The sequence below is a fragment of the Amblyraja radiata genome, chromosome 27 (assembly GCF_010909765.2).
Source record: "Amblyraja radiata isolate CabotCenter1 chromosome 27, sAmbRad1.1.pri, whole genome shotgun sequence".
NCBI lineage: Eukaryota > Metazoa > Chordata > Chondrichthyes > Rajiformes > Rajidae > Amblyraja > Amblyraja radiata.
This window is the reverse complement of record NC_045982.1, coordinates 12,438,031-12,498,923: the sequence shown is the minus strand read 5'-3', so window position 1 is coordinate 12,498,923 and position 60,893 is coordinate 12,438,031. Positions and strand designations below refer to the sequence as shown.

The 60,893-nt window shown below is 44.1% G+C and overlaps 1 protein-coding gene across 2 annotated transcripts; it reads left to right on the top strand.

The window, feature by feature from the left end:
* Window positions 1–13,261: 13,261 nt before the first annotated feature.
* ldlrap1 (low density lipoprotein receptor adaptor protein 1) lies at window positions 13,262–60,621 on the top strand. Of its 2 annotated transcripts, none has more exons than XM_033045154.1 (9): window positions 13,262–13,505; window positions 38,393–38,535; window positions 40,778–40,890; window positions 46,705–46,819; window positions 48,252–48,324; window positions 49,891–49,983; window positions 51,649–51,758; window positions 53,890–53,924; window positions 56,744–57,261. In XM_033045154.1, the coding sequence occupies exons 1-9, from the start codon at window positions 13,421–13,423 to the stop codon at window positions 56,886–56,888; spliced, it is 912 nt and encodes a 303-aa protein (XP_032901045.1). In that variant the 5' UTR covers window positions 13,262–13,420; the 3' UTR covers window positions 56,889–57,261. The 2 variants fall into 2 exon arrangements, with proteins under 2 accessions (XP_032901045.1, XP_032901044.1); XM_033045153.1 differs by having other exon boundaries at window positions 13,265–13,505; window positions 51,646–51,758; window positions 56,744–60,621.
* Window positions 60,622–60,893: the final 272 nt, after the last annotated feature.

The following is a 60,893-nucleotide window of genomic DNA, read 5'->3' as shown; positions in this document are numbered from 1 at the left end:
GTCACTATGCACTGTTCTATAGTAAAAGTTGTTTTGTGTGAGTTTGTTCATTCGTATGCCCCTAAGGTCTATTGCTGTCCCCTCTTTTTCTAAGTTTCATGTTCCCCGCAAATGGTTACCTAATCGGGGTCATTAATAGATAACAGACAGTGTGGTGCCCCGATGGAGAACACAACTGTTCAAACCCCATCACCCCCACTCCTCCACCCGCCCCAACTCCCATCTGAGAAACAAGAAATTCAATCTCCTGGCTTTATGTATTGTCCATATGTTGCGGCCTCTCGCTCTATTTGATTTGCAATCATGAAATCTTTTCATTCGTTTATTAACTAATTCCATCAAATTAGTTAATCGCAGGGTCGCCATTCATTATATCCATGCTTTGTTTTCATTTATTTATTTTTAAAATGTCCTAACAGTGATCATATTGCCTCCGGAAATTTCCCCAGTGCATATGTTGGATTGATTTATCCTGTAGGCTTGTCGCCTCCCTCTTTTTGAACACCAGTGTAATATTCAGAATCTACTCCACTCCCGTATGTAATGAGAGCTGGAATACTGTGGCCAGTGCCTGTAATGCCCACCCTTCCTCCTTCAGCAACTAAGATTCATGTCATCTGGACACAGTGTCTTTTCTGCTCTTCCAAAGCTTTTAAATAGCCTATCCAGTTTCACCACTATCTCCTAGAAGGATGAGAGGGATTCTTATTGAAACATATAAGATTGTTAAAGGTTTAGACACGCTAGAGGCAGGAAACATGATCCCGATGTTGGGGGAGTCCAGTACCAGGAGCCACAGTTTAAGAATAAGGGGTAAGCCATTTAGAACGGAGACGAGGAAACACTTTTTCTCACAGAGAGTTGTGAGTCTGTGGAATTCTCTGCCTCAGAGGGCGGTGGAGGCCCGTTTTCTGAATACTTTCAAGAGAGAGCTAGATAGGGCTCTTAAAAATAGCGGAGTCAGGGGATATGGGTAGAAGGCAGAAACGGGGTACTGATTGGGGATGATCAGCCATGATCACATTGAATGGCGGTGCTGGCTCGAAGGGCCGAATGGCCTACTCCTGCACCTATTGTCTAGTATTCACAGCATCTTCTTCTCAAGAGTCCAGAGTGTTTTATTGTTATATGTTCCAAAACAGAATAATGAAATTCTTGCTTATAGAGAGGTAAGCATAGTTTAGTTTGTCAGGTGTACCGAGATACAGTGAAAACCTTTTGTGAAAAGCTTTAAAAAGGAAGGTCTATATATTTTTTTTAAAATCAAAATTTTGGAAAGACAAAAACAATGCCTCAAGTCCCTAGTGCAATCAAGGCAGTTCGTAGCTCGGAGTTTATTTGAAGTTTGTAGTTGTTGGGAAGAAACCACTTCCGGATCCTGAACGATACACTTTTCATATTCCTATACTCCCTTCCTGACGGCAGGAGTGAAATGAGTGTGTGGCATGGGTGGTGTGGTTCTCTGATGATGCTGGCTGCCTTTTTGAGGCAGCACCTCCTGTTGATCTCTTCGATGGTGAGGAGGTCAGTACCCATGATGGACTGGGCAGTGTTTACCAGTGTTCTCACGTGAAGGCTGACAAAGTAAACCTTGCTTTTTAAATGTCATGAAAAGATCACCTTACCTTACTCTTCCTCTAACCATTTATTTAATATTTATATCTCTCGGTTCCTCTTTACTGTAACGCAATGTTCCATGTTTTGCATTCTCTTTACTCTTATTTCCTTTTTCATAATGCAATAGAGAACTAAGACAAAACAACCAAGGTGTTATTTGGCTGGGTTCTCCATTGGGTAATGAACCCTACACGTGTCATCAGCCTCCTCTCTTTAGATATTTTGGACTGACAACCAAAGGCCTGCATAGACACAAAAAAGCTGGAGTAACTCAGCGGGACAGGCAGCATCTCTGGAGAAAAGAGTTACTCCTGCTTTTTGTGTCTATCTTCGGTTAAAACCAGCATCTGCACTTGCTTCCTAACCAAAGGCCTGGTATGTGATGAGGTGTTGTATCGCTAAGAGGACAAACACAGCTTTGCTAAGATGAGTTCTATTGCTGTTGCCCCAGCAATGCCCCTTTGTTCTTTTATTCAACACAAACATTTCTTGATTGTTTTTGTGCCTGTAATGGCATCTCCTCTCACTGTCAATACAATGTTGTAAGATCTTCTGTAGCATTATTATTATTTGTGGCAGAAATGCTCCTTTTGCTAACTTCCTCCCCACTAATTGACACGTTGGTTATTTGTGCCCTTTTTGTAATGTCAGCAGCAAGATCCCTAACAGTCTGTCCGGCCTGCACATGCGGTTGGAAAGGCTTTTCTCTAATTGCTATTAGTTAATAGACAAAAAGCTATTTAGGGCTGAGGTGAGAAGAATGTCTTTGACGGTAGAGAACTCACAAAGGCTGTGGAAGTTTGGTCACTGATACAGCCACGAACGGTGGATTATTTCAAATTAAGAGAATCGGAGGAGATGGGGTTACGTGACGAAAGTGGCGAAGTGATGAGAGCAGCCATTATCTTGTCAGATGGTCGAGCTGGCTTCTGCTTCTGTTTTTGACCTTGTTGTGAAACAGTGACCACTGCTACCAATCCATTTGTTCACATCTCCGATCTCCCTTTGGTACATTTTCTAGTGGCTCATGTAATTTTGCTGGTCATTTAATCAACTGTTTTCAATATTTTACCACATTTCTTTCGTTTTAGATAGATAGATTCTTGATTAGTACGGGTGTCGGAAGTTATGGGGAGAAGGCAGGAGAATGGGGTTAGGAGGGAGAGAAAGATCAGCCATGATTGAATGGCGAAGTAGACTTGATGGGCCGAATGGCCTAATTCTGCTCCTTTCACTTATGACCTTTTGTACCTGTGCATCATCCCGTCTCATTTTCCTTGAATCCACCTATGATTTATTCCAATTTAAACAATGTGTCCTCAACTAAAACACTACCTGCCACAGTGTTGCCTGAGCTGCAGTATTTTCACTATGTTTTGTTTTGGCCTCAATCCATTTTTCTGTCCATTAAATAATGTTGTGGGGGCATTCAGTCAGTAATGGGCCATTAAACCTATTCTTTGCAAAAACCTATCAACAGCTATCTTAGAGCAAGGTTATTAATGGCAGACGTTAGAATATACAAATGTGAACACCATGATGATACAACTGGATATAATATTTCCTTTCCTAAATCCACTGGTTGATGGGGAACAAATGCAATTATCAGGATGTAGAAACAAATAGCTGCAGATGCTGGTTTACACCTCAGATAGAGGCACAGTGTTGGAGTAACTCAGCGGATCAGGCAGCATCCCTGGAGAAAAAGGATGGGTGACTTCTCAAGTCGGTACCCTTTCTCAGCCCAAAATGTCACCTATCATAGAGTGATACAGCGTAGAACAGGCCCTTCAGATCAACTTGCCCACACCGGCCAATATGTCCCAGCTACAGTAATCCCACCTGCCAGCATTTGGTCCATATACCTCCAAATCTGTCCTATCCATGTACCTAACTGCTTCTTAAATGCTGGGATAGTCCCTGCTGCAACTACCTCCTCTGGCAGCTCGTTCCATACACCCACCACTCTTTGTGTAAAAAAAAATCCTATTAAATCTTTCCCTCTTCACCTTAAACCTATGTCCTCTGGTCCTCTATTCACCTGCTCTGGGCAAGAGACTCTGTGTATCTACTCTATCCTTTTTTTTCTCTCCAGAGATGCTGCCTGACCCGCTGAGTTACTCCAGCATTTTGTGACTATGAATGTAATTATCAGTTTGAGTTCTTACACATCTTTACTTGCGCCATATCATCACATTGACACCAGTGAAACTCGGTTTCATTGCTATTTCCTCTTGTGCAATGTTGCGGTGGCTAGTAATAATAATAATAAACTTTATTTATAAAGCGCTTTAAACAACCGCAGTTGCCACAAAGTGCTGTACATGAGAACTCATGGACAAAAAGTCATTACAAACCATTAAAAACCGTAAAACGAAGGACTAAAAACAGTAAAACAGGGACGACAGATGGCACAATGGGCTAAGTGTTCTGCTGGCAACCGGAAGGTAGCCGGTTCGAATCCCGCTTGGAGTGCATACTGTCGTTGTGTCCTTGGGAAAGACACTTCACCCACCTTTGCATGTGTGTGAATGTGTGTGAGTGATTGGTGGTGGTCGGAGGGGCCGTAGGCGCAGATTGGCAGCCACGCTTCCGTCAGTCTGCCCCAGGGCAGCTGTGGCTACAGAAGCAGCTTACCACCACCGAGTGTGACTGAGGAGTGAATGAATAATGCGATGTAAAGCGCCTTGAGTATTAGAAAGGCGCTATATAAATCCCATCCATTATTATTATTATTTAAAAATTAAAAGACATTAAAAGCACTAAGAACAGGAGCAATGTCTCAGCCAGTGTCGAAAGCCAGAGAATAAAAATGAGTTTTTAGGGAGGATTTGAAGATGGACAGTGAGGGGGCCTGTCTGATGTGCAACGGCAAGGTGTTCCAAAGTGCCGGAGCAGCAACAGAAAAGGCTCTATCCCCTCTGAGCTTCCGCTAGTGTGCTGCCCCACTAAACAGAGAGGGACGCTGGGTTTAATTCTGCCCTCTGGTGCTGCTGTGCATGTGTGGAGTGTGCACCGACTCTCTGTGACTATGTAGGTTTCCCTCTAGTCCACAAGTTTTCTCCTACATCCTGAAGACGTGGGAGTTGGGAATTGATGTACATTCCCCCTAGTGGCAGGAAAACTGGGAATGTTGTTAAACATGTGAGAGAGAATGGGTTATAGGAAAATAAGTGGGACTAATGGCATTGCTCTGAGAGCTGGTATAGACCTGATGGGCCAAATGGGCTCTTTCTGTGTCATAAGGGAATAGGATGTTGTTTCTTAAATATCAAAGGGTATAGCTTGAAGGTAGGAGGGGCAACGTTTAAAGGGAATGTGTGGGGTTGAGTGTGGTGGGTGCCTAGACTGCAATGTCAATGGTGGTGCTGGAGGTAAATACGATAGTGGTGTTTAAGAGACTTTTAGATAAGCACATAACAATGCAGGGAATGGAGAGATATGGATCACGTGCAGACAGGGGAGATTGGTTTATCTTGACTGCAAGCTCGGCACAGACATTGTGGTTCCTGTGCTGTACTTTTCTATGTTCTAAGGTTAGCATTTGTATTAATAAATAATGGTATAAAATAGAAGAAAAAGCAACTGATCTAACTTGTCTGCTGTTCAAGGATTCCATCATTGGTGCATAAGCAATAACAAATTCCCAATTTTCAGAATGTAGAAACAAGGAACTGCAGATGCTGGTTTACAAAAAAAGTCACAAAGTGCTGATGTACTGTAACTCTGTCGGTCTGGCAGCATCTCCAGAGAACATGGATTGGTGACGTTCCGAGTTGGGACTCTTTGCCTGTACCTCTCGAATCCAGAGTGGGGTGGTGCAGGATCCATCATCACCCCTCTCCTATCCTCGAGAGACAAGTTAAAGGTAAGACTCGCGTTCACATTTTGTACGTGGCATCGACCTTTAATCTGTTCTTGGTGAGCTGGATCACAATATGCTAAAGCAAACAGGATAGCTTTGCTCTGGAACCGCTGGTGTGCGGCCAATACTGCAAAGGCACTGCTAGACTGTGTGAATAGAGGGCAGTTGGCAAATGCTCAACAACTCAGAATAACACCAGCCCATGGTCAGGAAAGGTTCAGAGGCCACCCGCTAAATCAAACGATGCAACCTTAGAAGCAGAGTTCCATACAATCTTCACATCTGCTACGTTTTCTTTGCAATCTTCAAACCTTCTGGGTTCTGAAGCTGACCGAACTCGCTGCAACAGGACAAAACATCATCACTCCGCACAGGTTCTAACCTGTCAGACTTGCTGTTTCAGCATAGCTCTTCGTTCAATCTTTACCATGTATACATTTTACTCGTTATTATCACATAAGTGGGCCTTCTTGGCAAGCGCAATGTTTATTGCGAAACCATAATTACTTCTATTTCAGCATTTCTGCTATGGCAACTCTAACTGACATTTTCTCCACGTGCCTGTGTTTCTGGAACTGACAATGATTGGGGGATAAAAAAACTATTTTGCAGAATTAATGAGCTCCAATTAAGCCACCATAACTAAGTATAAACAAAGTACGTATATATCCAGTGGCAACTCTCCGTGTCAAGGGATTAGCCATGCAAGATTGAGAAAAATATTGTGACTGTACGTTGCTGCAAGCATGGATGTTTAGATGGCAGTAAAGCTTCGAATAGAACATCCTTTGTTGTAAAACGGGTACAAAGTGCTGGAGTAACTCAGCAGGTCAGACAGTATCTCTGGAGAACATGGAGAGGTGACATTTTGGGTCAAGACATGAAATGTCACCCATTATGTTCTCCAGAGGTGCTGCCTTACCTGCTGAGTTACTCCAGCACTTGGTGTCTTTTTCTGTAAGCCAGCATCTGCAGTTCTTTGTTTCTATCCTTTATTGAAGGCAGTAATCCTCAATTCAGTAGTGATGCTTATTTCATGAAGTCATGCCATAAAGCATATGCAGTTCTTAAAAGTGTTCTTATACTTGTGTGCAGGAGAAATGTCTTTCCTCAGCTGCTTGTAAATCTTCGGGATTCTTCATAAGTCATAGGAGCAGAATTAGGCCATTCGACCCATTGAGTCTACTCTGCCGTTCAATCACGGTTGATCTATCTTTTGCTCTCAACCCTGTTCTTCTGCCTTCTCCCATAACCCTTGACACCCACACTAATCAGGAATCTGGCAATCTCCGCCTTAAAAATACCCAAGGACTTGGCTGTCTGTGGTGATTCTCTGCCCAGAGGCCTCTGATTTTGATGAACAACACGGCAATGGATTTTTGGCCATGTAGGAAATGTGCCGATTGCCTGGGGGTTAACTTTTGATTACACTTGGTACACCAGCATTCAAAAGCCAGTATTGCTATTTTAGTCCTTTTACAATATGAAACCAGGGAGCTATTTCATATTAAAATTATTGGTCTCAATATCAAATGAAACCCACAATGTGATTCTTGGATGGATGCAAAATGCTGGAGTAACTCAGCCAATCAGGCACCATCTCCAGAGAAAAGGAATAGGTGGCATTTCGGGTCGGAACCTTTCTTCAGACACATATTATATGATCAGCAGAAGCCAATTTTAATTTGGTGAAATAAAAAAAACTGCAGATTATGTAAATCTGAAATTAAATCAAAATGGCTGGAAACACAAAGCGGGTCGGGCAGCATTGTTGGAAAGACTAACAAAGTTGATGTTGGCAAGGCATCATGTTCTGCAGTTGATGTTCTGCAGTTTGTCAAACACATTTGAACCAAAGAAGATAGTTTCAGTGTGAACTAATTGGTGGCACCAGCAATGGCTGCCTTGCCAACGGTCTGTCTGTCCCTTCCTTCTTTGTGTTTTAATAGTATGTTTTAAATGTATGTTTTTAGTGTTCTTTACTTGTTTTATATGTGGGGGGGGGGGGGGGGTAGGTGGTTGGGAGAAACATTTCTAATCTCTTACGTTGACGGAGATGCAATGTTTCCCCCCCCATATCGTATCTCCATCTGTACTGCGGCCTAACATCGAGGAGTTGGCGGCCTTTGCTGGAGACCGACTTTTGAGAGCTCCACCGCGGGGAGCCTACGGGACTTTAACATCGCGGAGCCCACGATCTCTTTGCCAGGGATCGATCTTGAAGCTCCAACCGTGGGTGCTTGTGGACTTAACATCACGGAGCTCACGGTCTCTAGTCAGAGACCGACTTCAGGAACTTCAAGCCACAGGAGCTTTGACCACCCCGAGGTGGAAGGTTCGACCGCCCCGAGGCGTGAGTTTCGATCGCCTCGACGCAGGGGCTTTGACTGCCGGCGGCGGGAGCTTTGATCGCCCCGACAGACGAAGAAGAAAATAAAGAGGAAGGATGGGACATTTTTGCCTTCCATCACAGTGAGGAATGTGGGGAATCTGCTGTGGTGGATGTTTATGTTAACTTTTATGTAATTGTGTATCTTGTTGCTTTTTTCGTAATGGCTGTATGGTGATTTGCAAATCACTGTACGTTAATTGGTACATGTGACAATAAAAGACCGTTGAAACCTTTGAAGATAATGTCAAGGCGCATATTGTAGTTGGGAAATCATGTGCGTTTGTTGTAAATGTTTATGAAGAGGCTCCATTTGTAATGTTATCATAATATCATAATCATATTTGTCATGCCATAAATCAAAACAGATTATATCATTGCTTCCAACACCAGCCATTTCCTTAAATTGTGTGTGTTACATTTTTAACTAATTTTTACCAGTTTTGTGTGGAAACGATTATAAATGTGGAACCAAACACAATGCACTAGATTTATTTTAGTTTAGAGAAGCAGCACAGAAAAAGGCCCTTCGGCCCGCTGAATCCGTGCTGACCAGTGAGCCCCGTATATCCTATCCTACCCACATGAGACAATTTATAATTTTATCAAAGCCAATTAATCTTCATATCTTTGGAATGTGGAAAGAAACCAGAGGTCCCGGAGAAAACCCACGCGGTTACCGGCAGAACATATATAAACTCCGTACAGACAGCGCCCGTAGTCAGGATCGAACCTGGTTCTCTGACGCTGTAAGGCAGCAACTCTACCACTGCGTCACTGTGCCACTAGATCTCCCAAAAGCTCAGATAAATCTTTAAAAAGTAGACCTGCTGCCTCACAGCACCAGTGACCCGGATTTGCTCCTGACCTTGTGTGCTGTCTGTATGGAGTTTGCACGTTCTCCCTGTGATCGCGTGGGTTTTCTCCGGGTGCTCCGGTTTCCTCACACATCCCAAAGACGTCGGTTTGTAGGTTTGTGGCCTCTGTAAATTGTCCTTAGTGAATAGGATGTGAAAATGGGATAATAATATATGGGTGATCGGTGGTCGGCGTGGACTCGGTGGGCCAAAGCGCCTGTTTCATTGCGGTACCTCTGAAATGAACTAATATAAAATTGACCTTAAAATAGCACTGGCAAAAGGATTGCTAGTATTTTGCCTGAGTATAACTGTCAAGTGTATCACATTTCATCTGAAGTGGTCAAAGAAACATATTGATAACAGTGTAGCTTAAATAGAAACACTTTTAAAACTATTTCCAAATGTTTATGCTGGTATAGACTGGTGGAACAGTGTGTAACAATGTGAACTATTTGCAATGCCTCTGATCTTTTTGGGATAGACTGAAGATTTCAAAGGTGCAAGGGAGTGGGGTAAGTAAATAGTTCAGAGCAGTTTGGTCATATTGTTCATACAGTGCCACCATTGATTTAGCACAAATGAATCGTCAGAATAAGAGCTGCTACCTTACAGTGCCAGAGACGTGGGTTTATCTTGACCTCGGGTACTGTCGGTGTGGAGTTTGCATGTTCTCCCTGTGACTGCATAGGATTCCTCCGAATGCTCCAGTTTCCTCCCACATTGCAAAGGTTGTAGGTTAATTGGCTTTGTAAATTCCTCCTAGTGTGTAGGGAGTGGAATGACACAGAACTGGTGTGAACGGATGATCAATGGTTGGCATGGACTTGGTGGGCTGAAGGGCCTGTTCCCATGCTGTATCTCCGAACCAAATCTCAGGAAATAGAAATCAAGAAGACCAAAGACAGTGGACAACTTTAAAACTCCAGGTCTAACAATCCCACCTGGTAAATTTGTAAATTGTCCCGCGTGTGAGATAGTATTAGCATGAGGGGATCACTGGTCGGTGCGGACTCCATGGGCCAAAGGGCCTGTTTCCACGCTGTATCTCTAAACTAAACTAAATGGTTGCAGGATTGATCTGAATTGGTGCAGAATTGTTTCTCAAAGAAATTGATGCAACAACAGCAAATTTAATACCTATGTAACCAATCACTAAAAACATACAAGTACATTTCTTCTAGTTGAGATTAACGCACTCACAGTGTTTGCTTCTCGGGTGAAGGAAAAGATCCTATGGTGTTATTTTGCAAAAGCAGTGTGTCCCACTGTTTGTGGGAGTTTGCTCTCCATAATCTGACTGCCACATTTCAAATAATACAACAGTATTATACTTTTACAAAAAATGTTATTGACTATAAACAGCTACTGTAAGATTGTGAACAAAAGGAAACATTGTGTTTGCGTATGTCGGGGGCAGTGTTGGTTCTCATTGTGGAGGCCAATTCACTGGATGTTATCAAGAGAGAGTTAGATATAACTCTCGGGGCTAACGGAATCAAGGGATATGGGGAGAAATCAGGAACCGGGTACTGATTTTGGATGATTAGCCATGATCATATTGAATGGCAATGCTGGCTCGAAGGGCTGAATGGCCTACTCCTGCACCTATTTTCTATGTTTCTATGTTATCCTGCCCAATAGTGCATTCATGTAACCCCCACAATATATGTCTGCTGTGGTCATTGCACAGTAGAGCAGTCCTGAACTACTATGTACCTTATTGCTGACCCTTGGTCTATCTTTGATCGGACTTTACTGGCTTTACCTTGCACTAAACACACTGCAAATGGCTCGATTGTAATCATGTATTGTCTTTCTGCTGACTGGTTAGCACGTGACAAAAAAATTCTCACTATACCTCAACACACGTGACAACGAACTGAACTGAACAGAAAAGCATAGAAGCAGGCCCTTCAGCCCACCATGTCTATGCCTACCATCATGCCTATCCATACTAACCCCACGTACCTGCATTAATCCCATATCTCTCTTGCCTTGTTCATTCAGGTACCTGTCCAGATGCCTCTTAAGTGTTGTTTCTGCTGCTTCCCCCACCATCTCCTTTACCAGCTATTTGTATGGGAACATACGCTGGCTATAACTTTCAAGCATCCTTCAGCTCCATAGAAAAATGACTCGGCCCATCTAATCTCTCCCTCTAACTCACGGGCGGCATGGTGGTGCAGCGGTAGAGTTGCTGCCGTCCATCGCCTGCAGCGCCGGAGACCCGGATTCAATCCCGACTATGGCTGCTGTCTGTACAGAGTTTGTACGTTCTCTCCACGACCGCGTGGGTTTTCTCCAAGATCTTCACTTATCCCCCCCCCCCCCCCACACTCCAAAGACGCACTGGTATCAAGGTTCGTTGGCTTGGTGTCAATGTAAACTGTCCCTAGTGTGGGTAGGATAGTGTAAATGTGCGGGGATTGCTAGTCTCAGTGGGCTGAAGGGCCTGTTCCCGCGCTGTATCTCTAAACTAAGCTCAAGCCCTTCAATTCAGACAACATTCTTGGGAATCTTTTCTGCACCCTTTCTTTCTTAATCACAAATGTTCTGGAGTGTGGCAACCACAACACAATACTCCAGTGTGGCCTAACCAACTTTTTGTACAACTGTAACATGACATCCCAACTCTTATACTCAAAGGCGGCCAATGAGGCAAGCATTCCATATGCTTTTCTCACCAGCCTGTCCATCTGTCTTGCCACTTTTAGAGAACTATGTACTTGTAACCCATGTCTCTCTGTTGTACAACACTCCCCAGAGCCCTGCCGTTCACTGCGTATATGTCCTGCTCTGGTTTATCTTCCCAAATGCATGGCTTTTCACTTGTGTCAGTTAACCTCCTTCCCCAGTACCCTTGTCCTCTTTCCCAGTTATTCTATTCCCCTTTGGAACTCGAGACAACACTGTCCACAATACCACAAGGATAGACACAAAGTGCTGGAGTAACTCAGTAGGTTAGGCAGCATCTCTTGAGAAAAAGGGTTTGTGACATCTGGGTCGGGACACTTCATCAGACCCGACCTGAAACGTCACCCATCCTTTTTCTCCAGAGATGCTGTCTGACCTGTTGATTTACTCCAGTCCTTTGTGTCTATCTTTGGTATAAACCAGCGCCTGCCGGTCTTTGTTTCCCCATACACCGTGGTCCACAATACTGCCCATTTTAACGTCATCTGCATATTTACTAAACATGCCTTCAACATTCTCATCCAAATTATTAATAAATGACAAATAAAAGTCGACCAAGTGCTACTTGTTCTGGCTCACCACTGGCCACAGGCCTCCATTATGGAAAATCATTACCATCTGCCTCCTACACCAGGTCAATGTTGAATCCATACAAAATAAAGACACAAAGTATCACAGTAACACAGTGGGTCAGGCAGCATCTCTGGAGAACATAGATAGGCAACGTTACAGACTCACCAATTATGTAAGGTACACAAAAAAGCTGGAGAAACTCAGTGGGTGCAGCAGCATCTATGGAGCAAAGTAGATAGGCAATGTTTCGGGCCAAAACCCTTCTTCAGACCAATTATGTATCCATTCATAATTCACCAATTATGTATCCAATTGACTTTCTCACCTAAATATGACATAACAAGAAATGCTGATTTATACCAAAGAAATACACAAAATGCTGGAGTAACTCAGCGGGTCAGGCAGCATCTCTGGAGAACATGGACAGGTGATGTTTCGGGTCGGGCCCTTCTTCAGATCTCATAATTCCGATTTCTTCAGTTCTCCAGAGATGGTGCCTGAACCGCTGAGTAACTCCAACACTCTGTGCCTTTCTTCACCCTGAACTATCCCCACCAGTGCACCGAGAGGCACCTTGTCAAAGATCTTGCTCATAACGATATGGACAAAATCGGTTGCCCTGCTCCCATCATGGTGATCATTTAAAAAAAAAGACAATCAAATTCGTGAGACCTGTTGTCCCTGTCATTGCACATTGCTTGCAAAGGTCATAAGTGATAGGAGTAGAATTAGGCCATTCGACCCATCAAGTCTACTCCGCCATTCAATCATTCCTCCCTGTCTGAAGAAGGGGTTCGGCTCGAAACGTTGCCTATTTCCTTCGCTCCCTAGATGCTGCTGCACCCGCTGAGTTTCTCCAGCATTTTTGTGTACATTCCTCCCTCCTAACCGCATTCTCCTGCCTTCGCCCCATAACCTCAGACACCTGTACTATTCAAGAATCTATCTCTGTCTCACAAATATCCACTGACTTGGCCTCCACAGCCTTCTGTGGTAAAGAATCCCACAGATTCAATAACTTCTGATTAAAGAAATGTCTCCTCATCTCCTTCCTATAAGAGAGCAGCCAGATTAAATCCCTGGAAACTCCACCAGCGCACAAGTCATCCAACTCTAGGGATGACACACGCACACGGGTTTTGAATATCCGCCCCGTCAAGCAGATCGGGTTTTTACCAAAGATACTAGAGCAGGAGCCTTTGGTCTTTACTGGCAATGTGTAGACGTGAAGTGAGGGGCGGGCGGCGTCAAGTACTTTACATATATGTCACCTCCCCTGAACTGTGCCGAGGGCTGAGAAAGTTTACGAGAGGAGGGCAGAGAGAAGACAAGGCGCGGCCGGCTCGGAGCGCCCTCTGCACAAACCTCCTGCTCGGCTTCATTGTGTTTCAGGAGGAGGAGGAGGAGGCTGTTAGTAATAATATGGATGCTTTAAAATCAGCCGGACGGGCGATCATTAGGAGTCCCAGCATCGCGAAACAAAGCTGGGGGAGCGGTAAACACAAAAGTAGGTTTATTTACAAGGACGAGGCGGGGTAGTGGGGTCGTGTGGAGGGGACGGGGTGTGGTGTGGGGTGGAGAGTTGGGGACGGGACTGGTTTTGTGTGTGTGGGGGACTGGTTTTGTGTGTGTGGGGGACTGGGTGCGGGTCAGGGAGGCCGCGTTACCGGGAACAGGACGCCGTGGCGTGCGATCTTTGTTGGAGAGCGCTGGCAATTTCTCTTTCAATCTTTTCCTCACTCACTCTTTCTCTCCCTCACTCCCCCTCCCTCCCCCCTCTCTCCATCCCTCTCCCCCTCTCTCTTTCTCCCTCTCTCCCCCTCTGTCTCCCTCCCTCTGTCTCTCTCCCTCCCTCTCTCTTTCTCCCTCCCTCTCTCTTTCTCCCTCACTCTCCCCCTTCCCCTCTCCCTCCCTCCCTCCTTCCCTCGCACGCAACCTGTTCTGTGGCGAAACTTTCCAGCAGTTTGAAGGCGTGAGTGAGTGAGTGAGTGAGTGGGTGGGGGCGCACTTGCAGCGGGAGGAACCTCCAGCGGGTCCCGCGGTTGTTTCCCAGCGTGTGAGTAACAGACCAGGAAACTGACAGCTCCGCCGCTCGTACCTTGACCCGCGATTGCTCTGTAACGCTGCGGCTACCAACCCGGCCCGACTCACACCGACATCTCATGGTTATTGCCTTTTTAAAAAAAAAAACTAGAAATCCAAAAACATTTTTTGAAGGCGCCTCCCCGAGGCTGCCCGGCTCCTCCCCCCCGGCTAAAGCGCTCACCCACCAGGCAGGCAGCGAGTGTTGTGGGCCGGGGCCGAGGGAGGAATCCCAGTTATGTCCTCGCCTGCCTCCAACCTAGTATAGCCACATGCCCAGCTATTGATGTTCACGTTCATTGCAGTTCTTGGAGCCCATGCGGGTAAAGTTGCTTGTGTAGGAAGGAACTTCAGACCGTGAGATAGACACTAAATGCTGGAGTAACTCAGCGGGCCAGGCAGCATCTCTGGAGAGAAGGAACAGGTGGCTTTTCGAGTCGAGACCCTTCTTTCTGTTGAGGGAAATGGACGGATCTCTTTCAGTGTGAAGAATGGTCCCGGCCCGAAACGTCCTCTGTCCATTTCCCTCCCCAGATGCTGCCTGACCTGTCGAGTTCCTCCAGCACTTTGTTTTATTTTGCTCCAGATTCCACCTGTAGTCTCTTTTGTCACCCTGTAAAGTTTCCGTCTGCCATTCACTTTGTAATGTGCTGGCGGGCAGCTAGCTCAACTGGTATCCAAGCTGTAGACATCTATGTTGAAGTATGCTGTAATAATGTCAGTATTATACCCTCTGAAGTATTTCGGATGAGAAGCTGTTGTTGTGGTTTACTTTGCTCTGGCTTGTGTGGCCAGCAAGGAAGGGATTATGTTTTTGTACAAAAAATGGTGAGGCGGAAATCACCAACCCTCCCTACCCCCATCGCCCCATACATCTGCCCCCTCACATCCCCCCCCATCACCCCTTTCCCATGTCCCCCTCCCATCTGCCCCATCCATTCTGCCCCCTCCCGCTCTGTAGAGAGGGGATTGGAGGTTCCCCAGGAACAGCAAACTGGCAATTAGGCTGAAGGTTTCCCCACAGTAAGTGAACCAACACAAATAAAATGTGAATTATGATTAACATATTCATTTTTAATTACTGTACCTGGGTATCGCTGATCGCCCGTGTACAGAGTCGGAGGAACATCACATCCAAAAAGGGGAAAGTGTCCCCCCCCCGCCCACTACATAAATCTTGGCATTTTCGTGTTTCTTCAGTTGCGAACATTATTCCTTCAGGGATTGAAATAATGATTAGGGTGTGGTTAAAATAGTAACTGATATAATAACGTAACCAAATGAGGAAAAAAACTATTGTGCTTTGAATGTGGAATTCATTGTGTTGCACTCTCCACATTTGCATTTTATGGGGCAGAGAATTATATTTTTGGCTGTAATTACATCTGCACTTTTACACTATAAACCATGCATCGGATTTTCATTTTGCCGATTTACTACAGGAATAATCCATAGAAGAAGAAGAAGAATAAAGGGTGGCATTTGTATTGGTTGCTTGTGCTAAGTCTGGCATTGTGCAGAAGAACATAACGTGACTGACACAAACTTCTCAGCTTCCACACTTGGGCATGTGTCAATGGCAGAATTTGTTGTCTGTTTGGTAGAGGCATAATCGTAAGGCATTGGGGTTTTTATATTGGGCACCTTACAACCCAGCAGTATGTTTCTCTAACTTTAAGTACCCTTGCACTCCCTCTCTCTCCATTCCTCCCCCCACCCTAGTTGTCACACTAGTTTCACTGCTAACCTGCTGAGATTCACTGTTTGTATTACTCATTATCACCTTCCCCACAGCCAGCAATGGACCATTGTGGGCTCCACCTAAACTTGATCATCGTTGCTTCCTGCATATCTTTCATTAATTTGTTTCCTGTACCTAATATGCCTCTCGTTTTGTGCTCCCCTGCCTCTTAGTCTGAAGAAGGGTCTCGACCCAAAATGTCACCCATTCCCTTTCCGCAGAGATGCTGCCTGACCCGCTGAGTTACTCCAGCCTCTTGTGTGTATCTTATTCTCAATACTGGGCCATCGTATTTTCTGTGTCAAGAAGTGATGGCCTGCCAGCTATCTGTTCCAACCAATTAGTCCGATTGACTCAGCTGCCCACAGCAATACATAAGCCTTTATAGCCATTCCTAAAATATCTGAACTAATGACGCCCAAGGCTGCTGCTAATGAGATTTTTAAATGAAGCTGAGAGTGGATCAGTAAGCCTGTGGCTTTAGAGATTCGTCAAGTATGCTCTGTTCAGAACTGTTTTCAGGATTTTTGGAGTATTGTCCAGTGGAGAAAGGTAGTTTCCAGCTTGTTGTCTGACTCAATTAAGAGTTGTACAGCGTAGAAACAAGCCCTGTGGCCCCCACGAGTCCTTGCTGAGGTGCCCACATCCATCGAAACATATCCTATCCATGTACAATATTTGTTCTGCACTTTTGTGAATTGGTTTACAGTATATGTTCTTGTGAACTTTAGTTACAAGATGAAAAACTAGTAGTGTTTGTTTCCTGCATTGCTAATGATAACACGTTTTTTTTTCTAAAACATTCTGTATATTTAAAATAAACAGGCACAACTACAAGGTCTTGTGCCTCAGGACATCCTTCAATTCATAATCCAATAAGTATGTACAGAAAGTACGTTGTAAATTCCTGCAGCTGCTGATTACTCCGTTAAGAATGTACCGAGGTGCTGATTGTGAGAATTAAACTTGCGTGAAATGTGTAAAAAGCCAGGGTTAATTGTTATGAACAGCTAAAGGAGCACCTTACATGGAAGTTAACTCCACCAGTGCAGTACTCCGTCAATGCGCACTGGATCATGCACCCGGGATCTAGAATGAGCATTAAATTCACAGCTTTCAAGTTCAAAGTAAACTTGTACTGAAGATAGACACAAAATGCTGGAGTAACTCAGCGGGACAGGCAGCGTCTGTGAAGAGAAACAATGGGTGACGTTTTGGCTCGAGACCCTCTGTCACCCTTTCCTTCTCTCCAGAGATGCTGCCTGACTCGTTGAGTTACTCCAGCGTTTTGTGTCTATCTTCGGTGTATACCAACATCTGCAGTTCCTTCCTATACGTATAGTTGTATTGACTGTAGTAAACAGTGTCAGTAAGTTTGACTCTAGTTTATTTGGGGAGGGAATGACGTGAGGCAGAATAACTTTTTATTTTAGTATTCATGTGCAGGAGATGTACAATTTAAAAATAACTCAAAAGAGTTATGCTGGACGTCTGTAAATGGAGGTTGGGTGATGGTTGCATCCGGCCTCAGTGCATGATACTTGCATCAAAACACACTCTTTCTGTTTAAATTTACTCCATTGGAACTTTATCACTCAGTAACCTGTTGGATAAGATGCAAGGTTTTTTTCCCATAAAAACATGCTCCATACATCTCTTTAAACATTGCCCATCTCACCTTAAATGCCCTCTAATCGTTGACATTTTCACCTTGGGGAGGGGGATTTCTGACTATCTATCCTATCTATGTCTTTCATAATTTTATGTGATTCTATTATGATGCCCTTCAGCCTTCAGTGCTCCCGAGAAAAAAATGCCCAACCACCTTTTATAGCGAATACCCTCTAGTCCAGACTGCATTCTGGTGAATCTCCTCCGCACCCTCTCCAAAGCCTTCAGCTCCCTCGTGTAATGGGGCGACCAGAACTGCACACAATACTCTAAACGCGGCCTGGCCTAACTAAAGTCCGATAAAGCTGCAGTATTTTTCTGTCATGTCCTGTCTTATTCATTACCGAGAATAAAAATCTTTCCTTCCAGTTCTGTATGTACCAGGATTCGGGCCTGCAGTATCCCTTCAAGGAGATTATTTCAGTCACGCTGAAAGATTTATAGAACCATGTGATGGGCGATTAGGTATTAAAAGCTTTTATTCTGTACGTTTTTAAACAAAGCGTTTGTTTATACTTGGCAATTTTAATTTCAGATTTGAAGTTTGGCTTAATGCGACTGGGGTGTTATTGTGACACAGTTTTGTCTTGGAATTCTGGAGGAAGCTAATGATGCGACACTTTAGCAGTTGATGCCAATTATCTTAATATATTAGTGCAAAGTGTTGGCCATCTTGGCACCCAGGGCAAATTGGCTAACGTCAACACACCTTCCTTGAAGTATTATATTCCCCCAATCATAATGTGTGACCATACCAACTGACATGTAGAATCTCTGAATGATTGTGTAAATCAGGGGTCGGTAGCCTTCAGCCCCAGCACGAATGTGGCCCGTAACCCAAAATCATCCGGCCCACAGACTTCCTTCATCTCCGGTACCTCCCGGACCCGAGGCGTGGTGACGCAAGGAGGCCTGCGCTGGCGGCCGCAATTGCAGAGCAGGCCCGAGCGGCACCGAGCTCTGGCTGTACCGATCCCGCGCAAAGTCACCGGCACGGCCGCGCACCTTCTGTGTCTGGGCTTCACTGTGGGGATCGGGGTGGTCAATAGGCCGGGGACGAGTGAATGACAGTATTGGAGCCACCGCCTTCAGGACAGAGCCAAGGCAATGTTTGTGAGCGCCCGTAACTAGGGGCCAACGTCCACGAAGGGGTGGGATCCATGTGAACACGTGATTTGATGCCTGCCATCCGGGGTGGGATGGGAGCAGGATCTGTGTGAACACGTGGTAGATGTGGCCCGCCATCCGCTCACGGACATGCGTCCTGGCCCCTAGGCAGAACAAGGTTGCCGACCCCTGCTGTAAATGTTCTGAATACAGTACATTTCAGTGAGTGAGTCAGTGATTGCGGCAGCATTTGGTAATGGTTGTGGAATTGGATTAAGCTGCAGTTTGGTGCTGATTGCTCAACATTGCATCGCCATTACTTTCTAGCAAGGAGGTGGCCAGATACAAGTTCGGCTTGTAGGTCAGCGTGCTTGGGCGGTGATTGAACTGGCAAACCAGAAACATAAATGAAGTCATGTTGCAATTTTATCAGACTTTGGTCAGGCCACATTTGAGGTATTGTGTGTGGTTCTGGTCGTTCCAATACAGGAAGGGCGTGGAGGCTTTGGAAAATCCCCCCACAACGATGGCCACATTAGGGGGGATTAGCTACAGGGGGAGGTTGGACAGACTTGGATTGTTTTCTCTGGAACACGGGACGTTGCAGGAAGCCCTGATAGAAGTGTATAAAATTATGAGAGGCACAGATGGGATAAACAGTCGGAACCTCTTTCCCAAGAAGGAAAAAATAAATATGAGAAGGTGCAACTTTAAGATGAGTGGGGCAACGTTTAAAGAAGATGTACGGGGCAAGTTTCTTACACAGAGGGTGGTGAGTGCCTTGAACGTGCTGCTTGAAGCAGGTACATTAGTGGCATTTAAAAGACTTTTGGAGAGGCCTATGGATATGGGTTCTGTGCAGGTGTTGGTTTTGGCACCATGTTTGGCACAGACATTGTGGGCCGAAGGGCCTATTGTTGTGCTTTACTGTTCTATGCACTATGTCATAACTTTGAGCATTTTTTGAATCCAAGTAGAATCTTATAAAAGCAGATGCAGTTCTGATCTTCCGAACTGTGGAGCTGTCCCCTGGTTGTTCTGTCCTATCCACTACTAGGTCCTGCTATCTAAGACCATGTTTTCCCCCATTGTTTGGCATTCCGCATTTAAAAAGGCCGTGAGAATAGTGTTTTGTTTCAGTTGAATGGTTTCTTTCTTCTCGCAACTTGGCAGCGGCTCAGGCTGTGGAGCTGCTGCCCCCCACGTCCAACAAGCCAAGTTCAGCCCTGACCTTCGCTCTTGTTTGTGTGGAGTTTGCAAATTCCCTGCATTCTCCATGTTCCTCCCACAACTTAGAAATGTGCGCGTTGGCAGGTGAATTGGCCGCTGTCAATTGCCCCGGCCTGTGGACGAGTGGGTGGGGCTAAGTTAATGGGAATGCGCGGAGAGTAAGATGGAATTAATCTGGGCTTGGTGGCAATGGGCACAGAATTGGTTGTCCCAAGGGCTGGTTTCTGTGCTGTAAAACCAAGCTCTCGCCCTTGTACGTAATTGCATTTTCAGAAAGACACAAAATGCTGGAGTAACTGGGCAGAATCTCTGGAGAGTGACGCAAAAAGCTGGAGTAACTTAGGGGGGCCGGCAGCATCACTGGAGAAAAGGAATAGGTGATGTTTCTGGTCGAGACCCTTCTTCAGACTGTGAGGCAGGAGAGAGGGAAACGTAAAGGCACATAGAACAAATGAATGAAAGATATGCAAAAGAACAAATCAAAGTCACCAAGGAAAGGTGGAGCCCACAATGGTTCATTGTAGGCTGTGGGGAAGGTGATAGCAAGTGATACAAACAATGAATTTTTTGGAGGTAGACAAAAGTGCTGGAGAAACTCAGCGGGTGCAGCAGCATCTATGGAGCGAAGGAAATAGGCAACATTTCGGGCCGAAACCCTTCTTCAGAACTCAGCAGAACAGTGAAATAATGAACATGGATAGATGACGTTTTGCATCAGGATCCTTCTTCAGACTGAGTTTTCAATGTGTTGTTAAACAATGATGAGAATTGCCACGGAAACGTTCTCTCTGGACCTCCAGCCTCTTGACACCGTCCGTGCATTAGGTATCCTGTTTGAGATCATTTCCTTGGCAAAGACTAGCAGCTCTGCCCTGGACTCAACCTTGTATTACTCGTAACTATTTGGTAGATTGCAGCTCCAGAAACATTCTCACTACTTTGCTCTGAAGGTTGTGGGTTTATTTCCCATTTTGTGAGTTGAATACTTAACCCATGTGTGTGTGTGCTGAGGGAATGCTGTGTTGTTGAAGGTGCCAGCATTCAAATGTAATTTAAACCACAGACATGTTAAAGAGATGGCCACACTCCTCAACGTGTCTAGGAAGGAACTGCAGATGCTGGTTTATACCGAAGATAGACACAAAATGCTGGAGTAACTCAGCGGGTCGTGCAACATCCCTGGAGAAAAGGCAAAGGCAGCATCTCTGGAGAAATTCCTTTAGCTTTAAATATATAACATTACCTTTGACTCGCTTTGGAGTGTTTTAGGAAGGCTAAGGTGCTATTTCAATGCAGATCTCACCTGGTGATGCATCCAGCCATTTGATATTTTGACTGAACAATATAAACACACAACACAGAAGTAGATTAGTCGGCTCATTTTGTCCATGTCGACCAAGACTTGATTTTGGATTAATCCAGAGCATAAAGAAACTTGAATCCTGGCTGCAACTGAACTGGGAGGCCTTGGAATATAGCTAGAAGTTCTGAAGGACAAGGTGGCAGTAAGGATAAGTGGCAAGGAAGGACAAGTGGCTGTGGTAATGAGTCTGGGCAACAACATGTATGAAGAGTCTGAGAGCAGTGGGAATCGGAAGGGGGTCAGTGAGAGGGGGCACCACCGACCGTTTTACGTTAATGTGAAGGAAGGAACGGCAGATGCTGGTTCAAACCGAAGATGGACACAAAATGCTGGAGTAACTCAGCGGGACAGGCAGCATCTCAGTCCGAAGAAGGGTCTCGACCCGAAATGTCATCCATTCCTTCTCTCCAGAGATGCTGCCTGTCCAACTGAGTTACTCCAGCAATTTGTGTCTATCTTACAGTTTACGTAAATCCCACCACCCAGACCTTAGTTTGTAGCCTCTATTGGTCATGACTCATTGCGTTTACATTCAGATACAAGTTGCGAGTTTCAGCCTCCCACTCCTTCAGGCAGCGAGTTCCAGATCCCCATGTTAATATAAAAATAACAACTAGTTTTGATTTTCAGATCCTGTTTTTAAAAAAATGAATTATCACTAGATTGACCACAATTTCAGTATGTAATGCAAATAGATTTTCTTTTTCGCTTTTTCAACATACGGACTTTCGTTGAAGACATGCGGCAGGTTTGCCGAGGGTCAGTTATGCTTTCTGCTGCACGTGGTGAATTATGATAGCAAAATCTGTAGACGTTAAAGCCAGCAATCAGAATATGACACTGAATAGAAGATCACATGGTGAAGGCATTAAGATTCTGCCGGCACGAGCTAAAGCGATATTTTCTGGCGATGGCAGAAACGTTGCTGATCTGAGTTCAGGGATGCAGGTCAGGAGAAGAAATAGAAGCAGGAGGAGGCTTCTCAGCCCCATGCCTGCTCTGTGCGTTGACATAGACCACGGCTGATCTTCTATCTCTGTCACATTCCTGCACTCATATCCGCAACCCCATCGCTTTCCGTCGCAAGCGTCTCTGGCTCCAACAGCTTCTTTCCACATCCTTTCATCCATGATTCCCTTGATACCTAGAAGCCTCTCGGAGTCTGTCTTGAATATACTTTGTGCCTGAGCCTCATCGTCTAAGTGACTGGCCCTCGTTACGCTTGTTGCTCTGGGAAGGGGAAGTTAGCAACTGCAGGACAGATGTTCTGGCCTCTTGATGCGTCCCAGCCCAGGACAGATGGAGCAGAACACCATCACTGACTTCCTACCTGTTAAAGGAGAGACTGACAGACTGGTGAATCCTAGTGCCTTGGGAGCCATATTGTAGTGTGGGCTGTCATGTGACCATCCTTTGCATGCACTTGATTGATAACAGAAAGTTTATGTGTTGCTCCTTAAACATTTCTTTCAACCTTGCAACCCATGCCTGCAATTCAAACACTAAAGGGCATGTCCCACGAGCATGTGACTCCATGCGGCAAGCGCGACCTAAAGGGCTGGTTCCACTTGCATGCGGCAAGCGCGACCTAACGTGGTCGCTTGAGCCGTACGGCCTCGCGGGGCCAGTCCCACTTCGATCGCCGGAGCCGTATGGAGTTGTGCGGAGCTGGTCCCGACATCGCGTGGGGCTCCGAAAAACTGTTCAAAAACTCTGCCGGCCCGCAGCCGCCTCGAAGCCGTACGTCACGCGCGAACTTCCCGCGGACTTCGCTCGCACTTCATGTCACTTACTCGACCTCCGTTCGGCCCCCGCTTCTGGTTTGGTCGCGCTTGCCGCATGCTGGTGGGACTGGCCCTTTAGGTTGCGCTTGCCGCATGGAGTCGCATGCTCGTGGGACTGGCCCTTAACACTAGTTCCAAACACACTAGGAACAATTTGCTTTTATACCAAGCCAATCAGCCTACAAACTTGTATGCCTTTGTAGTGTGGGAGGAAGCTGGAGCTTCCCGGAGAAAACCCGCGCTATGTTAATTTATTAAAAGAGGATAAGGAATAAACAATAGAGCATGGTTAAACAAGATGAGTGTATTTTAATTATTGGAAATTGAACTGCATCAGATTTCATCTCAAATTTGGATTCGTGAATGAAGAGTTGTTATGAAATACACTGCCTCCTTAAACTTCCTGGAAGCTGTCAATAAGCATTTCCGAGTGCACCATATTAGTGAGGTGCAGAATTAAATTCCCAACAACGTTCGTTGCGCAAACACAAACCTGCCAAATGGGCGGGGACTCGGGGCAGGGAACGAACACGTCCTTACAGTTGATGACATATGATATTTTCAGCTTTGCTTTCAATCGGAGGGACAAACTGGTGTTTCTCGGCTGCCCTTTGTGTGGAGGAGTGTGTTGTCAGGATTGTTGGCGGTGCAGCGGAAGGGCCTGGGCAAAGGTTGTTATTTGCCCTCCCATTTTGAATTCTGTGGATTGGTGCCTCCACCTCGCTGAGATGAGTAATTAGACTGAAAATAGGTGTCTGTAACACCTTTGTGCTTGAATAAGCAAGCAGATGTTGCTTGTTTCAAGAAATTATTTCACGTCCACTGGTATAAGAAGGGTCTCGACCCGAAACGCCACCTATTCCTTTTCTCCAGAGATGCTGTCTGGCCCGTTGAGTTACTCCAGCTTTTTGTGTCTATGGTATTTTGTGCCATTTTTGCGACAGGTTTCTCAACATGTGGCGGCTTTTCTGGTCAGAGCCAGATTTTCCCCCTGGGATCTTGCTCACCAGAGGCCTCCGACCTCTGACCCTTGGCCATCTTCCTGACCTTCCTTCCTATGATCTGGCCAACTCCACAGCACTCAGTGACCTTCCGTCAATTCACCCTCAGAATCCCTGCCCACCGCAATCTCCCTGCAATCCCTCTCCCCATATCTCAAAGTAAGTAAAAGATTTTCCCTGGCAGCGAATTCGAGGCACCCAAACACGTAAATGATTAGGCTTATGAGGCTACTACTTAAGAGAGTGTTTGAAGTGGTAATGCTTTGAGAATAGAAACATATATAAGTCAGACCTGGCCAACTTTTTAATGAACCGATTAGTTAAAAAAGACTACACTTATTTTTCAATTGAATGCTAATTCTCAAATTATCTGTTGTGGATTATCAATTAATGCCTATAGTTTGCTGGTTCTGGATTGTAACTGTAGATTGGAGTGATACAGCGCGGAAATATGCCCTTCGGCCCAACTCGTCCGTGCCACGTGCAGATGCAAATATTTGTACTTTTATTTAGAGAGGAAAACGCTGTAACACTGGAACAAGTATTTAGCTGGATATTTTATATTATATATTTTGTTGCTGCAAATAGAATGTGTGTTTATCTATCTGTGATAAGAATACATAGGAATATTCGGCCAGGTCCCTGTGACGATAAAGAAGGGAAGAAACATTTCCAAGTCAGGACGGCGCATCATTAAACCTTGCATATTTGAAGACTTTACTCATGAATTAGGAAATTGATAAAATATTTTGATTCTTCTGTGGCATTAAGTGGTTGTTCCTCATCTGGATATAGAAGTAGAAAACATCTGTACAGATTACTCTAGTTTGTAAGGTACTTTAAGCGATATTTGTACAATACCTGTAGAAGCAGAATCTATTAGACTGGATAGACTCGGCTTGTACTCGCTAGAATTTAGAAGATTGAGGGGGGATCTTATAGAAACGTACAAAATTCTTAAGGGGTTGGACAGGCTAGATGCAGGAAGATTGTTCCCGATGTTGGGGAAGTCCAGAACAAGGGGTCACAGTTTAAGGATAAGGGGGAAATATTTTAGGACCGAGATATGCATGGCAGATGCAGTATAATGTGGATAAATGTGAGGTTATCCACTTTGGTGGCAAAAACAGGAAAGTAGATTATTATCTGAATGGTGGCCAATTAGGAAAGGGGGAGATGCAACGAGACCTGGGTGTCATGCAGTGTCTACTGCAGTTGTACAGGGTCTTGGTGAGACCACACCTGGAGTATTGCGTACAGTTTTGGTCTCCTAATCTGAGGAAAGACATTCTTGCCATAGAGGGAGTACAGAGAAGGTTCACCAGACTGATTCCTGGGATGTCAGGACTTTCATATGAAGAAAGACTGGATAGACTCGGTTTGTACTCGCTAGAATTTAGAAGATTGAGGGGGGATCTTATAGAAACTTACAAAATTCTTAAGGGGTTGGACAGGCTAGATGCAGGAAGATTGTTCCCGATGTTGGGGAAGTCCAGAACAAGGGGTCACGGTTTAAGGATAAGGGGGAAATCTTTTAGAATCAAGATGAGGAAAACTTTTTTCACACAGAGAGTGGTGAATCTTTGGAATTCTCTGCCGCAGAAGGTAGTTGAGGCCAGTTCATTGGCTATATTTAAGAGGGAGTTAGATGTGGCCCTTGTGGCTAAAGGGATCAGGGGGTATGGAGAGAAGGCAGGTACAGGATACTGAGTTGGATGATCAGCCATGATCATATTGAATGGCGGTGCAGGCTCGAAGGGCCGAATGACCTACTCCTGCACCTATTTTCTATGTTTCTATGAGAAAAACATTTTTCACACAGAGAATGGTGAATCTCTGGAATTCTCTGCCACAGAAGGTAGTTGAGGCCAGTTCATTGGCTACATTTAAGAGGGAGTTAGATGTGGCCCTTGTGGTTAAAGGGATCAGGGGGTATGGCGAGAAGGCAGGTACAGTATACTGAGTTGAATTATCAGCCATGATCATATTGAATGGCAGTGCAGGCTCGAAGGGCCGAATGGCCTACTCCTGCACCTATTTTCTATGTTTCCAAGCAAGGAACTGTAGATGCTGGTTTACAATACCTGTTACACGGAGCCCTATCCAAACCACAAACATTAACTAAACCATGAACTGTCAACTGTCTAGTCTGCACTAAGGGCTTTGGGCTTTTTGCAATAATATTGTTATTTTTAATTTATGGATTTTTTTGTTTACTATGAGTACTGAGTTTACATGCCTGTTATGCTGCTGCAGGTGAGAATGTTATTGTTCCATTTTCCATTCATATGGCTATTAGACTCTCTTGACTGTCTAGATAAACTGAAATATCTTTCAACATAATGCCATAATTTAAATTTCAGAACTTCTGGTCTGAGAAATAAAGGTGTAGCTGTGGGATTTAACATGTGTCTCAAAGACAATTTTGAATTCAGATATCAATTGCGTTTCCAATGGAATGTTTGATTATCTTTTGCCTCTATCTTTCTCGCATCTTAAAAGAAGATACATTATTTTTTATTCCTCTTTGTGGATAGTTTTCATTTTGCAAAGTGCAGGCGGTAGGTTGCCAGGAAGACAGCTGGGTGGCACACTGGTGTAGTGGTTAGCAGCAAGGAAATGGATTTGATCTGGACTTTGGGTGCTCTCTCTCTGGGTGCGCCCATACTCCTGATGACCCCCCCCCCCCCCATCTTTTAGATAAACACAAAATGCCGGAGTAACTCAGCGGGCCAGGCAGTAGCCATGTTCTTCAGAGGTGATGCCTGACCCACTGTGTTACTCCAGCACTTTGTGGGATTTTTTGGGAACCAGTATCTGCAGTTCATTCTTTCAACCTCTTTATTTCTCAGTTGTTTGATTAACAACATTTGTTTCCCCAAGTGTTGTGTCATTAAATCTCCATTAGCTAGTCAATGGTCTCGACTTTTGGACTAATAGTTTGACCAGACTGCTACAATCCCAGATGCATACCATATAATGACCTCACCTATGCAAGTTTTCTGGGGATGCTGTCTGAACAGCCGAGTTACTCCAGCACTTTGTGTCTTTTTTTTGTAAACCAGCAACTGCTATTCTTTGTTTCTGTCCATTATTGGTTTTGTCACGGCTGAGCTCGATTACTCTAACATGTGCCCTCCTGCAGTAATCTCTAGGAAAGTACACTTCCCTATTTTACTGCAGGGCCAGAAGTGTTGATCGTTGCTGCTGCTGCTGCTGCTGCTGCTGCATTCCTGCAGCTTGCAGTGTGATCCAGTAATGGGACGAATGCTGCACCAAACCTGATATTGTGACGTGTACCGAGGTACAGTGAAAAGCTTTTGTTGAGAGCTGACCAGTCGGCAGGAAGACAATATGTGATTACAATCAAACCACCCACAGTGCACAGATATATGATAAAGGGAATAACGTGAAAAAACGGCAACGCTATTTAGACTCTGCGATACTCATTTAAATATTCAATGGATCAGACCTTAAAATCTATGTAGAAACTATTGCTTATGATTATGAGGAGGTTGTTCCTCTGCGGATAGAAATTATTAAATGTGTGCATTTACTTAGCAACTAGAAATTTCTCATTGCATGACAGTGAACTGTTTTAGAGTAATGCTTGACTCGGGATGCAATGTATAACAAAGAGAAACCACATGGTCCAAATCCATTTGTGCTGCTCTGTGACTTTTAACCCTATTACTAGTCTTTGGACTTCAGAGATACCGTGCAAAAATTGGCCCTTTGGCCCACCAAGTCCACGCCGGCACTAGCACTATCCTACGCGTTGGAGACAATTTACAATGTTACCAACGCCAATTAATCTGCAGACCTGTACGTTTTTGGAGCGCAGGAGGAAACCAGAGCACCCGGAGAAAACCCTCGCGGTCACAGGGAGAATGTGCGAATTTCACACAGACAGCACCCATAGTCGGGATCAAACCCAGGTCTCTGTAGTAAGGCAGCAACTCTACCACTGCACCCTTGCACCAGTCAGACCCGCCACTCGATTGTTTAAATCTGCTCGTCCACATAATCCTGTACAAAGAGATAAGTAGTCTTTCCGGTTTGTGATCAGTTCAGATGTCAGCCTGTGTGCCTGTAACGTTTATCTACCCCCACATATGCTCTTTGATCTGCTGAGTATTTGCAGCATCCACTTGGTTTCAGCATTGATGGACTGTTTGCCTTGTCTAACTCCACCCACTCATCCTCCTCCATTCACTCTCCTCCAGTCACATCCCTCTCTTGGGTGGCACCAGAAGTAGGGACTGGTTGCGGCCCAATCACAGACATTTCCTCTGTTCTCTCCACTCCCCGGCCTCCTTGCAGCTTAAAATCCATGTGTGTTCTCAGGTTTCTAGTTTGAAAATGTAATTGTGCACAAACCTCCACAGATGCTGTCAGAATGGCCTTTACTGAATTAATTCAGATTTCAGGATTTGAAGTTTTTTCTTGTGATTCAGAATCTTTAACAATGGTTACAGCCCCTTAGTAAATATGATTGCCCTTTCATAAAACTATGTTGATTTGATTGCTTTAGACTTCTCTAAATGACTTGGGTGGCAGGGTGGTGCAGCAGAGAGTTGCTGCCTTACAGCACCGGAGACCCGGGTTCGATCCTGACTACGGGTGCTGTCTGTATGGAGTTTGCTTGTTCTCCAGTAAAAATGCTCCGGTTTCCTCCCACACGCCAAAGACGTTCAGATTTGTAGGTTGATTGGCTGTGGTAAAATTGTAAATTGTCCCTAGTGCGCAGGTTAGTGCTAGTGTACAGGGTGATCGCTGGTCAGCATGGACTTGGTGGGCCGAAGGGCCTGTTTCCACGCTGTATCTCTAAACCAAGCTAGCTGTTTCTTCCTTCTTTATCAAAACTTGCATCTTCCCACAGCAGATTTGAACTGACTGGCCAATACATTCTGACATTTTGACTCCCTGCCTGAAAAAGAGCTTCAGAATCAGCATTTTTCTGTTTGTTGGCCTGCTGTTAGGACTCGTTGTTGAGTTTTGAAAAACTTCACCCAATGGTTCAGTTATCTGCAATCAATATGAAATTTCAAATAATAGCTGTACTTTCAATATGTAGTTAATGTTTCCTGCTTGTCAATTTTTGATCTATTAAAGAATTCTGACTATAGTTAAATTTCCTGATTTTCTTTTTCATTTAAAAAAAAGTACTTTTCTGGCTCCACCTTTGACAGCTGTTAATTTTGGCTCTCTGCCTCTACTGTGATCACATTTTAAGCCATACCATAAGCTTGTCTCCAAAATGATGCAATTGATTCTTTTCATGCTGGGGCAGGCTCCTTCGTCTGTTAATGTTGTTGCAACTGGGAACATAGATTTTTATCTGCATCAGTTCATGTTTTGTGTTTCTATTGCAAACTGGTTTTCGGTGAATATATGTATTAATATGTTCTTCATATTGACAAATCGTACTACTTTGAATAAATGTGTTCTTTGGATTCGGGTATATAAATTTGAATTGAAGGATTTTTAATTTTGATTGATTGAAAGATACGCCATGGCAACTGGCCATTCAGCCCACTGAGTCAACGGCCGTTGATATCCCATTAACACTAGTCCTATGTTATCTCACATTTGCATCCACTCCCTGCCCACTAGGGACATTTTACAGGCCAATTAATCTACAAACCAGCATATCTTTGGGATGTGGGAGGAAACTGGAGCTCCTGGAGGAAACCCATGTAGTCTCAGCAAGAACATGCAAGCTCCACACAGACAGCACCGAGGTGCTGTGAGGCAGCAGCAGCTCTGCCAGCTGTGCCAAGAGCCAAAGACAGGCTCTTTTTATGGGTTTTAAGTGATAATTAGTTCAGATTGTACGGTGAATAAAGGCATTTTTTTAAATCATAGGTTTAAAATTAACTGTTATGATAGTTAGCTTGTGCTTTTAAGTTAATAATTATATTTGGATTTAGAGGACATTCTCAAATCTTGTCTGCAGTAAATTATCTGTTACAGACGTTCAGTCTGCATGGAAATTTCCCAGAATTAAAATAATTACAGTTGTTGCAGAGTTCAACATAACAGTCTATTCTTGGCTAAGTTTTCAGTGCTCCTAAAATCTCTACTCCTTGGTTAAATTGACACCATGGAGAAAACTCTTGATGTTACAATATAGCCTGAAATATTCAAAATTTTGATCCTAAAGGCTGTCGAAGTATACAGTGGCATGTCGATCAGCTACAGAAGTGGGCAGAGAAATGGCAGATGGAGTTTTATTCAAGCAAGTGGGAGATGTAATGGAAAAGTATACTGTTAATGGCAAGACCCTTAGTAGCATTGATGTACAGAGGAATCTTGGGGTCCGGGTCCAAGTCCACAGCTCCCTGAAAGTGGCAACAAAAGTTGAGAGTGGTGAGGAAGGCATGTGGTATTTTTACCTTCATCAGTCAGGGCATTGAGTATCAGAGTCAAGAAGTCATTTAGCAGCATTATAAACTCTTGATTAGGCCGCATTTGGAGCATGGTGTATAGTTCTGGTCATTCCATTATGGGACGGTTGTGGAGGCTTTGAAGAGAATGCAGAGGAGGTTTAACTGTACACCACCTGGATTAGTGGGCATTAGCTACAAGGAGACTTTGAACAAACTTGGATTGTTTTCACTGGAGCATTAGAGGCGGAGGGGAGACCTGATATAGTATACAGAATTATGAGGGGCATAGATAGAGTGGACAGTCGGACCCTTTTATCCCAAGGTGGAAATATCAAAAACTAAAGGGCATAGCTTTAAGTTGAGAGGAGCAAAGTTTAAAGAAAGATATGCAGGGGAAGTTTTTTTATACAGAGAGTGGTAGTGCCTGGAACATGCTACCAGGGGAGGAGATGGCGACAGATATGATAGTGGCTTTTAAAAGGCTTGTAGATGGGCACATGAAAATTCAGAGAATGGAGCGCACATAAGCAGAGATGCATTGGGTCTGAAAAAGGGTCACCCATCCTTTTTCTCCAAAGATGGCTGCCTGACCCGCGAAGTTACTCCAACACTTTCTGTCTATCTTTAGTATAAACCAGCATCTGCAGTTTCATTCCACACAAGCAGGGATAAGTTTATCTTGGCATCATGTTCAGCACAGAGGTTGTGGGCTGAGGGGCCTGTTTCTATGCTGCCCTGGTTGTGTGCTATGTAACTGTGGATCAAATGTACTGGCCAATAGATTGTGATCTATTGATGTCAAGATAAGAGAGTCCAGACTATTTAACTCGTATGTACCAAAATGGAACAATGAACTTGCGTAAAGTGGTTTAAGAGATATTTGATGCTGTTAAAATTGATGTACGTTGGGCGTATTCCATCCACGAATCGAGTAATATTGAATGTTGTCCATTATTGCCTATTGTCCACTATAACTGAGTACAGGATTCACTCCAGCCACCTAGCGGCCACTCCATGAAACAAGTTATTTTCAAATACAGTACAAAGTTCTCCTTTACAGCTAAATGAGTATTTTTGTTGTTGCAAGCAAAATATACTAACGGCTGTTTGTTACATTGTTTAATAAAGTATAATTGCACAAGTGTCGATTAAAGCAATCGCTTGTCAATTTCAATAGTCTCGTAGTGTAGCTGGCAGCCTGGGTTCTTAAAGAGACAGTGGTGTCTGATTACCCAGGGGATGCTCTGCCTGCTATGACCAAAATCTGTATATGGAGGTCTGTAATAATTAGGGTGGACTCTTCAGGCATGGACCACTTTCAATTTCTGGAGAATATTATTCTCAGAATTGTATTATGTTAAAAAAAATGGACAGTGGCCATTGTCCCAACAAATCTGTCTGTTTTTCTCCAAATCAGCCACATGCTTTAATCCCACCTTCCTGCTCACTACCAACAGCCTTTTTTGAACAGTCATCTAATTTCCTTGGGATAAATTTATAGATTTCGGCGACGATTTGTAGCACGTTCTTCCACATTATATGTACTCTCTATAAAACCAAACAGATAACTTGTACTATATTCTGAAGAAGGGTCTCGACACGAAACGTCATCTATTCCTTCGCTCCATAGATGCTGCCTCACCCCCTGAGTTTCTCCAGAATTTTTGTCTACCTTCGATTTTTCCGGCATCTGCAGTTCTTTCTGAAAAATAACATATTGCTATCTTTTTTTAGTTCCTTATTGTGACTACCTTTCAAAGGGCTATTTTCATGCGAAGATAATGTATCCAATAAACCCAAATAATTAAACCAGCTCTGGGGAGAAGTATTGTAGATGCAGTATCTGAGGAAATGGAAAACCTTGATGTAACGGTAGCCTCTAGCATCGAAGACATTATGTTTAAATTAGTTTTCTGTTGTCGACTTGGTTTATGTTTAGTTCTTAGAAATGCTGAACTTTGAGTCCTGTTTAACAACTTTCTGTTTAACTAAATAGGGGAAAATATACTCTGGTATATTTATCTTTGTGCTAGATGCTGTATTTGTGTATAATTTGATTGTATTCTTGTAAAGCATGGTTTGACTGGATAGAAGGCACACTAAGTTTAAAAAAAAAATTCACCTCGTGACAATAATTACACCAATACCAGTTTATGTTGCCAATGATATCTTGCCCTGACTTGTCACATGCTGGCAGGCCCAGCTCATCATCCTGTGTTGTTGGCTGCACCTTGGTTCCCATGGTGCAGGATTTACACAGTGAATTAAAGTTTCTCAACTACTATTTTCCTTAATTCCTCTTTTTGCCTTCTAACAATGTGGCATTAGAGCTGTAGTGGTTCAGGTGGTGAAACAACAGACTGGCGGATTGAGTTGAAAGGGTTCTGAACTTGAAGCTTAATTACTGGGCATCTCAATTTCTAAAGATCAAACTAGCAAACCTCCTGTAATCTAATGCACCGGGGACTTTGGTGCTGGAATGGTAGATTTTCTGGATCATTGAATGTTATTCATATTAAAACATGAACCTTTTTCATTTACGCTGCCTCATCAAAATAGCCAGTCTCACCCTTGCCGCTCCCCTTCTGTATCGGGAGATACAGGAGTCTGAAAATGCAGACCTCCAGATTCAGGAACCGTTTCATCCCAGATGTTATCGGGCAACTGAATGGTTAAGTACTGACCTGCCTTCTAACTCAATGGAGATCGTTGAACTATCTTTAATCGGACTCTATTGAACCTCAATGTTATACCTTTGTACCCTTTACCTGTGCACTGTGGGCGGCATTCACGTACAGTCCATTCTTTGACCGGATAGCACGCAAACAAAAGCTTTTCAATGAACCTCGGTACACGTGACAATAATAAACTACATTAAAAATCTCACAGTGAAACTGGTAAGGTTAAAGGAAGCACAGAACATAGGATTGTAGTCAGTTGGAAGGGAACCTAGGAACCATGGCACCTGCAGGTCAGGTGGGAAAGTGGTAGGAAGGAACTGCAGATGCTGGTATAAACCGAAGATGGGCACAAAATGCTGGAGTAACTCAGCGTGACAGACAGCATCTCTGGAGAGGAGTGGGTGACGTTTCGGGTCGAAGACTGAAGAAGGGTCTCGACCTGAAACGTCACCCATTCCTTCTCTCCAGAGATGTTGCATGCAGCATTTTGTGTCTATCTTAGGTGGGAAAGTGGTAAGTGCTTCCTGATGGGCCAGCTGCCAAAGCAGCAATGTCCAAATGATCATGCACTGAATTATCACATTTTTATTGAACTTTGAGGCCAAACCTTTCTTAAAGACAATTCATAGGAAGTGTGGTTGATGGAAGAGGAAGAGAAATTAATTATTTTTGTTCTGCTACAATTCACAACGTTATTAATGAATATTTCTGTTCCCTTTGGTGGCAATGTGTAATCAAAATTGAGTCGGTGGCTTTTGATGAGAAATTGAATTTAAACTTACATTTGGGTTTGGGGTGAACTAACCAGTTATACCACAACTTTCAATATCTCTAGAACAGAACACTGGGAAAATATTATCTTCCCTCCTCGGGGAAGAATCATAAATAATCCATTGTAAGTCTTTTTATTAATGTCTGCTTTTTTAAAATATCGAATGGCATTGAAATAAAAAAGTTAAGTTTGGATTTTAGTTTAGATTCGGATCTATTGCCAAGATGGCATTAACTGTTTACCACTGACCACACTACAGCCGTATACATATTGATTTCTCTAACTTCCCATCCAAGTCCTTGTACGAGATTCAAAGGTATCTTGTTGAGTCTCATTGTCTACAACTCATTTCACCTAGTCCACAGCTAACAATAGCCTGTTTTCTTTATCATTGCTACTTCATTTGTTCTATTACTCTCTATATCACTGTCAATGTCTCTCGTTACCTTTTCCGCCAAGTCTCAGCCTGAAGAAGGGTCTTGACCCAAAATGTCTCCTTTTCCTTTTCTCCAGAGATGTTGTCTGACCCGCTGAGCTACTCCAGCTTTTCATGTATATCTTCGTTTCAACCAACATTTGCAGTTCCTTCCTACACCAAGCAGTTCATTAGGGTCACAGTTTAAGGATAAGGGGGAAATCTTTTAGGACTGAGATGAGAAAAACATTTTTTGCACAGAGAGTGGTGAATCTCTGGAATTCTCTGCCGCAGAATGTAGTTGAGGCCAGTTCGTTGGCTATATTTAAGAGGGAGTTAGATGTGGCCCTTGTGGCTATAGGGATCAGGGGGTATGGAGAGAAGGCAGGTACAGGATACTGAGTTGGATGATCAGCCATGATCATATTGAATGGCGGTGCAGGCTAGAAGGGCCGAATGGCCTACTCCTGCACCTATTTTCTATGTGATATCGGTCTTTATGATAAATGTGATCAAGCTGTTTGATCCAATGGATCCCAGTGTTATTCTTGGCCCTTGAAATTAGGTGAACTGCAAATAAAAGTAAAATATCCTTTTAAATGAGAAAATATCATTGTCGGAGTCATAGAACACAGCAACAGGCACGATGGCTGAGTCACACATGCGGACTAAGATGCCCATAGGACATAAGAGCAGAATTAGGCCATGTGGCCCATGGAGTCTGCTCTGCCATCTGATCATGACTAATCTATCTTTCCTCTCAACCCCATTTTCCTGCCTTCTCCCCATGACCTTTAACTCCACGCTGAGGGGAAAAAGACTGTACATTCATCCTATCTACTCCCCTTATGATTTATATACCTCGATAGCCTCAACCAGTCATCTGTATTGTAATTTCCCCAGTTTTAATTCTCTTCCCTGCTACATAGTTTAGGTTAATAAATTCCGCAAAATTTCTTGCTAACATTGGGGATGTTTATAAAAATATTCTCTGGTGATTCAGTTATTTTTTCTCGAAAAAAAACCTTGAATATTTCATCCAATATTTGTTTAACAGATGTTGCGTATGGGAGAGGCATGAGAAGGATATTCCCAGCAAGGGCTGATTTTATAACTAGGAACATACTCTTATCTGTGTGTGTGCGTAGTTTGTTTCAGAATTCAAGGTTTGTGTTTGAAGTTGATGTGTGAATGAGTGCTACAATTCTGCATAGTTGAATTCACATATGCGTATTAAATCTCGTGTTGTAGTCCATGTTTCGAAGTTGTTCACATTTATAACACCTTCAGTGTTTCGCCTTCTGGTTCAAGCCTTTTAAATGGCAGCTAGTAGAGTTGCTGCCTCGCAGCTCCAGAGACCTGGATTCGACCCTGACCTCCAGTACTGCCTGTGAGGAGTTTGCAGGTTTACCCCACCACAGTGCACGTTTCCTCTGGGTGCTCTGCATTCCTCCCACAGCCTAAAAATGGGTGTGGGATCGTAAGTTAATTGGCCTCTGTAAATTTCCGCTGGTGTGTAGGGAGTGGATGGAAAAAGTGGGATAGTACTAATGTGAACAGGTGATTGGTGGTCTGCATGGGCTGATGGGCCTGTTTTGATGCTGCATCTTTACACTAAAAATGTGTAATGAAAATTACCAGAAGTATACTGGTTTGCATGCTATCTCAGCAATGGGTAGGAAAAAAATCTTCTCCCTTCCTTAGCAGCATAGTGTAAAAGAATACTGGAAATTCATATATTCAGTGGTTGCTACAGATTATACAACTGAATGCAATAGAGACTCTGGATCGACCTGCAATGTGATGTTGTACGTCTCATATTAGAGTAGTAAATGATGATGGGGTGGATTGGGGTTTGATTTATCAAACATAGCGTTTAATCATAACTTGCATCGTAACGTGGGTTCAGAGCTTCCCTAAGCGGAGAACAAATCTGCAGCAATCTTGCCATTTCTACCGCCATCCATTAACTTGTACTTGCCTCTTAAAGTGCAACAAGTCGTGTGTAGTCCGACCGGAGAACACAACTCAACAGCGAATGAAGATAGATAGAAATGACACTCAATGGAGAATATCTGCCTTATGGGCCTGTCCCACTTAGGTGATTTTTTTGGGCGACATGTTGAAAATTTTTCAGCGACAGTGGTGATAATTGTTGCTGTCGTGGGTTGACGTAGGTGTTGTCGTAGGTTGTCGCCAGGTGTCGTAAGTGAATTCCATTAAAACTAGTCCCTGGCAGTCGCCTAAAGAGTCACCTACGTGGGACAGGCCCATTAGTGTCCTGGATGTGAAATGTTTCTTTCTCTTTCCACAGACCTTGTCTGACCTATGAAGTGTCTCCAGCATTTTCTATTTGTACTTCAGATTTTCAACTGCTGGTGCATTTTAATTTTCATCAACAGAAACGTTCCCCAGTGCAGGTGGCATTTACATTTGGATTCCAAACCAGCTTCAAGTCAAGTCAAGAGAGTTTATTGTCATGTGTCCCAGATAGGACAATGAAATTCTTGCTTGCTGCAGCACTACAGAATATTAGTAAGCAACAGTAACTGCTGCACAACAGAATATTGTAGGCAAAAATACAGAACAGTTCAGTTCAATATACACATAAATAAGCAGATAAAGTGCGATAGACTGTTACAGTTCAGAGTCTGTTTGTTGGCGAGTTTAATAGCCTGATGGCTGTGGGGAAGAAACTGTTCCTGAACCTGGATGTAACAGATTTCAGGCTCCTGTACCTTCTGCCCGATGGTAGCGGAGAGATGAGTGCGTGGCCAGGATGGTGTGGGTCCTTGATGATGTTGGCTTCCTTTTTGTGGCAGCGACTGCGATAGATCCCTTCGATGGTGGGGAGGTCAGAGCCGATGGTGGACTGGGCAATGGTCACAACTTTCTGCATCCTTTTCCGCTCCTGGACGCTCAAGTTGCCAAACCAAGCCACGATGTAACCAGTCAGCATGCTCTCTACTGTGTACCTGTAGAAGCTCGAGAGAGTCCTCTTTGACATACTCTCTGTAATCTTTTCAGGAAGTAGAGGCGCTGATGTGCTTTCTTTATAATTGCATCAGTATGCTAGGACCAGGAATTTGAAGTTCTTGTTTAAATTTCTCAGTCTGATAATAGACATGACTGTGTGTGGTGGTGTTGCTGTCATCTTAATCAGTCGGAGAGAGGAAAAGGTGAAAGTAATACACAAAATGAACTAGAATGTTATCATCAGCTGCGATCAATTGTTCATTTTTTTTAGAACATCTCTTCCCGACAATGTTATTTATATGAAGACAATGTGACATTTAGGAATATATTGGAGAAAATATTTAGCAAACTAAACCATCCCCATCATCTACTGATTAAGAATTGTGTTGTGGAAAATAAACTGCAGAACATACATGTTACAGAAAACACATACATGTTTTGAGACTTTGATGTGTACGGGTGAATGTATCTACTTTGACTGCAGTTGGTGAGTTGCACACAAACTATGCTCATTTTTATGAGTTTTGTTTCCGTACTTTACCAAGCCAATATAACCGAGCAGCATTTTAAAATATTGCCCTGACAGATAGCTCACGGGCGAGGGGAATAAAAATTCAACCAAAAATAAGTTTAATAAACTAACTGTAAACTGTCGATGCATGGGGTATTAATATCTTTGCTCCCAGACATTGCAGCTTTTTTGTTTTAAGAGTTTTTACAATGGTTAACAAATGAGTTAATTAATAAAATGGTCCAATGGTAATGCACTGGTGATGGGACCAGTTTCCAGTACAATGGCTTTTCAAATGAATACAAAATATTCTTCCACTGACTAATTTGTGTATAGAATGCTGTAATCCTTTCTTGTCATCTCACAGTGTTAGGGTATTTTTTTAAATTGGGGTTGTCCTCCAGCAAGATCTGAAGGAGGGTCCCGTCGCCCATCATTTTGCTCCAGAAATGCTGTCTGGCCCGCTGAGTTACTCCAGCGCTTTGTGTCTCAGTTTGGTGTAAACCAGCACCTGCAGTTCCTTGTTTTTCTACATTTACCCCAATGTTGTGGCTGCTGATTTGAACATATAGATGCAAGATAAATCTGATTTGCTTGCTGACAGCCACTTTGAACTTGCATTTCTTAATTCACTTTCTTTCTCTTGCTTTTTTTTCCCCCCCTCCAAGAATTGCCAGAAAACTGGACAGATACGAGAGAAACGCTGCAGGAAGGAATGATATTTAATCTCAAATATCTTGGTATGACTCTTGTGGAGGAACCAAAAGGAGAAGATATGTCTTCTGCCGCTGTCCGGCGAATAGTTGCTATGGTAATGTTTGGTTTACGCCTTTTTCAGTAACATTTCGAATAATTGGGAATATGGGAACATGGAAGAAGAAAGCATTGAGTTTTGCCAAGTTTAGACACCCAAGTTTACACCCATATGGACAGGTATTGGCTGCACAAGATCTCCTAACTCACGGTGGCGCAGCGGTAGAGTTGCTGCCTTATGCCCCTGTCCCACTTAGGAAACCTGAACGGAAACCTCTGGAGACTTTGCGCCCCACCCCAGGTTTCCGTGCGGTTCCTGGAGGTTTTTGTCAGTCTCCCTAATGGTCGAAAGTGGTTTCCTCTTCTTCCATGTTCCGGAGATTATTTCAAAAAATTCAAAACCGGCCGCGACTAAAAATAGGTTGCCGTTTTAAAAATCGGCAACCCCCGGCAACCACCTTCAACTAGCATCGCAACCGGCTTCGACTAAAAAATTACCGACTTTTAAAACGGCAACCTATTTTTAGTCGCGGCTGGTTTTGAATTTTTTGAAATAATCTCCGGAACATAGAAGAAGCGGAAACCACTTTCGAAAGTTGGGGAGACTGACAAAAACCTCCGGGAACCGCACGGAAATCTTGGGTGGGGCGCAAAGTCTCCAGAGGTTTCCGTTCAGGTTTCCTAAGGGACAGGGACATTGCAGGGTGTGTGTTTCTAGGGGAGGTGGTGGAGGCAGATTTGATAGTGGTGTTTAAGGCCTTTTAAACAGGTACATGAATATACAGGGAATGGAGAGATAGGGAATCCCTTGCAGGTAGAAGGGATTACTTTAATTTGGCATCACATTCAGCAGAGACATAGTGGGCTGAAGGGCCTCTTCCTATGCTGTACTTTCCATGAATTTTGGTGTTGGTATATTCCTAAGATAGCTTTTAAAAAAATCTTGTGATGCTAAATCTTAGTTTAGTTTGGAAATGAAGCGCCGACACAGGCCCTTTGGCCCACCGAGTCCGCACCGACCTGCGATCCCCGCACATTAACACAATCCTACACAAACACACTTGAGACAATTGACATGCAGACCAGCCAATCAACCTACAACCCTGTACGTCTTTGGAGTGTGGGAGGAAACTGAAGATCTCGGAGAAAACCCACGCAGTAACGGGGAGAACGTACAAACTCTGTACAGATGGCATCCATCGTCGGGATCGATCCCGGGTCTCGGGCGCTGCAAGAGCTGTAAGGCAGCAACTCTACGCTGCACAACCGGGCCGCCAGTGAATGGATGTGTCATTCTGGACGGAATCTCTTTTGGCAGTGTCCTTTTTACAGATCTTAGCTGATTCAAAACTTGAGTTGGTCAATATCAAAATTAACTTCTGCCATTGGAATCACACACAGATTAATTGGAATCAGCGAATTGAACAGGAGAGCTGGTGCCTCAGAGTTTGACCCTGACCACGGGTGCTGACTGTGCGGAGTTTGTACGTTCTCCCTCTGACCACTTTGGCTTCCTACAGTTTCTCAGATCTCCACCCACATTCCAAAGACGGAAAGGTTGGTAGGTAATTGGCTTCTGTAAATTGCCCTTGGCCTGGACCAAAGATCCTATAGCAAGCAAGATAGTCCACTCGACGAAAAAGACGTAGTCCGGTCGTGGGCAGATTCAGAGGCAATTTTCTACCCCATTTCCGTAACCGGCTTCCGTCTCCACGCCAAAGATCCCATAGCGGAGCAAAGATACTAGTGCGGAGACGGAAGCCGGTTACTGAAACATCCTCGTAAAAATCAAAGTCCTTTGGTAAAAATCTTCTCCTCATTTTCAGAATTATAATTTATTAACACAACCTGTCCCCTGCAATGTTGATTACACTGCGAGAGGGATAACCAAAGTCGGGTCGGGTTACTGAAATGGATGAAAAAAAGGCCCACGTTCCGCTCCGTTGCGTACTACACGTCAGCCCATTGCATTTAGCAGGAGTGGTCTATCTTGCTCAGCTATAGGACCTTTGGTCTGGACGGTGCGTAAGTGGGATAACATATAACTAGTGTACGGGTGATCGACGACCGATGTGCATTCGATGGACCAAAGAACCAGTTTCCAAGCTGAACCTCTGAACTAAACTAAACTTCTGAGGAAGCCTCTGGGGTTTCAGAGAAAATGCTGTACTCTGGTGTCAAGAAAATCTGAAATGCTGCCAGGAATAGCCATGCTGAGAAAATCTAAACTCGTTCAAAGAGCTCTTCTCTGATCCCATATGTGGTCATTGTATTTCAAGTGAAGTTTTTATTTCACGTAGGCCAAAGCAAGCGGGAAGAAATTTCCAAAAGTGGTGTTGACCGTGTCACCGCGGGGAATCATTCTACACGACTCCACAAGTAACGAATTAATCGAAAACGTCTCCATCTACAGGTACGGACGGGGCACTTCCATTCAATCGTAAGACACAAAAATATTGACCGCACACTGCTGAGAAACTCTGGCTACTTGCCGTTTCTTTTTAAATGGTGTTTTTTGTCATCTTTGAAAAAGGGGCGAGATTACTCAAAGCTGTGTTGACCTTTTCGTGCAATTAGACGGGTCCAAAATGGCTGCGTTAAAAGCAGTTTATGGAGATTCAGGTGCCCGAATCTAGAGGTAATCCTCTTGGTCCTGTCGGGGAGGGAAGGGACAGAGTGCTGGAGTAGCTCAGCGGGTCAGGCAGCATCTACGGTGGGCACGGGTAGGGGTTGGGGAGAGACAAAGCAATTGCTTTTCCTTTGTTCACAAGCATGTTTGAACTTTCCGATGTTCTTCATGAATGCCGTGTCTTCTGAAAACAAAATAAGGAGCAACTGTGTATTCATGAACTAATTGCAGCTTTCAAAATGGTTTGAACAGCATTTTCAGCTAAGTTCTAAGTGCATTGAAATGCCCAAAGGCTAATTTCACGAATGAATAGCTGTTGTCAACTTGAATAGCCGTGTCTTTTACCTGACTACACTAAACTGTCTGACTGACGAGATTCCACCACCTTCTTCAGACAGCTTCTGGCAGAGAAATCTGAGGTTTTATTGAATATGTTTTCATTTTTGTTTCTTGCATCATGGAAAGAACCATTTTGTGCTCATGGAGTCTTTGCTGGTTTTCAGAGCAGTCCTAATGTCCTGCTGATTTTCGCTATTACCTATTCGCCTCACATTTCAATTCATTCCCTCCCAGGTTTTACCACAAATCTGCACACACAAGGTGCAATATACAGTATCCAATAAATCTCCCAACAGGTGGGGTTTTGGGAGGAGACCGGAGGAACACCTGGAGGGAATACACGTGGCCATGTTAATTCCGGTTCTTCTACCCTCCCTAGTCTGGGTCAGTAAAACACTGCATCGAATACTGGAGTCCAAACCCTTCTTTATTATTCACCGCGGGGCTGGCTTCGGATCCACTCACTGGAGCACGCAACAGCCTCGTGCCAACACAACAGAACCAGACTGATTCCTGGGATGTCAGGACTTTCATATGAAGAAAGACTGGATAGACTCGGCTTGTACTCGCTAGAATTTAGAAGATTGAGGGGGGATCTTATAGAAACTTACAAAATTCTTAAGGGGTTGGACAGGCTAGATGCAGGAAGATTGTTCCCGATGTTGGGGAAGTCCAGGACAAGGGGTCACAGTTTAAGGATAAGGGGGAAATCTTTTAGGACCGAGATGAAGAAAAAATTTTCACACAGAGAGTGGTGAATCTCTGGAATTCTCTGCCACAGAAGGTAGTTGAGGCCAGTTCATTGGCTATATTTAAGAGGGAGTTAGATGTGGCCCTTGTGACTAAAGGGATCAGGGGGTATGGAGAGAAGGCAGGTACAGGATACTGAGTTGGATGATCAGCCATGATCATATTGAATGGCGGTGCAGGCTCGAAGGGCCGAATGGCCTACTCCTGCACCTATTTTCTATGTTTCTATGAAAGGCAACCGACAAGCCCCAACAAAATGATCCCCTATTTATACAAATATACAGTGGCGGGAAAGTACACAGGGAGGCAACCCCTTGGCCCAATCACAGATACAGAACAAGCGTCAGTACATTGAAACAAAACAGTAACTTCTTCAGGGGTCCAGACTTGGTGGCCACAGGTGGGTCACATGATTTGGGTCTCCAGCCCCTGTGATGTCACCACCAGTGAGGCCAAGTTTCAGTCACCTTACATTCCCAAAGCAACCCCATTTCTGCATATTCACAGCCCCAGGGAGAAAGCACCTTGCAAACTCCACAATCACAGCACCAGAGGTCAGAATATAAACTGAGCCTCTGGAGCTGTGAGGCAGAAGCTCAACCAACTGTGCTACTGTACAACACTTAACTGGTGATGCAATTTGTGTGGTTCCCCATGTACTTTCCTCTGCAACTGCAGGAGATGTAACACCTGTCCCTAAACCCGCTCCCTCGTCTCTATACAGGGACCCCAGCAACCCTTCCAGGTGAGACAGAAGTTCACGTGCACCTCCTCTAACCTCGTCTACTGCATCCGGTGTTCCCAATATGGCCTCCTGATGATCGGTGGTCGTTTCGCCAAACACTTGCACTAGGTCCGCCAAGGCCTACTGCCTCTCGTGGTTGCTAACCATTGCCAGAGTTAGGACACAGGCAAACTGGAGGAACAGCACCTCGTATTGCGCTTGGGTAGCTCACGACCCAACATTATGAGCGTTGAATTCTCCAATTTTAGGTAACCACGTACCCCAAACTCCCCACTTTCCTGCATCCCCTTTCCCCTCTCCCCTGTGTCCCACCTAGACTCGCAGCTATTTCTTCCCTTCCCCTCCCCTTCCTCTACCTTCACAACTCACAGCTCTTCAATCCTTTTTGTCTTATCATCTCTGGCCTTTGTCCAATCATCGGCCTATCAAAACCCCCCTCTCAGGTATTCCCCGAATTGCTGCCAGCCTTTGTCCTGCCCCACCCCTTCCAGATTCCTCCCACCCCTCCCACAATTGGCCTGAAGAATAATAATAATAATAATAATAATAATAATAATAATATCTTTTATTGTCATTGCACATCAGTGCAACGGGATTTAGTATGCAGCTTCCAACCGATGTAAAAGAAAAGTAAAATAAATAAATAAGCTGTGTGACGTGACCATCCGAGGGAGACAGTCCAGGGGGGATGGGGGGCACTCAGCAGGGCCAGTTCAGAGCCGCTATAGCTCTGGGAATAAAGCTGTTTCTGAGTCTGGAGGTCCGGGCGTAGAAGGCCTTGTAACGTCTGCCGGAGGGAAGTAGTTCGAACAGACCGTTACAAGGGTGCGAGGAGTCTCGACCCAGAGTCCCGACCCAGAATTCCATCTCTCCATGTCCTCCAGAGATGTTGGCCGACCCACTGTGTTCCTCCAGCACTTACTGTTCTTTATCCTCTGGGTAATGCCACCCCGGATGACGGTGTATGATAAACAAGATGCCACATCGCTATCTGCTATGGCAGGATGTGGGTCCATATTTGCAGACCCAACCCTCAACCACATGTTCATTGCAAAAAAACATCTTGCCTCTGCTTTTATGAGGCACGTTGGCACTGGTGAAAATTTGATTGAGATTCATGGAGATCAAAGTTCTGAATTTACTTGAGTTTGCATTGAATCAAAGAGTGTTATAAATTAGCAGCAAACAGTCTGTTGGAGGGACTCGTTAACTTGAGCAGCATACGTGGGAGGGGGAGAGGTGGGGTGGAAGGAATTGCCGATGTTTCTAGTCGAAACCCGAAAGGTTGACAATCCCTCTCTTCTTTTACCCCCTCCCCACAGATGCTGCTTGACAGATGCTGCTAGTTCCTCCAGCAATGTGCTTGTTGCATCAAATTTCAGCATCTGTTGTCTCTTGTGCCTCTATTGCTATAAATGAGGCCGGTACATTGATTCAATTATCATTATCCAAAGGCAAAAATGAGCACATTTCCACTTTTTCCATCTACCTCCAACCCCAGCTACTAAAAACTGCAGTTCAGTAAGGTCTTGAGTGATTGTTGCTCATGTTTTTTCTCAGCTTTAATTTAGTTTAGAGATACAGCACGGAAACAGGCCCTTCGTCCCACCGAGTCCGCACCGACCAGCGATCCCAGCACATTATCCTACACACACTAGGGACAATTTAGACTTATACCATGCCAATGAACCTACAAACCTGTACGTCTTTGGAGTGGGGGAGGAAACCGAAGATCTCGTGCAGTTACGGGGAGAACTCCATACAGACAGCACCCGTAGTGGGGATCGAACCCAGGTCTCTGGTGCTGCAATTGCTGTAAAGCAGCAACTCTACCGCTGTGCCACCGTGACGACCATCTTTCTTAGCCTGTTCACATTTATTCTATTTTGATCACTCTTTTGAGAAAATATATATGCTACCTCCTCTGAACCTATGTCTTCTTATTCTATTCAAGCATCTTCTGTACAATTTGCTATTTTTCTTTTGTCTTCCAATTACATCATCCTGCAAGCTCATTTAGACATTGTTCTTCCATCTGAATAGCTGTGGAGGCCAAGTCAGTGGATTTAAGGCAGAGATAAATAGATTCTTGATTAGTACAGGTGTCGGAGGTGATGGTGAGAAGGCAGGAGAATGGGGTTAGGAGGGAGAGATAGATCAGCCATGATTGAATGGCAGAGCAGACTTGATGGGCTGAATGGCCTAATTCTGCTCCAAACACTTGTGATCTTATGGTACACAAAAATGCTAGAGAAACTCAGCGGGTGCAGCAGCATCTATGGAGCGAAGGAGATAGTTAATGTTTCGGGCCGAAACGTCGCCCATTTCCTTCGCTCCATAGATGCTGCTGCACCCGCTGAGTTTCTCCAGCATTTTTGTGTACCTTCGATTTTCCAGCATCTGCAGTTCCTTCTTAAACACTTGTGATCTTATGATCTTTTCAGATGAGGTGACCCATTGAACCTTTAAAGTGGACCCGAGTGATCCCCTTGCTATGTTTGGAGGGAGAAAAACAGAAAAGCTGGTCTGACAGCATTAGAGAAACAGGGAATGTTTCAGAATTGGGACCCTTCGCAAGATCTAAGAAAACGAGAAACTTGTTAGTCTGGGTAACAGTGGTGGGTGGATCAAAAGAAGCTTCTCCGATCGAGTGATGTTGCAGGTGGGATCAGATTGAGCTGCTATGGCTGTGCAGTTTGTTGCTATTATTGGCTTAGCCTACTGGGACATACCCAGACTATACAAAGAAAGGAAAAGAAAAAACAATAGCGGGCAAATATAGTTCTTGTATAGACAAGGAGAAAGAGCATACTTGATGGTTTAAAAAAAGGCACCAAATGCTGGAGTAACTCAGAGGATCAGGCAACATCCCTGGAGAACATGGGTAGGTGACGTTTCCATGTTCTATCACCTTCCGTCTCCTATCCATGTTCTCTGGAGATGCTGCCTGGCCCACTGAGTTACTCCAACACTTTGTCTTTTTTTTGTGTGTTGTTGTAAACCAGCATCTGCAGTTCCTTGGTTCTACAAACTTGATGCTGCTGTGTTTTCTACAATGGTGACTACACTGCGATACTGTTGTTGTGAAGGACTTTAGGATATCATGAGAGGCACTAAATAAATGCAGCTTCTCTGTAGATCATAAGGGGACATTTACCCCATACATTGTTGTCATATTGGCAGAGTCACGGGTCACCTGAAACGTGGGCCTTCAGTTGATGAAAGTGGAGAACATTTGATCAAAATAGCCACAGGTGCTGCAATCCAGATCCATGCATCTCATCCCCTCTCTTATATTTCCCAGCAGGTTTCATCCCTCTGCCTGCTCTTCCCACCGCCAACAGCTCTGATCATCACCCCGTTCCGCTCTTGCCCACCCCTAGCCCCCATTCCCGCCAAGTCAGCTTTCCCTCATAAATCGACTTCCAATGCAAAGAACGTGGTGTTCACGTTACCAGGGAGCTGCTCTGAATGAGTTGGATAACTTGGTGACATGCAATAGATAATTGATTGTGGGCTAAGGGCTCAGTTTGGTATGAGAGGATGTTTGGTGACCTGCACATTGCAAACCAAGACATGATTCCTTTATAGACACAACATGCTGGAGTAACTCAGTGGGACAGTCAGCATCCATGAAGAGAAGGAATGGGTGACTTTTCCTGCACATGATTCCCTTCTCATTCACTTTTCATTTCACTTGTTGTTTTATTGTTTCTTAAATTTGCCTTCTAACCCTTTTTCTTAAACATGTTTTTAAAATCTAGGATATCCTATTGTACGGCAGACAAAGCACATGATAAAGTTTTTGCCTACATTGCTCAGAGCCAGTTGAACGAGACATTGGAATGCCATGCCTTCCTGTGCACAAAGAAAAAGCTGGTGAGTTCTTGTGTCCTCATTGATGACCCTTCCTCTTTTCTTTCATGTTCGCTCCTGTTTATAAATATTCACACTTTTTAGTTTTGTTTAGAGATACATCATGGGTACAGGCCCTTTGGGTCACCGGGTCCGCGCCGACCAGCGATCCCGGCACATTAACACTATCCTACACACGTTAGGGACAATTTACACTTATGCAACGTACACAAACCCAAGCCAATTAACCTACAAACCTGTACGTCTTTGGAGTGTGGGAGGAAACTGAAGATCTCGGTGAAAACCCACACAGTCACGGGGAGAACGTACAAACTCCGTACAGGCAGCACCCATACTCTGGATCGAACCCGGGTCTCCAGCGCTGTAAGGCAGCAACTCTACCGCTGCGCCACTGTGCCACCCACAATTCCACCCTAACTAATGGTATATGCTAGCCCTTGCTGTCTCCTCCCCTTCCTTAACCCTCGAGCTGTCTCCTCCCATCCCCCCGCCCTCGGGCTCCTCCTCCTCCCTTTTTCCTTCCTTCTCCCCCCCACCCCCCATCAGTCTGAAGAAGGGTTTCGGCCCGAAACGTTGCCTATTTCCTTCGCTCCATAGATGCTGCTGCACCCGCTGAGTTTCTCCAGCATTTTTGTGTACCTTCAATGGTATATGATATGCAGTTCTAAGCAATCTCCAGACCCTATCACCCTTCTCCAACACTACTGCAGGTTTGTTTCAAAGGTCACCAGTTGCTGTCCAAGCTGGTAGTTTCTGTTGTGATAGAGCTAAGAATAATACTGTTGAGACAAAAAAGCTTAAAATAAATCTTCTCTGAATGTCTGTGTTTTCTGGAGATTCAGCACCATAGCAGAGTATTTTGTTTGATTTTTAAAAAGCCTGAATTGTGTCGAATGTCTAAGGACAGACACCACATTGTTATCTCAAGAAGATCCCTCGAGACCAGATCAATCTCTGTGCTTGCCACTAATAAACCTTTCAAAGTGTGTCAGTAAAGAGAATAGCAGATGCTGACATTAGAAGCAAAAACGTCTCCCAAATGCAACTGAGGATGTGCCATAACGTTTGAAATGTTTGCCTTTCTAGGTTCTAAGATTATTTATAGTCGGGTTCTGTTTTCTCTGAAGCGCAAACCTGGTGATATGATGAAACAAATCATTTTATCTTTCATTTTAGTGTCTCATTGCATCACCAATCAACAATTACATTTAGTTTCATCTCGGGTTAAGATCTGACATTTTCTCTGTAACCTAAAACTCTGGGTTGTTTTGAGTGCGGCAGAAAGTAACATTGCTAAATTTAGATCAAGTTGACTGCTCTTTTTGGTTAAACTTGCAAAAAAGCCATGGAAATAAGGAAGAGATTTCTTTATATCCATTTTGCCTATTCTGGATAGAAATTCTACCTCTCTAAACAATCTGTTGTCTCTTCCTAGGCTCAAGCAGTGACATTAACAGTGGCTCAAGCTTTCAAAATAGCTTTTGAATTCTGGCAAGCAGCCAAAGAAGGTAGGTTTGCTTTATCAGGGTTAAATCGTGAAAATGAACACTTATTGATCTTCCTATTTAACTGCTTCATGCTTGCAACAAAACAGTTTTGAAAAAAAACAAGCCGCCCCTTAATTCTGTGTCATCCCTTGTGATAATTGCCACATTTGGAGTGTGTTTTGTTTTGCAGTGTTTCTGCAGATTGCAGCTGCCACAGCCACAGCCACTGCCTTGCAGTGCCAAAGACCCGGGTTTGATACTGACCTCGGGTGCTGTCTGTGTGGAGTGTGCACGTTCTCCCTGTGACTGAGGGGTTCCTCCGGTTTCCTCCCACATCCCAAAGAGGTGTGGGTGTATGGGTTAAATGTGTATGGAGGATATACAGATATGAAACAGAACTAGTGCGAACGGGTGATCGGTGATCAGCATGGACTTGTAGCACCTGCTTTCATGCTGTATCTTTCAATCAATCAAACGCGTTTCTGCTTCCTTCATCGTGTTTGTAAAAGCCCTCTGGCGGAGTTCGTTCCCCAACACGCTGAGGCTCATGTTACTCTGCCTGATGTTGTATGGAAATAAATATCTGATGCCTCCCATACACGAAGGTTGATGTCTTGCCCGTCTCTATCTCTGCCTTTCGAAGCCGGTATGAATAATTTTGAGTTTGACAAGTAATTCCTCTCTTTGCGAGCGGTGGCTCGTGACAAATTGGAGTAAGAGCCACTAGGTCGCTGATTTTGCCCGAGTTGTGGATCCATGCTTTGTGTAAAATTAACAGGCCCACAAAAATATTCCCACTCTGCTCCTGCCTGTGATCAGTGGTGTTGAGTAACCACAGCTGATGCAATGCATCCTGTCATCCCTGGGGCAATGAATCATCTCTTGTCTCGTTAGTTAAATAAAATACCGATTGTCTTACAATTTCCATTTGCTATCCCGCCCCCCCCACCCCCACCCCTTCCAAAAAAAACAAAGAACATCCACGAGGAGAAAGTTTTCATCCTTTAAGTTTTAACATTGACTATATGGTAGCATCTTTAAGGAAACAAAGCATTTGTTCCCTTGCCAGCTAGCTTGCCTGTTTGTCACAGATTTTAACTTGTTGCTGTTTGTAATTCTTTTCCTCATCTGAAGGTCAGGGTTTAATGATACAGCACTTCATTGATGGGTTTGTACACTGACCTTGAGCAACAAATTATGGTTCCTTTGTCCGATGTATTGTTTTAACTTACTATCTGTTTTAGTGGAGAGAATAGAACTGGTTCAATTAGGTTTTTTTCCCCTCTTCACTAGTTTGAAAGTCTGGTCGGATCCTTTGAGGTAATGACCTGATGAAGTTGCTTCTGGGTTTCATTGTATATTTCTTGTTGTTATTATAATTATGACATTTATATTTGTAATTTTCTAACTATACATTGGCAGTTTGTTTAATGTGCCTCATGATAAATTTACCAAGGTATGCTCTTGAGAATATAGTGGGTCATGCCATATAATGATGTCTATGATGGGTAAAATAGGTAGTGGTTTATTTTCTATTGTGTCAAGTTTGTGTTGTCCCGTACAATTGATCTCTTGATCTCATTGCAGAGAAAGGGAAAAGAGCAGCGGTTGTGACAGCTGACAGTGGAGCCACTGGGAAACCTTGTTCGGAGAAATCCACCAATAACCATTTCAAAACTGGTGAGGCCATTTTACTTCTTGAAGTGGTTTAGTTTAGTTTCGAGACACAGCATGGAAACGGGCCCTATGCCCCAAGCTGACCGTTGATCACCCGTACACGTTTGGGGTGGCGCAACGGTAGAGTTGCTGCCTTACAGCACCAGAGACTCGGGTTTGATCCCGACTGTGTGCTGTCTGTACGGAGCTTGAATGTTCTACCTGGGACCACGTGGATTTTCTCCAGGTGCTCCAGTTTCCTCCCACATTCCAAAGACATGTAGGTTGATTAACTCTGCAGATTGTCCCTGGTGTTGATAGTGCTAGTGTACGGGGTGATCGTTGGCCAGCGTGGACTCGGTGGGCCAAAGGGCCTGTTTCCACGTTGTAACTCTAAACTATAAATTAGTTCTATAATATCCCACTTTCACACCCTACACACAGGGGGCAATTTACAGAAGCCAATAAAACTACAAACTTGCACGTCTTTGCGATGTGGGAGAAAACTGGAGGAAACCCATGTGATCGCAGGTAGAATGTGCAAACTCTGAGCAAACAGTACCTGTAGTCAGGATTAAACCCCACGGCTCCAGCACTGTGAGGCAGAAGCTCTACTGCTGAGCTACTGTGCTGCCCATTATCCCATCCCTGCTGCGGTGATCCCATCTGCGAAGTACAAAGAGCACAGGGTATCGTGGGCTGAGAATGTTGCTCGGAGACGGTGCTGAGATGTGCAGCACCTATTTTGCCCTTTGCTTCCAGTCCTCCTTGCATGAAACTCCACAATCTAGTGGCAAAGCTGTGCCGTTTGTGGTCTTCACCGCACGATTGTCCTACTTTCTCTGGCTTGGAAGCGGATCATGTGCAATAATTGCAGCTTATGAAAGATGCTTTGGAGCACCGGAGGTCATAATACTTTGAACTTGCGCTCCACAGCACAGGAAATGACACTGCTTTTGCGGATGTGAACCTGAATTTTGGATCCTCCTGGAAAAGGATGAATCGGAACAGATTTATTTCAATAACTTTATTTTAACTATGTAGTTTAACTCAAAGTTTTATCTCAAAAAAATAAATCTGTTTTGTGCACTCCATCTGGTGCTTCTGTATCTTTTGAGTTGCTCAAGGAATAGACTTCATGAGGGGCTGTTTCTTGAAGATATTGCTCCTTAGGCAGATGTCTTTCAGTAAAACTCATCCTGTTCATAACCATCGAACTGGGTAGATACTGGGCTGATTGGGGGAGGTGTGAATTATTTTTGCACACAATTAATTTAAACTTTGGATGTGAAAATGTTCTTGTCCGTGGTTGAGCTGCTTTGCGGCAATGTTCACAGTTGCATTCTCCGTCTGGCAATCTTTCCAAGGTGGGGAAGGGAACTAGGGAAATCAGTGTCGAGATGCTGTACACAGTCTTATTCCTGTTGTAGGTACACAAAAATGCTGGAGAAACTCAGCGGGTGCAGCAGCATCTATAGAGCGAAGGAAATGGGCAACGTTTCGGGCCGAAACGTTGCCTATTTCCTTCGCTCCATAGATGCTGCTGCACCCGCTGAGTTTCTCCAGCATTTTTGTGTACCTTCGATTTTCCAGCATCTGCAGTTCCTTCTTGAACACTTATTCCTGTTGTAGCTGGACTGTTTGGTAATAAATAACAAATTTTTTTTTTTTTCAACTTCCGTACAGAAGTAGCGACAGGGGATTTGTTGGATTTAACAGAAGGTGCAAAACCTGCAAACCATAGAAGAGAGCTGTCCGACGCAGATAAGAAATACTCTGCCAATGACAACCTTGTGTGGGTAAGAACATCGGTCCCGAGCAAGAAAGCGCTGTTATTAATCAACCTATAGTTGTAGAAAGGGACACAAAGTTCGAGACTAACTCAGCGTGCCAGGTAGCATCCTTGGAGAACATGGATTGAGACCCTTCTTTAGACTCTCGTTTCAGGTCGAGACCCTAATTCAGATCTCAACCCGAAACGTCACCTATGCACGTTCTCCAGAGATGCTGCCTGACCTGCTAACTTACTCCAGCACTTTGTGTCCTTTTGTGTATTAACCAGCATCTGCAGTTCATTGTTTCTGCAATTGTAGAAATCTTGCTTCATTTTCATAAAAACAGCTTGCGCATCGATTAAAATCTTTGCACCGGATGTTATAAGCAAAGGCGGAAAACCCGGGGGGGGGGGGGGGGGCAGAGGGGACACGCCCCCCCATGTTTTGAGAGGTGGGGGACATCCCCCCCCCAAGTTTTTGTGATCCCGATTTTAAAATTGCCGTTTTTAGCGCTGGATTCAGCCTCCGAAACCTCGCGCGTGTGTGAGTGTGCGCGTGGCCGCCAAAAAATTGTGCCCCGTCCCCTCCATGTTTTGATAGTGAGTTCCGTTCTTGGTTATAAGACAGTGAGAAACCAGCTGACTAGGGGTGCGGTGGGTGCAACCCTTGGACATGTTTCCGTTAATCCTGATAGTATTCCTCGGTGGTGTAGCGGTAAATCGCCATTTCTGTGGGTCACATATCTGCAGGATTCATATGATCCTGAAGCAGTAACAGAAGGGAAAGTTTTAACCCAGTGAACAAACATGTGGATTGTAAATGGGGTGGAATTCTCAGCAGTTGGCACTTGAGAACCAGCTTGCTGAGATTTATGGAGGCAAATTAAATAAGCCAAGCTGCTCCCAGAGGCAGATTAGCATTTATAATGTAATATGTTGCATTCTAACGGAATTGGTCATTAAGTTCCTGCTTTGAGAGTTTCACTCAGAGCAGCTAGTTTTCCCAGACCAGGGGAAACTCCACCATCTCTGCAGTCTGCTCTCATGTACTCCACGCCTGCCTGTTGATCGGTTTGGCTTCTTGTTGGATACTCCCACCCATCCTGCACCTTAGACGTTAGAGATACAGCGCGGAAACAGGCCCTTTGACCCACCGAGTCCACGCCGACCAGCGATACACTAGCATTATCCTCCACACTAGGGCCAATTTTCAATTTTACCAAAGCCAATTAGCCTACAAACCTGCACATCTTTGGGGTGTGGGTGGAAACCGGAGCACCCGGAGAAAGCCCACATGGTCACAGGAAGAACTTACAAACTCCGTACAAACTCCATGCAGACAGCACTGGAAGTCAGGATCGAACCCGGGTCTCTGGCGCTGTAATGCCCCTGTCCCACTTAGGAAACCTGAACAGAAACCTCTGGAGACTTTGCGCCCCACCCAAGGTTTCCGTGCGGTTCCCGGAGGTTTTTGTCAGTCTCCCTACCTGCTTCCACTACCTGCAACCTCCGGCAACCACCTACAATCTCTGGGAACCGCACGGAAACCTTGGGTGGGGCGCAAAGTCTCCAGAGGTTTCCGTTCAGGTTTCCTAAGTGGGACAGGGGCATTAGGCAGCATCTCTACCGGTGCACCACAATGTCGTCCCTGCCGTTATAACACAGCTCATTCGGATCCAAACCCTTATCCTCCAGGGTGACTTCAGTTTACACATTGTCCCTGAAATTGCCGGCCACTTCCTTCTTTATTATTTCCTCTCCCGCACACGCTGCCACGTCCCACAATTTGTGCAGTGTTGCTAACCCTCCTAGTTTAAATGTGGACCATTATTTGACACAAAATGCTGGAGTAACTCAACGTGGCAACAGCATCTATGGACAAAATGGATAGGTGATGTTTCGGATCGGGATCCTTCTTCAGTAGGGCCGGTGGGGGAGGAAAAACTGGAAGGGAAAAGAGGCAGGACAAATCAAAGCTGACATCAGATGACCTCTGGGGAAGGGGTTCCTGGATAGGCAGGTTGTTGGATTGTACTATTCTCCAGTTACTCTAACATTTTGTGTCTATCTTTGGTATTAATCAGCATCAGCAGTTCCTTTCTGTTCCATTAGTTGAATAGATTGGTATTAAAATTATATTTTCATTATATTTTCAGGAAATAAACGATGATCTGGATGAAGCCTTTGCAAGGTAAAACTGAGTTTGTCCCCTTTTGCTGTTTAAAATGTCTACCCTATGTGTAAATTGTCCCGCTGGGCAGCACAGAATGACCAAAATGATCTTGCCATGCGCCCATCTCATCTCTCCTTTTGACTTTTCCAAGCTGCAATTGGGACAGCTTTAACTCAGCTACAGGTAATTGCTGTGAATGCATGCGTTGAAACTCTCAGCCAACCAACCCTGCATCACTTCATCTCTGCACGGAGTGTAACGACAAATGTACGCACCAGAATTCCGGTTCACTTGACTCGGGTTTCACCCTGCTGAGTTTAATTGCCTGTTGTCAATCAGACTAGGGGGGGGGGTCATGTTGTGCAGAGAGAATGTGGTACATCTTTGTGACTAATTATTTTGCGTACAAAATCCTCCTCACTACCACGTCATTCATTTTGGATTTGGGAATGCATCGAGCATGAGTTTGTTTCTTTTGCCTGAAAATATGTCATTAGTAAATCTAGAGCTAAATAAAATAAAATTCTAATGATAATAAAATGATATCGCCAGTATCGATAGTAACTAAAATGTGAACGCAAGTTCCTGACATATGGACCTGCTTATTTTCGGCGTAGTTCTGTTGATTTGTTTTACTGAGTGTTTTCAGTGTCTGCGGAGGGCAAAGCAAAGCTAGTGTTACACAGCAGTGAACCTCCATCAGTGTTTGGATTTCCAGTTTCTGCAGCATTTTGGAATTAATGATAGCAATCCAAATCATCGTTGGTTGGGGGAGGATGTTGAAAAGTGTACAGTTGCCAAATTCGGATGACTTTTGTGTTCCTTGGCTGTTAAATTGCAATTCTTGCACGTTAATTATTTTTAGTTAAAGAACAGTGAACTAAGAACAGCGGCCATGCAATAACTGTGTATCTGTTAAGTAGTGAAAGGAGCCTTTGCTTGTGCAGTAATTGTAGTGTAACAACATTATGGAAGTATTTAGCAGCAGACGGAGCAGTCAAGTTAGATTTTAAACAGAAGAAACTGGGTACAATGTTGATCACTCTTTTGCTTAGGTGTAAGGGGGAGGCTGGGCAGGTTAGGACTTTATTCCTTGGAGAGCAGAAGGATGATGGGTGATCTTGTAGAGGTGTATAAGATCATGAGGGGAATAAGAAGGCTGAATGCACAGAATCTTTTATCCAGAGTATGTGAATCAAGAATCGGAGGACATAGGTTTAAGGTGAGAGGAGAAATATTTAATATGACCTTGAGTGGCAACTTTCTCACACAAGAGGGTGGTGAGTACATGAAACGAGCTGCCAGAGGAGGTAGTTGAGGCAGGTACTAGAGCAACATTTAAAAAACATTTTGACAGGTACATGGATAAAAAAGGTTTAGAGGGATATGGACTAGATGTGGACTGGTGGGACTAGTGTAGATGAGGCATCTTGGCCGACATGGGCAAGTTGGGCTGAAGGGCCTGTTATTGTTCTGACATGAGGAAGCAATGCATTTTTCATGGTTAAAACAGGTTTTATTTGGTTGCCTATTTGCTTGGTGTACCACTGCTTTCAATTTTATTCCCTGCCTTCTATTCTGTAACATTTGACATTTCAATGCAGTGTATAGATCAGTTGCAGATATGGGTGCAGAAATGGGAGATGGAGTTTAATTCGAGCAAGCGTGAACTGCTGTTCTTTTGACAGTTGAATGTTTGGGGAAAGTATACAGTTAATGGCAAGACTCTTAACAGCATTGACGTACAAAGGGATCTTAGGACCCAGGTCCAAGGCTCCTAGAAAGCGGCAACACAAATAGACAGCATGTGAAAGAAGGCATCTGGTAAGCTTGCCTTCAACGGTTGAGGTATTGAGTAAAAAGGTAAGAAAGTCATGCACCTTTATAAAACTTTGGTAAGCCGCATTTGGAGGATTGTTCCTGCCACCTCATTACAGGAAGGATGTAGAGGCTCTGGAAAGATGTAGAAAAGGTTCACCAAAATACTGGCTAGATGAGAGGGTATTTAGATACAAGGAGAGGTTGGACAAAAGTTGCATTGTTTTCTCTGGTGTGTCAGGCTGAGGAACATGATCTGATAGAGGTTTACAAAACGATGAGCGGCATAGATAGAATAGTCAGTCAGAACAACTTTCCCAGTGTAACAATGATGAAGACTGGCGGGTATATTTTACAGTCAGGGGGAAAGTTTAACGGAGATGTCCCCCACTTTTACAGAGTGGGTGACACATGGAGAGCGCTGCCAGGTGTGGTGGTGGAAGCATGTACGATAATGTTTAAGAGGCAATTGGATAAGTACATGGATATGCAGGGAATGGAGGGCTATGGACCATATACAGGCAGAGGGAAATAGTTCAACTGCATCATATTCGTCATATGAGCCAATGGGCCGGTTCTTGCGTTGTACTCATCTATGTTCAAAATTGTCTAGAGCATAGAAGAGTACAGAATTGTCTTCAAAATCTGCCAATCCACAAATTGGCAGAAACACATCATTAGGTAAATGAGAGAAAACTCCACTAGATGGCAACCTATCAATGCTGGATGCCAAACATGCTCTAGGGTTGCTGGCTGACATGCTGAGTTACTCCAGCACTTTGCGGTTTTGCTGAAGAATCCAGAATTCACAGTTCCTTGTGTCGACATGCCTATGAGTTGTGATGTGCTGGACTCCTTGGCGGGGAGCCTGGAATTGTTTAGTGATTTGCTGTTTAAGCCACTACTGCCAGCAGTGGTAGTATTCTTTGAAATGAATGGACATTTCTGTACCTTGATCATTTTTCTTTGTCACGGCGACTGATGTAAAACCCTGATCCTTCCCCACCTTTCTCTTTCAGGCTGGCTCAGTCTCGAACAAATCCTCAGTTTCTGGACATCGGGGTGAGCCCCCAGGACATGCAGACGGAAGAGTGTTTAACTCCAACGGACTGGGAAAAATGTGACGTTGGAGTCACTGAAAAAGATGACCTGTTTGGGCTCTGATACCTCGAGGGCCATGGAGAATGAATGGCTTGGCCCAAAAATGGAACTGACCTCCCTGTGTGAAACGAAGCTCGGCACCTTCTGACTGTAAGACGGAATACTTGAAGGGTCGTTTATGGAAAGGAACTTTGATTTGAGCGACTGTGTTGTTGCAGGACTGAAACAGTCTTGTGCTGCTGCCTTTAAAGATGTCCAGACCAAAGCTATCAAACGGACTTGAAATAAATCTATTCAACCACTCACATTCCATCCTTGGTTGGTGTTGATAGGCTGCACGTTGCCTATGCATTTGAAAAGTTACTAGTGAAAATAAATTCCTTAAAAGACTACATGTAGATAAATGATTTGCAATAAATATTAACCAATTATAAAATGCCTTTTTACAATAATTATTCTCACTAAATGAACAAGTATGTTAATTTCACTTGGCATTTGGATTATTCCAAATGCCAAGTGACTAAAGTAGCACAGATTCTCACTTGGTAATTATTTTTGTAACCTTATTAAGATGTTCGGAAAAGTAAGAAGAAAAATACTGCAGATGCTGGAAATCTGAAAATAAATAAAGTAGCAAGTGCTGAAAATATTCAGCAGGTCAGGCGGTATCCATGGAAAGAGAAATGTATGTGGTTTCAGGTGACGGCTTCTATCTCGTGACTTGGGTCTGCATTGTATCAGCTCAGATGATGAGACTTTCAATGGAGTTCTTGGTTCATTCTGGCTTGCTTCCCTTCCACATCTCCCATGACTACTTTTTGTACCTTTCTCACATCTTCATCAACTGATCGTCCTTGGCGGTTTCTGCCACCTTTCCACGGGAAGGCACAACACTGCCCTGCCTTTCCGCAATCTGACTGTAATTCAACCAAAGTTCCCGTGCAACCGCAGGAGATACAGAACCTGTCCTTTTCCCTCTTGCCTCCCCATCATCCAGGGATGCAAACAGCCCTTCCAGGTGAAGCAACAACTCACTTCCCCTCCAATCTAGTCTATTTCATTCATCAAAACATGGTATCCTTGTCAGTAGAGGCTCCGAAGGTACAATGTGGTGCACCTGTGCTCAGTGTAAATGGATAACCCTGAGCTTCCTATTTGCCTGCCACTTTAATTTTCATTCCTGCTCCCATTGATTTGTTTGCCTTTGGCCTCTTGTACAACTGTAGCAAAGCCCAACATAAGCCTGAGGAACTGCACCTCAACTTTCATCTTCATTCTGGTGTCAATATTGAGTTCTGCAACTTTGGATAACTTAAGGGCCTGTTCCACTTTCCTGAGTTATTCACGAATTCTCCCGAGTTTTCTAACTCGCAGAATGTTCGTGACGAGTCCGTAGGAGACCGTGGATATATCGTAGCGGCTCGTTATGCCAACCGTAGGTACTCGGGGCTATTTTCTTACTCGTGGACATTTTTCATCAGACGGAAAAAACGTCCCGACTTACCTGATGCCATGAGTACCTACGGCTGGCATAACGAGCCGCTACGATATATCCACGGACTCCTACGGACTCGTCACGAACATTCTGCGAGTTTGAAAACTCAGGAGAATTTGTGAATAACTCGGGAAAGTGGGACAAGCCCTTTACTTGACTTCTTGCTTTGCATCAGAACTGGTCAGTTCTGCTGTAGGAAATATTCCAGCAAGATTATGCCAGAGTGCGGCGACTCTTTGTGTGCTCTTCCCAGAGAAGGAATGACCATCACCTGTTTCAATCACTCCACTCTTTTAAATATCTTCTCTAGTTATATTCCACACTCTGCATCTTCTATTATACTCGAGTTTGACGATTGCATTTATGTATCGTATCTGATCTGTTTGGATGGCATGCAGAACAAAGCTCTTCACTGTACCTCAGTACACATGACAATGATAAACCTAAACCTATCATTAGCTAATTTCCCCCCAGAATATTTGGATAGATTGGCGCTGGCCTGGGCATTTCCTATAGTTTAGAACTTTAATGCATTTACTTTCCATTGTTTATGTTGTCTTTGAACATTTTCATTAACCTATCAACCCAATGGCTTAATCCACCAGAGATACAAGGAACTGCAGATGCTGGAATCTTAAGCAATGGACAGGCGATATTTCAGGTTGGGTCTGAAGAAGTGTCCTGACCTGAAATGCCACCTGTCCATTCCTTCCCCAGATGTTGCCTGACCCACTGAGTTCCTACAGTATCTTAACTTGCATATACCACACACTTCCACGGCAATCCTGGCTTTGTCCTACCAGAGAGATTGGATTTGACCTACTCATCCATTGCAACTTACAACGAATTGTCATTCATTCCTAATTCTGACAGTGCTTCCAACCTGAGAATATTATTCTATTTCTCTCTGCACATGCTGCCTCGCCTGCTGAGTGTTTCCAGAAGGTTTTTTATAACCATATTTAGTTTTTCCTTTGTGTATTATATAGCTAATGTATTATTGTGATACACAATGTTATTAAAAACATTTCATGTCCATTACATTTCCAATTTCTTGTTGCCATTGCTTAAGTTGAATAACAAAATTCCCTCCCAAAATGTTTGAAGGGTGAAAACAGAATTTATCCTTCAATCTTTTCATTCCTGTTGTAATCCAATCTGCTTGTCACTCATTTAAAAGTGAAGATCAAAAATTGAGCGGCACGGTGGCGCAGCGGTAGAGCTGCTGCCTTGCAGCGCCAGAGACCCGGGTTCGATCCTGACAACGGGCGCTGTCTGTAAGGAGCTTATACGTTCTCCCCGTGACCTGCGTGGGTTTTCTCCGAGATCTTCGGTTTCCTCCCACACTCCAAAGACGTACAATTTGTAGGTTAATTGGCTTGCTATAAATGTACATTGTCCCTGGAGTGTGTAGGATAGTGCCAGTGTGCGGAGTTGGATAGGAGTGTGTAGGATAGTGCCAATGGCTGGTTGGCGTGGACTCGGTGGGCTGAAGGGCCTGTTTCCGCGCTGTATCTCTAAACTAAACATCCAGTGAAAGCTATTTCCTGCAAATATCCAAAAGAAATAGCAACAACTGCAAAAGTGACACTGACCTTGGAGTGGAATATTTTCATTGTGAACCACTTCATATACAATACAGAAAAAGTTATACTTTACAGAGTTGTATTTGAAAGGTAGTTTTATTTGTGAATAATTTTCTAATCCTGCTTTGGTTCAAAGATAATTGGCACCCTAATTAATAGATCAAATGGAATAAATAGACAACTTGCATTTGTAATGATACATAAATCCAAATCCTCTAAGTTGTTTTCATGCACTTATTGGGAGAAAAGGACACTTTACCGTTTTGTTTTTCTCCTGTTCTCGAGCAAGCAAGCCAAAGTAGATTACATTTTGTAATGTAGCTATAGAACTCCTGTTCATCAAACTCTGATCATGAGAAAAATGTATAAGGAGCAACAAAAGAGGCCAACATCATAACTGGACCAAACCATCTTTCTTCATAGAATAATTTCCACTTCAGCTATTGTGTTTAGTTTATTACAAATGACATTTCCAAACAACACAATGTGGTTCTCAACTGTACCAATCTTATGAGAAACCTTTAATGGATTATGTTTGATAAGGTGGGTTCAGTGTGGTTCATGCAGTGGTTTTTTCTTAATTATTCCTGTTGTCCGAGTTATTTGCAATAACTAATATATGACCTTGGAATGGTGATAACATTGTTGCTATGCCTCACAATGATAAATAAACTCACTACTGCCAAGTTGGTTGTTTAACAATATTGTAAAAAAACTCTCTGGTGTGCATTTTGTTAATTTGTTTTAGCCGCTGTTTAAATGCTCCGTGATTATTGTATTATTCATACTGGATGTTCCTTCAATTTTCTGATTTTTGTTGCTGTTCAACTCTATAACCTCTAGTGGGTAGAGGGGTATATAAACTACAGCCTCTGGTTTTTAGTCATCTATTACTGCTTTGCTTTGGCCATATTGGTTCTAAGGCATGATGCTTCTTGGAGGAGGGCGGGTTACGATGAATCCTCACTATTGCCTTTATCTCATTGC

Coding starts and splice junctions, on each gene's coding strand:
- ldlrap1 (XM_033045153.1), top strand. CDS start 13,421: ATGGATGCTTTAAAATCAGCCGGACGGGCGATCATTAGGAGTCCCAGC. Junction 13,506..38,392: donor GGGGAGCGGTAAACACAAAA/GTAGGTTTATTT, acceptor CCCCCCTCCAAG/AATTGCCAGAAAACTGGACA. Junction 38,536..40,777: donor TCCGGCGAATAGTTGCTATG/GTAATGTTTGGT, acceptor TATTTCACGTAG/GCCAAAGCAAGCGGGAAGAA.